We start from the raw sequence: 60,338 nt of genomic DNA, 5'->3' as shown, positions 1-60,338 counted from the left end.
TTCCCCTCTAGTCGACAATTCACCCTAACGAGTGTGGGTTATGATTTAGAGCTCGAGACGTATGCCTGAACCGAACAACATTAGGATGGGGGGGGGGGGGTGTCTATATTTAGTATTTTGTTTCCTCGTTGTCTTTTGAGCTGTCGCCTCCGACAGGCAAAGGGTTAACAATAGTGGTGGGAGGGGTAACAGCTGACGAGTGCACGCACGCGATTTGACAGCTCCTCCCTCTTCATGCTTAGAGGGCGGGACGCATAGAACCTTTGAGATCCCCACGTTCAAAACCTCATTCTCTTCTTGTTTCCTCCCCCAGAGGGCAGCGCGCTCCGTCCTTGTTTGTTCCGCCATTTTGGAGGAGTCGCGACGCAGCGAGGAAAGAGAGATCCGCGCTTCTGACTGTCTTATACCCTCCCCTGCATCGATTGTGCACGGTGTTGCTCACCCCACTTCCCGTTACAAAAAGATGAGTTCCCCAGCTAACGTGAAGAAGCTCAAGGTGTCGGAGTTGAAGGAGGAGCTCAAAAAGAGGGGGTTAAGCGATAAAGGACTGAAGGCCGAGTTAATGGAGAGGCTTCAGACCGCTTTGGATGAAGAGACCGAATCCGGTGGAGGAGTAGTGGTAGGCTCTGGCGGAGAGGCTGGCGGAGACACGGTTGAAGGAACCGAGCAAGTCGGTGGCGAGGAGGAAGAAGAGGAGGACGAGGAAGTAATGGAGGTTGGCGGAGAAAATGGAGGAGGCGGAGAAGCTCTGGAAGGAGGCGATGAACCTTTGGAGGGGGGTGATGAAGCCCTGGAAGGAGGTGATGAAGCCTTGGAGGGGGGTGATGAAGCCCTGGAAGGCGGTGATGAAGCCTTGGAGGGGGGCGATGAAGCCCTGGAAGGAGGTGATGAAGCCCTGGAAGGGGGTGATGAAGCCCTGGAAGGGGGCGAAGAAGAGGAGCAAGAAGAGGCGCCCGCCGGCCAGGAAGATGAGAATGGAGACGATCAAGGTTTTCAAGAAGGCGAGGAGGAAGAAGATGAGGAAGATGAAGGCATCCCTGTGGGGTTAGAAGAAGATGAGGAGGGTGGGGATGAGAACGGCCGCGGCCAGGAGGAGGAAAAACAGGAAGAAGAGTCCGTGCCCAGCGGTCCCCGGCCCCTCATGGATATCAAGTGCGAGGAGGCTGGGGCCTCGAGTAGAGGCGGTAAGTGCGGGCCGGGTTTGGCGGGTATCATTCCGTACAAGGATTCTGCTTGTGTGTGTGTCCGGTGCATTGGGGGTAAACTGATGATTTCGCGCTGCGACACACCAGCGCTGGCGGTCACGTAACCCTAACGTCTCCATTGTAGTAATCGGGGCGATCCCCCACCACGTAATATCCGCGCCTGGACACACTGCTTGAGCGCGGCCTTTTATTCCCCTGGTGTTTAAATAAATGCGCAGCGCCCCCTGCCTGTTGCGGCCGTGCAGGACAAGCCTGGGCATTGTCTGCCTAGTGGGATCAGCTGCATGCTGCGTCCTCCATCTTGTTTGTCATTACCGCAGACAGTCCTTTGTACGAGTAGCAGCTGCTCTTGCACATTTTATGTGGTGGTGCTTTCAGGCTGTACGTGTGTGATGTAACATAACGCCTACTATTTCAATAATGGCTGTGCCGTATGACACGATTTTCAAGAAATTTGAGAAGATTGTTTAAGTGATGTCGCCAATAAACTGAATGTAAAATGACGTACGAAGACGTATTGCTCAGATCACCCCCCCTCCCCCATCTGCATGTTGTGGTTAATGAACTGTCAGTAAAGTTTGCTGCTGTTGTATCTGAGACTGTTTCCATCCTTTATGGTCTCTGCTAATGTGACTGTGTTGGTCCTGTAATGATGGTAGACTTGATATCGTGTATATGGTGGGCACGTTAATTCCCGCATGCTTCCATTTAGCTGTTCTTGGTGAATAGATGTCTATACCGGCTGATCTGTTTCTAAAAACTGAAGGCCCTCTACTACTTAGAGGGTGGATTCCTCACAATTTGTTTGCATGCCCGTTTTACACGAGTGGCAGCTGTGCTTGACATGTTCCTGTTGGAGAACGGCTAGCAGAAATGGGGCCTTTTACTTTGCTGATATAGTAGTTAAGTCATATAGTTTATGGTGAATAGTACCATCATTGCTCATTGTATTTGTTTCCCAGTGTGGAGATCTTAAGCAGGTTACTCTCAAGATAAGGATGAATCCGGTTTACCTGTATGACTTGTCAGACCCATGTTGATTCTATGGTGCAAACATCTAAATTCATAGAGAAGCGTACTTTAAATTGTGTGTGTACCACTCATGTGCGTAATACAATTATATATTCTTAATGATTTAGGGTTTTCTGAACCTCAAGAGCCCTCTGACAACTTTTTTTGTTTCCTTCCCCACTTTAGAGGGCAAAGACCAGAAAGACAAGAAAAGGGGTGTAAAAAGGCCACGTGAAGATCATGGCCGTGGCTATTTTGAGTATATCGAAGAAAACAAATACAGCAGGTAGGTGTTGCAATGTGTAGCAAACAGAATAAAATAAACACACACATAAAGCTAGGGGCTTTACATTAACCGTGACCTTTCTTCTGTAGGGCAAAATCTCCTCAACCACCGGTAGACGAAGAGGATGAGAAGCTGGATGAGTCTATGGTACTTCTTGACACATGTAAGTCTAAATCTCCTAACTTTTTTTCTTCTTATCAATGTTCATTGATTTGACCTAGTGCTGGGGTCTCTCTATTCATATTCTTTCAAAGGTCATAGTCTAAACTAGGGTGTTAGAGGTTTAGATGTTATGTAGTTTCACTTTGTGTCTATGAGCCATCTCTCGTGGTTCTGACATGGCGATGGAGTGGGTTAAGAAAGTCATAGGTGTAATTTCTTGGTTGTAAAATGCAGGCGTCTTTCCATAATTTGGATTAATCATACACGGCCTATTAGAAAGCAAATCTTGCATTGTGTTGTCTACTTAAGCCACCAAATTACTAGCCTTTGCAAATCATTTGTTTAAAATGTTGGTTTGCTATCAGGTCTTTTTTTTTTTTTTTTTTTTTTTTAATATCTGAAACTTTTTCTTTTATCCCCCCCTTAAGATAACTGTGATCTTCACTTCAAAATCTCTCGGGATCGCTTAAGTGCTTCCTCTCTTACCATGGAGAGTTTTGCTTTCCTTTGGGCTGGAGGCAGAGCTACATATGGCATTTCTGAAGGCAAAGTTTGTTTTGAGATGAAGGTGAGTGGCTTTGTTGTCAAACTGATGTTAACCCCTTAATGACAAAGCCCGTACATGTACGGGCTCAAAATGCATTGTTTTCAATGGGTTTAGGAACCGCCCATTGTCCTTAAGGGGTTAAAAAGACTTTTTTTTTTTGTATCTGATGTGTGGTAACTTTGTTTTTTTCCTAGGTTACAGAGAAGATTCCTGTTAAGCATTTATACACTAAAGATATTGATGTTCATGAAGTGCGAATTGGATGGTCCCTTGGCTCATCAGGGTTCATGCTTGGTATGTTGGAATTTTCTATAGAAATTGATTATTTTATATTCCCCCAGATGTTTTGCATTCGGACAGCTAAAGTTGGTCAAAGGTGTAAAACTGCTGTAAGGGACACAGCTCAGCAACTTGAAATTGTTGATCTGAGTAATAAAAGGGAATGTTAAAGGGACACTTTAATGCATGTGGTTGCATTGTGGTCTGCAGAACCTCCTAGCTCAATAACCCATTTAAGATGCGATTTGCTGAATAAGTCTGAGCTACTCGCCTCCAGTCAGCTCAAGTGCTTGCTCTGGTGAAGGCTGTACTCGGGCTTCTTTTAGTATACACTTAACGCAAATACCACATTAATAATCTTGCTTAAGGTGTGTACCACTAGGAGCATCGAACATGTTTCCTGGGTTAGGAAGATTATTTCCCCCTTTAGGTTATCTCTTAAAATATTTTTCCTGGGGGAAAAGGAGAGATGGTTTCCTGTTCTGATAGCGTTGATATTCGTGTCTGGACTATCCTTGCAAGACCCCCTTTTCCTCATCTATGAACTTATTGCCAGTAGCTGGAGTGTTTATATATTTAGTGTTCATGTAATGTTCCCATTCTTTATTAGGTGAAGAGGAGAATTCCTATGGATACTCCCTGAAAGCATTGAAATACACCAATGGTGAATCTGAGCAGTATGGCGAGACATATGATGAGACTGATGTAATCACCTGCTTTGCTGTAAGTCTACTTTTTTTTTTTTGCACAATGTGTTCCTTTTAAGTGAACTGACCCACCTGTACAGTAGCCCATGGTCCTTTAAGCCAAGCTTCGCTATAATATCTGTTTTCCTTTGCAGAACTTTGAAGGTGATGAAGTTGAACTTTCGTATGCAAAGAATGGACAAGATCTGGGAGTGGCATTTAAGATTGCTAAAGATACGCTCTCCGATCAGTCTCTATTCCCACATGTTCTGTGTCACAACTGCGCTGTGGAGTTTAATTTTGGGCAGATGAGCGAACCATTCTTTCCTGTCCCTGAGGGGTACACGTTCATTCAGAACGTCCCATTGGAAAACCGTGTGAGAGGACCTGTTGGTCCGGAGCAGAAAAAAGACTGTGAAGTAAGTATACACCTGGCACAGAGTACAATGTCTAGTTGTGCATGTTACCCACTTAGTAGATATGAGCTACTGTTCTAACTTTTGATTCACTGCATTAAGGCCTCTGCATTTATGATACTGTGTATATCTTTCCAGGTGATCATGATGATCGGTTTACCAGGAGCAGGGAAGACCTCATGGGTCACTAAACATGTTGCTGATAATCCTGGGAAGTACAACGTCCTTGGAACAAGCAGCATTTTGGAAAAAATGATGGTAAGAATGAATTCCTTCCCAAGTGACTGTAGTGGCCTACGTCTTTATTTTTTTGCCTGCGTATGTTAAGGCTGTATAGGTTTCTTAAACCTCTGTTTATTACAGGTGGGAAATAAACAGCTTGATCCTGCAAAACTGACTGCCTTTCTGCAGAGGGCTCCTCAATGTCTTAGCAAGTTTATTGAGATTGCTGCTCGTAAAAAGAGAAGCTTCATTCTGGATCAAGTAAGTGCCTCCTCTTGTGTTCATTGACTTCAGTCTCCTTTAGGGTTTTAAGATCTTTAATAAATATTCTGTTCACCTCCCCAATATCTCTTTAGACAAATGTGTCCTCAGCAGCCCAGAGAAGGAAAATGTGCCTGTTTGCTGGGTTTCAACGTAAAGCGGTTGTTGTTTGTCCAACTGATGAGGAGTATAAGGAAAGGACACAGAAGAAAGCTGAAGTGGAGGGAAAAGACCTGCCTGAGCATGCTGTTCTTAAAATGAAAGGTTGGTTGAGATTAGGGTTACATTGCATAATCTTTAGTGGCATAGATCTGTCTAATAATTACTTTATCTGTAGCTTCGTGTTTTATTCAGGTAATAATGTACACTGCAAAGAAGCAGTATATTAAGATTGATGCATTTTTTTCTGCGGTTTGATGGGAGTGTTAGCATGTATAACTTATTTGCCTTGATTTCTTGCTAATATCTAACCAGTCTTAAATAGGCTTTGTTCATGCACATCTTATATTTATTTGTAGCCTAATTTGCCATGTTGCTAATGTTACTTCCTAGGTAACTTCACCCTGCCAGAAGCCAGTGAGTGCTTTGATGAAATAGTCTATGTAGAGTTGCAGAAAGAAGAAGCTGAGAAACTTCTTGAGCAGTACAAAGAAGAAAGCAAGAAATCTCTTCCCCCTGAGAAGAAACAAAATATTGGTATGAAGAAAGTTAACAAGAACAAAAATCAGAAGGGCAGAGGTGGTCTAGGCCATGGCCACAGAGGGCGTGGAGGTGGAGGATATAACATGCGCGGTGGCAACTTCAGAGGTGGAGGTATTCAAATTTTCTGTTAATGTTGAAGAAAACGACCATACCAATTCAGCTCACTTGGCATTAGGAGAATTGTAACGTTGATAGCAGGGGTCAGATGTGTTAAATTTTCCAGCAAATTAAATATTTTCTTAATTGTATTGCAGCTCCTGTAAACCGTGGTGGATACAACAGACGGGGTAACCTGCCACAGCGTGGAGGCGCAGGTGGCAGCGGAGGTGCCATTGGCTATCCATTTCCTCGTGCTCCAGTATATCCCAGTAGAGGTGGTTACAGTGGTCGAGGAAATTTCAACCGCGGGGGTGGCGGTGGAGGTATGCCAAGTCGTGGAAACTACAACCAGGTAAGATACTTTGTCACTAAGAAATATGGTTTACTTTTATTTCACTTCTTAGTCAAAAACTGGTTTTAGTTTCACTCTGCACTCATATTGTGGCATCCAAACATTTTTTGCTTTCTGTATATGCTCTTTAAATGCACATAATGTGTTTGCATGAGCTGTATAACTAACTGTACAAGGCTGTTCATGCAACCATTAAATGTTTAACCCCTTCAGGCCTGGGATAGTATTTATAACCAACGGACCAAAATATTTTCATTTTTAATAGGTTACACCATGATTTTGCTTTTCCTTATTTAATGAAACCACCCAAATTTATACTTTCTGTTCAGGAGAATTAGGGCCTTTTTTTAAATCGTAAAAATACATAAAACCTAATTGGTGGTAATAAATGATAAACCTATACTAAAAGCTTTTTTTTCTTTTCTATACTGTAAGTGCCAAAGCTGAATATCTCCAGATTAGTCATGCCTCCCATAAGTTTTTTATTTTTTTATTTTTTATTTTTTCTCTATATATAGATTGTAAGCTTGTCTGAACATGGCCCTCCTTGCTTGTTTCATAACTTATGCTGTGTCCTGTCTACCCATTGTACACCTCTACGGAATATGATATATAAAACAAAATATATATAATTGAAATGGCATCTTTTGGGTATTTCTCATTAAGTTTTTTTGACCTTGGTAATGCTGTAAAGGTTTCTTACAAGTACTTGCTTAAATCTGCAGAACTTCAGAGGAAGGGGAAACAACCGTGGCTACAAAAACCAGTCTCAGGGCTACAATCAGTGGCAACAGCAGGGTGTAAGTATTTTAATCTAGGTAGCTGCATCGTACTGCATTCATTAAAAAATCTTTTTTTTTTTTTTTTGTTTTTTCTCCTTCTGTACTGAACACCTAACACAAGGAAAACACCTAGATTTGGCCACCTTTCCCCCCACTCAATAAACTGATAGGTTACATGTGGCAAACCTAATACAGGATTTCTCGCGATCTAGTATTGATTGGGCTCCTAGCTGACTTAATGAGATGAGCCTGAATCTAATGTTTCACCTAATCTAAACAATTCTTGTTGGCAAATAAGCTTAAAAGCTTGTTAACATGTTAATATTTACCCCTTTTTCTAATTGCAGCAATACTGGGGTCAAAAGCCATGGAGCCAGCAGTACCACCAAGGATATTATTGAATACTCAAATAAAAATGAACTGATACATATTTCTCTTCAAAACCTTCACAAGAAGTCGACTGTTTTTTTTTTCTTTAGGCTAACTTTTAAAAACATTCCACAAGAGGAAGTGCCTGCGGGTTCTTTATTGAATTTTCTTTGTTTCCCTTTTTTTCTTTAGTTAAGTTTTCTGGGGTTTTTTTTCGTTTTTTTTTTTAATTGTAGTTTTAAAGTGATTCTTGAGAACCTCAGCATTGTGCACGATAAAAGAATGTGTCAGTATTTCAGGGTTCTACATTTTTATCTGTAATGTGATCTTTTTTTTACTATACAAAAGTAAAGTTGTTGCTTTGTACCTGGTGTCTTTTATTAAGGAATTTGCTCCCCAGAGTCCAGGCAAGGTCTAGTTGAGATGTGCTGACAGTTTAAATGTTGGAACTTAGTGGCTCTTTGAGAATTGATCAATGTCATTTTAATGTTCTACGTACTGTAGTGGGAAACATCTTGGCATTTTAAGTGTTCAAAAAGGCAGTTTTCAGTATAAATGGGAGTAAACAATAAATAAAATAAAGGATATCAGAATAGTTAGGGTGGAGTGTATTGAAATAGCTCTTAAATGTATTTTGTGCTTTCTGTGGAAACCGCAGAGACTTTAACTTGTGAAGGATCGACACCATTTTTTCCCCTATTTGTTATGCATTCAAATTCTGCAAGAATAGGCTTGACTGCCTGTTTCTTATTAAACTACACTTGTTGTTAATCCAGTCCTATGGGATCTGTATGAAGTTAGCTGTGTGTTTTTGTACCTCCACTTCCCCCTGCCCTCAAGACTTTTAATTTTGCCTAGTGTGCTTGTAGTTGCACCACTCTCTGTAAACTAATGCAATTGTGAGTTACATTACAAATCAGCATTTCTATGAATAATGTCAGTTCTTTAATGGTTATGCCTGCTTACCTCTAATGAGGCTGACCTGGAGCTCAAACGTAGTCCTTTACTTGCAATAAATAAACAAAAATGAATTTACATTCTCGTGTTTTGGGATTGTCACATAATCGTTAAAATCCCCCACCACTGCCATGACTGAGTATCGCTTAGACATAACTACATCTAAGAATTGAAAGGTATGTGCCGATGTCCATGCTCTCTCCACTATAACCTAGTGGATTGGGATTCCGTCCATTTACAGCAGCCTGGCCTTGGTCCGTATGCACATCTCCAAAGGCCTTGACATGGCAGTCGCTCCAGATAAGCACCAGATGCTTTATTTTGATACTGCTGCCCAAGACCTGTGCAAAGCACTTCAGCGGTGTCAGAACCCTGCGATGCGAAGCATGGTATAAAGTAACCTGTTACACGGAGGGGATTTCACCTATGTCCCAGCTGAACGATACAAAATGCTTTGGAGCAACTGACGTTCTGTGGCATATTGCCCTTAAGGTAAAGTTGACAAGCTGATAACTGTCTCCCATCTTTAATTCTGGATGGGAGTATCTCTATGAACTGACTTTGTACACAAAGTACATGCATCGCTATTTAATTAACTTGTTATGGTAAGTTGCATATCGCCTAACATTCCCTTTTTACAAAGGGATGATATCCCCTCTTCTAGTCTGAAATAAAATACTTGCTTACTTAATCTTTGGTGCCTTTTTATTTTTATTTTAACTTCATGTGCACTGGTTTATCCCGAAAAGCAAAACCCAGAATCGACCCCTTAAGTGTACATATATGGTTTTAGGTTTATTCAGTTTTTTTTGTGTGTGCTTCCTGGGTTAGGGAGGGAGGAGGATGGGAGCCAGTGGATCTTGGTGAACTGTCTTGGCGAGGAATACACTGTGCTTTAAGAATCTGGTCTTACTGTTGGCTAAAAAGGAAACTTTGTAAGGAGATGGGAATAGCTGTGTGATACACTAAAGTGAAATTGGGGTCCAGGAATGCAATTGACTCCATTAGAAATCCTAGCTAATGGGTATGGAGGTTAAGAGGCCCAGAACATACACAAACTGTGTTCTTGGTCATACTATAGACACGTTAGCCTTTCAGCCACACTTTTCATTATCCGTTATCGAGCCATTTCAGAAAAGCGTAGGTTGTGGTTTGGATTGCTATAAAGTCTACTACACCAGATGGAAACTCGACAGAGCTTGGCTATTTTTTGTTCCCAAATTATTTTTTGGTGGAGGCACATTTTTCATTTGCAATCTAGGAGACATATATATATTTTTTATACTTGTGCTTGCTTATCTGGTGACTGAAGGCCACTTTAACTGGTTGATTTTAGTGCCCTATGCAAGGGTGTTTGGTTTTGCTTTTTTTTTGTTTTTAAGTGACTTTTTTTTCTTTTCGTTATTTAATCCACAGTTTTTAATTGCCTGGAATAGTCTGCTCAAGCCTTCAATAATTTGATGTCAACTAATGGCATCTAAGGTCCTTTGGTATCAGGGGTAGCAAAAGTACTTGGCACCCTGTAGCAGAAGGTGAATGTTTGCATGTTACGCGTTGGCAAGAAGCCAGCAATAACCGTTTTGTCTTGCACCCAAGTGAATTTTTTTTGTCGTTTCTTTGCTTTTGCAGACTTCCTGCTGCATGAGTTCGTTGTTAAATGTAAGTAAAACTCTTGCTTGTAATGCTAGCAACTGCTTTGTCAATGTATCCAGCTTTTATCCACGCTGCCAGTGCCAAGGCTAGTAAGGATACTATGCGTGCCTTCACACATTAAGATACCACTTTAGGTGTATTAAACGTAACTGGTTTTACATGGTTTTTAAACATGTATATTATACACAGCAATGTTCTTCCATGCACAGAATTTGAATGATTCTTCCTCCCCATACTTATCATCCCTCTTTCATCTGCTTGTGACGGCTGTCTGTCCCGATATCCTTTCATCTGCGTTTAGTTTTATTCGCTTATGGTGGATGAAAGCTGTTGCTATGAAATTGCACGTCTAAGCTTGTAGTAGTCTAGTAGCAAACGAGGACAAGCTAATTTATCGGACTATTTTAATGTCATTTTATGTCAGTCTTAACATACTCGAGGGCTGCAAGACCTTAGCTTATCTCCTTTACCTGTTAACACACAAAACCTAGTATGGTTGGTTTAATTTTGATAGACATCTCATGCTCCCCTTCATTAAATGGATGCTTCACACTTGTGTGCACACAAGTTTTATTTAATTCATTTTCTCTCTCAAGTGAGAGGTACTGGTTGCTGTAATAAATATGATGCTAAACCCGATAACTCCATGTTTTAGTGTTAAAGGGGAAGTCCCACGGAGGAAAATGTCTGTCAACCGTTTACTACTGCAATGTAGCTTAGCATTGCCAAACTGGTTCCAATAAACTCCATTTATCTTCATATCTAGAGGTGCTTGCATAGCAGACTGGGCTAAGATAACAAACCTACAAATGGTTAACACACAGCTATCTGAAAACAATTTTACAAAACCAGGAACCACTTTAAAAAAAAAAAAATATACACAAAAAAAGGAAATTTTATTAGATACTATTAGGAGGGGATTACCACATTTATAACCATCCTGCATTGCTTGCACTAATTTAATTTTGTTGTTTTTCAGTACTCTCACTTGGGTTAAAGTATGAGTGGTAAGTAAACATAAAGCAGGTAAGTATAATCTCAATTTCATTTCATTTGACATCCTTGGCTCTAATGTCACAAGGGCACTGTTACTTAATGCCTATTACTGTTTTCTGGTGAGTAACTACAGATTTCTGCGGTATAACATGACTGCTCTATCGATCTGTGAATCATTGGCCTGGCCATAGATTGGTGCTGTACCAGATGTAGGTGTTAGTTGACATACATGGTAACTATCCTCCATGGCTTATCCTTCCTATATGGCTGATTATTATCCTTGTGTTAAACCTTTTTATCGGTTTATATACTCATCCAAAGAAAATCGTTGTCCTTGCATATTAGAAAATGTGGGGGGTTCTGCTTCTACTCAAAGCCATGGGCAATTGCTTGTTAAGCCCTGCTCCCTCATTATATAAAATGCTGGCACAGTATATTCTATAGCCATAACCATTTTTTTTGTCCTTTTGTGATGCCACAGGTTACATTACTTACAAACCAAAGGAACCTTTTTACTTTGATATATGGTGGTTTGTCACATACCATAGTACAATAGAGCAACACCACTAATTAACTTGTTTATTAATCCTTGTTCAGAACTATTAGATGGTCTTGCCTAAAAGAATTGAAAATGTATTGTACGTCTGAGTTGCATAAATACTGCTAGACTTAGTTTTATCAAAATGTTATCCTGTACTGTGTGAAGCAATACAATCCTGCAAGTCAGTGGAATTAACGTACTCTCAAAATGGTGCTATGCAACATCTGACTCCTCGACACATGTAAGCTTTAACCAACATTCGGGTTTATTATCAAATTGAATTGGCTTATACTCATGTCATGATGCAAAACATTGTGTAAAAAATGCTAGGTTGTTCATTTAATGAGGGGGAAAGGAGGTCTAGAAGACATCTATACTGCATTTTTAAAGTCTTAATTTCGTGCCATTTTAGAAGGCTGATTGCCATTTGAGATAAGATATTGCATGGTATGGATATGCACAAATCCATGTAAGTACTCATAACACTGCGTTGAGGTAGGCGAAAGGATTCGTGGCCAGGTGTTTAACAGAATTAAAATCAAAATGCTCAAGCACTGATTCAATATATTGATCTCATGTTGGTAAAATATAGCAATTTCGTTTTCATGTCCATTGACAATTATTACACTTACTGTATTAAAGCTGCCTCTAAAGACATGGCAGGACAGGTTTCTTCACATGTACAGACACCCCCGTCGGGGTCCCTGATTGCAAGTGAAGACATTTAAAAGGGAAAGTTGGTCTCAAAAACAAAACGAAAAAAACCCAATGGTACCTTCTAGTAAGAAAAATCTACAAAGGGCCTCTACGTCATTTAAACTTGTCTCTGAAAGAACAATGCTAAGATTGAAACTAGTTTGTGAAGAAACTCTAAAATGTCTTGCAGCTCAAAACTTTCATGGAATATATAAAATCCCCAGAGGTTCTTTTTGAGCAATTGAAGACATTTATACTCTTTGCATCTCTCTCTGAAGCTATGTCTGAGCTAATAGGAAACCTGTAATATAGTGTGATAACGTAGGGAAATTATAATGAAGTGTGTGATAAGAGTGCACTCAAACACAGATGGTATCAGAGGCTCTTCAGAATAAAAATATTTTCTTTATTTCTTCCATTAGTCTAAAATGAGTAAAATAGAAAAAAAACCCAATAGTGCAGTATCTTCTTAAGATGTTTGATAAAAGTCAGAATGCACTTACAGGATTGCAGAATTGCTCAAACTCTTCAAAATAGAAAGTCCGGTGGTAAAAACTGCTCCTCTCTACTTTTCTCAACGCATTTCGCCTTCTATGGCTTCCTCAGGAGAAAAGTATTTTCAGATTTCAGTCCATGGTAGGTTTCATTTTTTTTTTCCACATATACATGCACGCCTACATCTGTTGCCAAACACAGGAGTGTTATTTGGCTGCTGCAGTATTGTGGGAAGTATTTTCCTCATACAATTTTTCAATTTTATACTTGTACTGGTGTTTATTTTTTCACCTTTGGGCTAATAGGAAACCTGCCTTAAAATACAGCAAAAGAATATCCACTACAACAAATGCTGGATTAAATAATGCAATAGAGTCTTCAACAGTTAGTTTCTGGTCTTTTCGGTCTCTCATGCTCCTGTAGTTGATATTAAGAAAAGCTGACAAATTACTATTTCGGATATGGATTTGCAATATTAATGAATGCCTAACTTGGCTTTTCAATAGTTAATTCACCAGGCCATTGCCTAGTTTCTATATAGGCCTGGACAAGTATTGACATGCTTCATGCTATGAGTGTGTCCTCTATGGTCTTTTAAGCACTTGCCTATATGGTACAAGCCATACTTTACATCAGTATTAAGATACACAAAATAAATGGCACAATATTATCTGCTTCAATACTGTGAGATTTACTTTAAACAGCTGTTAAGAATTCTCTTGTAACCAAAATGGTAGACAGCACCCTTAATACAAAAAATGTATTTTAGAAAGACAACTGCCAGAGGCAGACACTGCTACACAAGGTGAAATTGTATTTGACGTCTGTGACATTCAACAGAATGATGGTGTAAGACTGGCTTCCATTCACATTTCTCACAAAAGGAGTCTATATACCCAGTCTGTGAGTCCGAGGACCACATTAAAAGTCCTTAGCCCTGCACCTATGAGTCCTGTTTGCGGTTTTGTATGTTTGGGTCCATGCTGCTGCCTTCATAAAGGATCTTGTTTTTGACGGCATCCTTTAGTAGACTTTGCTGCAGCCTCAGCTTTGCAATGTTATATCTACAATACAGCCTAAAGAAAAGAAAATGGCTTATAATGAGTTATTACAAACAGCTTGGTAAACACACAAGTTATGACGTGCCTATCTAAACGTAAGTTTCACAATATTCATTTTATGGCTGGCATAACTACACACGTCCGTTTCCTAATAAACATGCAGTAGTCTAATTGTTATAAAGGCAAGTGTTTTTCTTGTATGTCTCTGCAACAGGCACAAAACATTGTTCATGTTTAAAACTTCTGAGAGGTTCTAAAATTTTATATTAAGCTTGAGCTTTATATTCTAGATCAAGTACTCTGATATTTAGTGATCCTGATTAGACTCCCCCTGCAGATACTTTTCAATAAAGACTAATATAAAATACAACCCGTTTTCTTGTTTTTCTTTACAAGATAATAGTAAAATTGGGACATCCATGTGCTCTTACAGGTTCACACTAATATTTATAGTTGCTATTATATATATCAGTTTCCCTCAATCACACAAAGTGATATTCAGCGCGTTAGTGATTTTTCTGATACACACATTTAAAAACGGAGTATAACCAAAGAATGTATAAAAGCACATACAGTATGTGCATAATAACTTCCTGCGTTACTGCTTATGAGTACAAACAATGTGCTCTGGCTCTATTGTAGCAACAACTTTAGGGTTGCAACAACACCCCACCCCCCCCTCAACATTTTTTGTATGTTTTAAAAGGCATACTGAAGCTAAAATAACACCCAACCCTTAACATACTGTTGAAGTTTGCATACTAAAATCTACAAATTTCATGTGAATATCTTTCACTTCCCAACGATGGGCACATCCAAGAAAAAAAAACCAAATGGTGCATTTCAACTTTCAGGCAGCTGAACACAGTGTTACATTATAGTATGATTGTACTGAATTTCCAAATTTATCGTTGGCATTTCTTCGAATCAACTTCGGAAAGAACAGGGATGAAGACCTCATTTTTTCTCTGTGAGGGCTCCCTTAAATTCTAAACTACAGTTTTAAGAGACTTCCATTCCCATGATCCTTAAACACAAGAGATCACATTGCTTTACACAGTATCTCAAATACACTTATGAAAAAAAAATGGGAGCAAAATAAAGTCCTCCCTATGTGCACCAATATAAAGGGCATCAAAAATGTATGATTGCAATGATTAGTTCTGTATTCTTTAATAGGTATCTCAATCTGATCATCCCTAATCTAATTAGAGCATTTTACTGCACAGGGCAGATGTATATTTTACAGATACGTAGTGTATAAATGTGGAGCAGTATCCTTTTAGGTATTATAAAAAGGAAAGACATGGTAACTTATCCCTTAAAAAGTTTTGAGATGTAACTTAAACAAGGGGTATAATGACCGTGAATGCTGTAAATCAATGAATGCCTATAAATAACCCTTACACATTACCCCTCCCTTATATATTTAAGATAAAATCTTACCAGCAACCCAAGGTAGTAGCAATGAATCCCCCAACAGCCAAGTCACACGAGCGCTTGATTCTACCTGTAAGTAATTTAAAAATGAAGATTTCAATAATGGAACCCAAATATATATTATATACATTCTAGGAAAATGAAATTGACTTTTTTTAATTTCAATTTTTTCTTTATTTTCAACATTTGTTTTCTAGTCGTTTCCAATACATTGTACAAGTACAAAAGAACAAGGTTTCACATCAAAGCGATCACATAGAGCAATATCCTTGAGTTTAGAAAATGTACAGGGTAACATGACGCGTACATGCATAGATAAAATAAACATAGTGACATCTAGTACACACAACTCAGTAGCGAGCTAGGAGAAGTCAATAGGAAAATAAAAACGAGAAAGGATGCACACGGCAGCCCCTCCAAACACAAGATACTCGACTATTTACGCAGTACTAGAAAGCGTCGATGATGGAAAACAACCCTGGCTTCGAAACACTTTGTAACAAAGAAAAAAAAAAAAAACAGGCAAGGACTTCAGGGATCCAGTCAGGCAAAGTGGTACATCAAAGACAGCTATAGGAAATTGACTATTTTTAAATGGTACAGCATAAATTCGTATATGAGCGTTTGCTAGGAGGTGCGGAGTACCACAATACAGCCCTGCAACGCTATCTGTTTAGTTACAAAGCATAACACACACTTGTGCATGCTGCGGAGAGGACTTTAAGCATACACGTAACATCTGCAGTGGCTATAGTTAAGGGTTTTTCTGTGTTACCAATAGCTCAAGGCATTGTCCTCTGCATTATCACCTATTAAGCGACTACCGTATTTTCCGGTGTATAAGACGACTCCCAACTTTTCCAGTTTCCAAGAGTTTGGGCTACACTCGCCATATAAGACTACCCCTCTACCCAGTATACAACAACCAGCCAATCACGGCAAGCGATGGACCTTACCGGTGATTGGCTGGTTGTTGTATACAAAGCCTGCTTGGATTGAGTGGGTCAGCTCTCCCTAACATATGCCTGTAAACACACACACACACACATGTATAGACATACACTGCCCTCACACACCCCTTCCTTTACACACATATACACGTACACACCAGCTAACAAACACATACACTGCCCATACAGACATATACATACATACACTGCCCTTACACACACTACACACACACACTACACATACTAACATACGCATTTATACACTGCCCTCACCACACACCCCTGACTTTACACACTGCCACTCTGTGTGTGTCCCCCCCCCCCGAGATATGCTGCCACTCTGTGTCCTCCCCGTTCTGCACTGGTAAGGAGGATTGTTAAAGCTTACCGCGCAGGCGTTCACCGGTGAGCGTAAACAACCTCTGCTGCCGGCACGTCTGCACGATGTGCTTTAACAAGCTCCCTTGCCGGAAACCCCCCCCCCGTGGGAATTCCCGGCAAGGGAGATTGTTAAAGCACACCGAGCAGACATGCCGGCAGCGGGGGTTTAAGCGCATCGCCGCTGCAGGTGAACGTCTGCGCGATGCGCTTAGACAACCTCCCGTGCCGGCAACGCCCCCCCGTGGAACGAGGCTGTCAGCCTATCGGATTGTAGGATGCAGGTCCCCTACACCGCTGCGGGGGATCTGTATCCTAACCCTGCCAGACCTCGAGCTCCCTAATGTTGGGCTAGTTAGAGAGAGGTGCAAGAACGTGATCTCCCCAACTAGCCCTGATCAGCGGGCTGGTTGGGGAGATCACGTTCTTGCACCTACCTCCGCGCGGCCCTGAAGACCGGCCCAGAGGAGAAGGCTTCTCCTCTCTCCCCTAGAGATTCGTGATTCTCCAGTCCGGCTCGATAAGTTTCAGTACCCGGCGTATAAGACGACCCCCGACTTTTGATTAGATTTTCACGGGTTAAAAAGTCGTCTTATACGCCGGAAAATACGATAGGCTCTTTGGTAAACCAGTTACCCAAATGGCCAGTTTGGGAGGTAACAGATCTTGTAAAAAGGTCTGACTAACCGACACGGCCTCTGCTGCATTCTGTACCTAGCACTACACATCCCTTGGGTCAGAGAAGCAGGATATGACATCATATGCTAGCACTGGGTCAGGTCTAGTGCTCAGGGCAGTAGCCACACCAAATATCGCTACTGACTAAAAGCACAGAGGAAATACAATGCCACAATATATACCTGTTTTATATATTTTAAGGGGAAAACCACTTACTTGTTGCCAGAAAATGTCCAAGTCCAATCACCAAAGAACCAGCAGATCCATATAGAATAGACTCGCGGGAACAGGGTGTGTTTTTAACATCGAGAATTCCCAACAGCTTAAAGGACTAAAGGAAAAGGTAGAATAGTTCATTGAAAGAAAAAAAACAAAAAACATGCAACTTTTTGTCATGTTGCATACACAGGAATCATTCTAAATACCTTTACAGGTATGTTCCTACTTTTCACTCCCACCCCACCCACCTTGTGGCCCGGAAAGCACCACCCGATGAAACACTCCGCAGAGTACATTGTTCAACACTAGTATGTTTGGCATTTAGCCCACATGACTTACATGGACTCAAACCCAAACAGTGTTTGCAGAAGTGTTGTGGCCCTGCATAATGTATAGTTAAATCAGTGAGATTTCCCCACCTTTTAAATGATGCATTATACAGATCTTGCAAGATACACTTTTAGTAAGATGAAGGAGGGGAAATCTACCCCTAGCTGATGGGCCAGGCTCAACCAGACACATCTACCTCCTTGTCGGTTTTAGCACCATGGCAGGTAGTGAAAAAAAAGGCATGGATGTTGAAGTCAGCAAAAGCGGAGGGTTTATATATTTTGCAATACACAAGAGGCTTAGATTACATTTAATTTAATTGTATAGCGCCAGCAGATTCCATGGTGCTGTTACAATCAGTCAGGGAAATAAAGCTTTTATAAATCAGTTTTAAGAACTCATACAGTGAAGTATTTAAATACAAACAAGGTAACGTATAAGGCATATAGGTGTTATGTAATCATATATAAAACAGACTTGTAGATACTTCTGTTGCGAACATAATGCTGCAGCAATTAAATTTGTCACACATCTGACCCCAAATCATTGATATATTGCCCCATTTCCACACCTGAGACATCTTTTAGAAATCACCCCCCCCCGTGGCACTTCAATTTGGCCTCAAGGTCTTTAGGTTTCATGTAATTATTTATGTTATGTAAGCTGTACCCCAGAGCAGCTCTGAAAGAGTTAATAAGACTTCAGTATATAGTACTGCAGTGTGTTAAACGCAGTCCACACGTAATGTGTGCAATAAACTGTAATCGTTGTTATTATCAGCTTCACGTCATGCAAAGCACAAATTAGAGGTCTAAACCAGAGGACATGTCGCTTATACGAACCTCACAATATAATAACGAGCTAAACTACTTAAAAAGCAAAACTTATATAAATAAATGACGTCATGACGAGTACAAATAATACCTTTTCCTTAGCTGTCTCGGTTTCCTCATCCGCCATGCTGGTTGCCAAAGTCTTCTTTTTTTTCTTTTCAACCTTCAGCGCCTAGGCCCGCCCCAAACAAACGAAATGATAAACCAAAGCCAGAACGCCCACTGAGAGAACGCCCTGCAAGCCCCTTAAGTTCTCTATGGTAGTAGAAGGCGGGATCGTGATTTGTGGTGGCGTGTTCTTCTCGTTGACATTACGGATTTAATTTAAATTGAGTAGACGCTTTTCTAATGTGCACAATGTGGAGGAAACGGTTTGATTGTTATCTGAATGAAGGCGCTATCCGAGGCAACTGTAAATAAGAGGGACCATTTAAAAAAAAAAAAAAAAACAGCCCACAGAATCTTAACCCCTTCGTGGCTGATATAAATTTTTTGTACCCTTAGTGACAACGGCTGTTTTACCATGTCTGCGGTGCTCGCGTTTAGCTGTCATTTTCTTTCCCGTTTACTGTACCCACACAAGTTTTGTATATTGCTTTTTTTCTTGCAGGGCAAGAATGGCTTTTTTTAGATGTCATTATTTTTATATCATTTACTTGAAAAATATTTAACTCTTCTATAAAAACTAATGAAAAACCCTGCTAACTAGATTTTGTCCTGAGGTTAGAAATACCCAAGGTTTTTCTGCACGTTATGGGGCAATAATTACAAGTAGTGTTTTGCTATTTCAAACCCTTTTTCCAGGGTATTTCAAATGCTAGCATTTTAACTCTCCATGCACTAATTCTACCATCAGTGCTTTTCAAACTTTGTGGTAGTAATTTTTTTCACACACATTTCAGGTGTGAATTTAATGCTTCTTGTATATGCCGCTGTTATACAACATGTTCAGCAACATCTGAGTACGGTGGTACCATCCATGCATAGGTTTGCCTGGCTGGAGGCAAAATATTTGAGGCATGCACATTTTTCAATGTTGAACCTTTTGGTGATCCTGTGCCCGTGCCCTATTTGGTACATTGTTGAGCCTGGCCATATATAAAACCGTATATTTTTGAAAACCGGGTTATTTCAAATGTATTTTTCCATGCACACATTTTACCACCAGCCTTTGTCAAAATTTGCAGTAGTATTTTTTTGTGTACTTTTCCCACAGGTATGAATTTACAGCTCCTGTTATATGTCAGTGTCACACAACACCCCAATATGTGTTCAGCAATATCACCTGAGTACAGTGATACCACTCGTGCATGGGTTTGTTGGGTTGTTTGGGTGCTAAAAGGCCACCTTTGGAACCTGCCTTTTTCAAATTGGAAATACGGACATTGTAGGGCTTGGTGACCTAAGCGTGGCGTTAGTCTGTCTGGGCAGGGCGGAAAGATGTGGACATGATTTATGGTCTTTTTCTCACCTAACCTGTATATAAGCCCTTGTTTTTCCCCAATAAAGTGTGTTACTTACCTGGAACATCAGTCTCGTCTAATGCTTCAGGGGCTCGCTGGATCACTCATTGTCCTTTTTCAGGACAATTACAGCACTTTTCGGCTACGCCTCGGCAGGCTACGGTGCTATTACATCGAGAATACCAAGCAAGAATACTAGCGCTGGGAGCGGTTAACCCTTGCGGTTCCGGGAGACAGCAACAAAGAACTGACGGGGGTACCCAAGGCCCGTCACACTGGCCAGTTCAATGTACCCCATTAAATCATAAAATTTTTTATAAGTAGACACCCCATGGACATTTAACATGCCAGTATTTTTAGTTTTTCCATGTAAAAATTGTTTGAAGATATAGTGCTAATTAAGGACTCGCTTATAAAAATAACCTTTTATATATATATATATACATATATATGTATACCGTATTTTCTTGAATATAAGATTTTTTTTTTAGGGATGCACTGATACATCGGTGGCTGAAAATAGCATTATTGGCAAAATGCCAAAATAAAAACAGCTAAATATAATCATCTTCAGGGGCCAGGCTGCTTACCTGTGCGTTGCTTGGACACTGTGCAGCAGTGTCTCTTGTACCGTCCAGGGGAAGCAGGGACCCAGAGGAGTCACTTGACTCTGCTCCGTTCTTGCTTCCCATGGGAGGGTCAAGAGAAGGTGTTCGCACAGAGCAAGAGATCTGCAGTTCAGGTAAGGGGGTGGGGGAGGGTGTATGAATGAGTGTGCATGATTGAGGGAATGAATCTGTGAATGAGTGTGTGTGATAGCATGGATGTGTAAGGGGGGGCATGGCACATGGAGACTATAAGTGATGTGCAGACCCCACACTGCTGGTTAACACACCAAAATTAGACAAAAATTCAATAACAATAATATATATTTATGCGATTAACACCAATCACGTTCCTATCATGCCCAGTCATCACTCACTTTTGTTGCCAAGTTTATTGACATTAATTAGCTGTGTTATTTTTAACCGTTATACAGGCTGTGCATTCACTACTTTACATTGTAGCAGAGTGTAATTTCTTCAGTGTTCTCACATGAGGGGTGTACTCACTTTTGTGAGATACTCTATATATATTGATATTGATTTTTAACAATTTCGGTGTGTTACTTTTATTAAAAGTGGTTATTTTTTGTTTTTAAAGGTGTGTGGGGGGGTCGTTTTCTGCTTTGGCCAAGTGAATCTTGAATTTTCGGTTTCGATCCAGAATTTTCATTTCGGTGCATCTCTAGTTTTTTTCATGGTCGTCTTATAATCGGACCTCAAAAAGACTAAAACCCAGATCTCCCGCTGCGGTGCAGTGGACCTGGATCCTCCTCTCTGGCAGCAGGTGGGCATCTGCACAATGTTTGCAGACAACCTCCGCTGATGCCAGCACTTCCTCCAGGGGTTCTGAGGACCAGCATGACGTAACCTTCGGGTCCTTTATCATAGAAGCCACAGCAGAAGTGCCGAGGTAGTGTGCGCACATAGAGCAGACGTTCAAAGAGGAGGATCCCGCGCAGTGCTGCAGGGGACCTGGATTCTCCTCTCTGGCAGCTGGTAAACATCTGTGCTGGGGCTTCCATGATGGAGCACATGGCCTTCCGGTGCTCAGTCATAGAAACCCCAGCGGAAGCTCCGGGCGGCAGCAGATATTGTCTACACGCATGGCGCAGATGTCCACCAGCTGCTCCCACTAGACACCAGTGTAATGATTAACTCTTATATAAAGGTATCATTCAAACTCCACTTATCTGATGTAGTGGATGCATGGAAGGATAATCCAGCAGAGGTGGTTTGTTTATTTGTAAATCTAATGATTTAATCGGTTTCTTTGTACATGCCCTCTGTATCTGTACTGGCTGGAAGTGTCGACTTCCCAGAGGACCCCTGTGGTGATTCATGGCCCAACTGATAAAGGAGAACTCCACAATATACTCTGATTAGAACAACATCGTAAGAAACCATCTAGACTTAAGGAGTTTCCACAGGCCTGCTTATTGTAGAAACTTGCGAGTGAGGGTCCTGTGCTTAAGATCCATTTTCGTACCCCAAAGCCTGGAACAATTTTTCCATTTTTGCAATATGTTGGTTCAGCAATTATTCTGCTTTCCTGCGAATAGTGTACCCATGTAAAGGAGAGATAGAGCTTTCTTTTGATACAATAGTAAGATAATTAGCTGAAAATTTAGCATGATAAATTTAGTAAAAACTAGCAAAAATCAATTTTTTTTATTTTTTTTAAAATATATTTCCCTCTGAATTTTCATCACTTAACAGTACTACACTATATTATCGTTGCAGTACTGTGCAAAAGGTTTAGGCAGTTTTATCAATTCAGGTGTTCTGATTTCAGAAATACCTAATTTATATAGAATTTCCATACTTTCCCAGCACTTATAGGGAACATATTTTAAGGTGTACGTTATTCATAGAATTTTTACATTAGGTATGATGGGATTGCAACTCTAATTTTTAAACAAATAAACCAAAAACACCCACAAAAGTATATATTTCTGTAAAGCAGTCAATCCAGACTATCGTATCAGGGGAACTATCATGTAACTAGCATGCTGCGTAAAGGACTTTGATACGTAAACAAATTACTAATGTGTTGTTAGTTTCTTTTTATTATGCACAAAATAAATTCTATTCTAGCCAATAGATGGCACCAGCTCTAGTACTTTCATCAACAGCTTCGTGTGAAAACAAAGTGGATATTGGATAAAATTTAATTTAAGGAAGATTTAAAGATTCTAGTTTATATGAGTTTCCTTTTTTTGTAGATTCTTTTGTTATGCGGGAACCTTAAAGTTCTTTGGAAAAACAAATATTTATTTGAGCATTACATCCAGTACTGTGTACAGTAATGTAGTTTAGCATTAAAGAAAACCGGGTTTAATATAAATTTATTCCAATAAAAGCCCCTTATCTGCAAACGCAGACCATTGTAGACAGTCATGTAATAGCTTAGGTTGACTTGTTAAGGCAGTGCTTGTCATTTTCCTCCATAGACATCTAGAAGCAGATGGGACATTAGCACATGGTGGGGCCTTTGACTTTGCCTCAGGTACGAAGAGCCCTAGTCAAGGCTCTGGGCTAAGTGATTAAGACTGAGACATCAATTTTTTTTACCACAACGCATTAAAAAGTACTTTTGCCTGGTAGATTGAGCTAAAACCACAGAGATAGAGCGCATACAAATGACTTATACACAAGCTGCCTGAAAACACTATAAATTGAAAAAAAAAGCTAGAACTGTTTCAAAAAAGATAACTCAGTATTTTTGAAAACAAATTTATATATATAATTTATACATTGACATGAAACGTTGCAATATTACTGCAGTACAGTGAAGCAGATAATGTATCATATGTTCATGAACTGTAACAAATCTAATAAAGTTAACCATAACCTTGGAGATGTGGGTCTGAACAATATCTCCCTGTTCGGCATATTAATTAGGCAATGTCCCCTCTCTATTGGTACTTGTCTCACAGGATGATCGGAGGCTTCCCTTGTATAATTTTTGAACAGTACCACTTTGTGTACTGGAAATTCTAAATAATTTGCATTCTAACCCGTTTATCTAGTGTATTCATATATGCACTCCAAGGACCAAGAAACCTTTTGGCTGACTCCTCCTTACGTTTTAACCCCTTAACGACCTTTGCCGGTTCAGGACCGTCATGGAAAAACGGTCGCTTAATGAACCGTCAAAAAATGAAATAAGCTTAGAAAGTGATCAACGATCACTTTCTTCGCTTAAACGGCGTTACTGCAATGCCTCGATGTCGAGGCATTCAGCAAGGCCAAGATCGGCATCGGGGGCCATGTCTGGCCCTTCCCCGGGGCGTCAACAGCCGCCATACATTGTATGGCGGCGGACGCCCGTTTTAAAAGCGTTTAGGAGGCGATCAACGATTACACACACACACACACACAGTATATATATATCCCCTTAAGGACCGGGCTCATTTTTCGTTTTGTACCCTGTGGGACCGAGGCTGTTTTGACACTTTTGTGGTGCTTGTGTTCAGCTCTAATTTTCTCCTCACCCATTTAGTGTACCCACATAAGTTATATATTGTTTTTTTCAGGACAAGATGGGCTTTCTTCAGATACCATTATTTTGATCATCTTACTATACTATAAAAAAAATAAAAAAAACATGGTGAAAAATTGAAAAAAAAACACATTTTATGACTTTTATTTGAAACACTAGCTAAATAGATTCTACTACTTGTCCTGAGTTTAGAGATACCCAATGTTTTTATGTTTTTTTGCAGTTTTTTTGTAAGTTATAGGGCAATAAGTACAAGCAGCGTTTTATGATTTCCAAATCTTTTTTAACAAATCTGGTCAGTCTGCCTCCATCTCCCCTTTGGAAGATCTTTGAAGCCGGTTAACTCAATTTAACCCATTCAAACCATATATTTTTGAAAACTAGACACCCCAGGGTATTCCAAATGCTGTTATTTTAACCCTTTCCATGCACCAATTATAGAACTACACTTTGTCAAACTTTGTAATAGTAATTTTTTTTTATTTTTTTCCACACAAATTGTACTTTAGTTATAGATATACAGGTTCTGGTATATGTCATTGTCAAACAACACCCCAATGTGTGTTCAGGAACATCTCCTGAGTACAGCGATACCCCACATGCATGGGTTTGTCAGATTGTTTGGCTGGTAAAAGGCTACTTTTGGGGCATGCGTAATTCAGGTGGTCATTTGGTCATTCTGCCTCCATCTCCTCTTTGGAACATCTTTGAAGCCAGTTAACTCAATTTAACCCATTCAAACCATATATTTTTGAAAACTAGACACCCCAGGGTATTCCAAATGCTGTTATTTTAACCCTTTCCATGCACCAATTATAGAACTACACTTTGTCAAACTTTGTAATAGTAATTTTTTTTATTTTTTTTTTCCACACAAATTGTACTTTAGTTATAGATATACAGGTTCTGGTATATGTCACTGTCAAACAACACCCCAATGTGTGTTCAGAAACCTCTCCTGAGTGCAGTGATACCCGACATGCATGGGTTTGTCGGGTTGTTTCAGATTTAAAATGCCACATTTGGGAAGTGCGCTTTTTTTCTCCATTTTGGTCAGTCTGTACCTATGCCCTATCTTTGAGCTAGGCCACTCCAATTTACCCCATCAGCCATTTTTTTTATATTAGACACCCCTTGGGTATTTGAAGTGCTTTTATTTTAACTCTTTGTTGAGATTTTTGAGAAATTTTAGCACTTGCTCAAAATAATAAACTTTATTTTTTAATTTTATTTTATTTTTTTAATACTTTTTTTATATTTTTTTTACACATTTGGCTGGTACTGGATGGTTCATCTAGTGACATCACTGCATAATTATTTTTAAATGTTAGCACATTTTTTTTTATTTTTTTTTTTTCCATTTTTTATTTTTTTTTGAATATTTTACTAATCACATAGTGATTAGAAAGCTGGGCTCCATTGACTTGCATGGTTGAATGCAGTACCTGTATTCAACCAGCAAGTGGAGCCAGTTCTCTAGAGGGTCTGGAGACCTTCTAGCGAACTTTTCACCTTTATGGTTTTATTTCCCGGGCCGCCGCCATCTTGCGGATGGCGAAGATCACCGGCAGCTGCAGCTGTGACCGCTCTCCGGAGCGGTCACAGCCCACCCAGAGGTAAGTGTTTGGTGTCGCTGGATGCCTCCTGATCGAGGCATTCCAGCGACACCATTTAAGTTTAGGAGGCGATCGTTGATCGCCTCCTAAACGCTTTTAAAACGGGCGTCCGCCGCCATACAATGTATGGCGGCTGTTGACGCCCCGGGGAGGGGCCAGACATGGCCCCCGATTCCGATCTCGGCCTTGCTGAATGCCTCGACATGGAGGCATTGCAGCAAGGCCGTTTAAGCGAAGAAAGTGAGCCTTGATCACTTTCTAAGCTTATTTAATTTTTAAAAGGTCGTTTAGTGACCTTCTTGTCATGACGGTCCTGAACCGGCAAAGGTCGCGAAGGGGATATATACATATAAACATAAAAATTATTTTGTAGGCATATAATCAAGGGGGTAACTAGAAACCCGAGGCCCCCCAACTTCAACAGCTAGTCTGTACCATTATTTCCCTCCAAACAACTTGTCTGTGCCTTCTTTGACCTTTCTCCCCTTCTAACATACAACAAATGTAAACACACTTACTCATACTCACTAATGCACACTCCACCTTACCACACTTACACATCCATGCTCACATACACACAAATACAGTTCCACGCTCACACACACAATTACACATCCATTCACACACACACACACAATACACAAATGTACCGTTCAATGCTCACACACATCCATGCTCACATACATATACATACAAACACACACATACATCTATCACACCCCACCTCCCACCGCCCCCGCTTACATCTCACCTGAAGCTTCCTCTCCAGTTGCTAACACACTTTGCAGGTTCAAATTAGTTTAGAAAGAGCCTGCGGTCCAGGTCGTAAGGGCCCTTTCTAAACAATTTGAACAGACACAGGTACCAAGGTCCATCTGTGGACCCATATAAAAACCCTTCCTACGATTGTGGTTGTCCCTCTTACTTTCCTATGCAATAAAAGGTTATTTTTTTCCTAATTGCATAAATTAATGTTTCCATTACTTTGTTATTAGGGAATCTAAAATAAATCTTAAAAAATAAAAATTCTCCTAGTTAGCCATTTGTTTCACTTATCTTTTTTTTTCAAAAAATTTAAGTTTTTTTTTTTTGTTGTTGAAAAGGAGAACCTTTTCTCACTATGTTTTCACTGTGACTATATAAATGTACAGGTGCTCACACTTTCTCTATCAGCTCAATGCCAGCAATGCTGGCCCCTGTTGACACAGGGGATGTGCGGCTGGCAGCATGTTCTTCCCTGGATAAGATTGTAGGAGTGGGTGAGACTTCGAATGGACAATGTTCTATGCCACACCACAAAGGACCATTGTTTTGAGGACAGTACCTTCAATTGTGGTTTGTTAAAATAAGACGAGATCAGTTATGCTTATGTAACAGTCAGCAAAGTACTAGAAATATTAAATCAGCTACATTTAGATAAGTACACAATCCAAAATAAAGAGCAGTCCATGCTAGTTTTAGTTTTTTATTTAACCAACACATTTATTTTCTTTTTAAAAAAATACAGTTTTATTTTCTCTTGTGGTGGAAAAGAGCACACAGGTTAGGGGTTTGCATCTGCACCAAGTTATCAAAAAAGTATTACAGCAATACTTAAGAAAAGACCCCCCCCAAAAAAAAACCAGCAAAGGTTCATCTGAGTAGTGAAACCAAGACCGTGGTACAAAATACTTAACATTTTTGAATTCCTTAAGATTACAGTTTTGTAATTCTTAAAATTAATCTGCCAAGTGTCAGTTGAAAATACAATTTTAAAATGTCATTCAAATTCATAGACCTTCAAATTAACAAACTACATCCCATGCATAAAAAAACAATTTTGGAAAGCTAGTGTAGAACAATGTCAGAATCTTGTAAACATTGTATGTTGCATTGCTTTTGGCATTTTTTTCCCCGTACACCCCTTAGCTGACAGATGAACATGTAACAAGACATGACAAGGATAAAACCGTAACAAGTCAGAGGATCTATACTTGCCTCTTTACATAGAATCCCTTAAGCCATATGCAAAGCTAAAATGCCCCAACTTGGAAAGAAAGAGAGTCCCTTACAAACATGGACCCCTGGTGCGTTCAACACAAATTACATCAAAAGCTTCCCACGATTTTTTTTTTAATGTATTTATCGATTTTAACTAGGTAGGTGTGCACCAGGAAATCAAACCTCCCTACCGAGAGGGGTTGCATTCCAGTGAAGGCAACAGGGACTCAACATAGGCAACTCAGAGGACAATGATTTAGCCCTACTCTCCATCTCAAGGCTGGCAAGCTGCTCAATTTCAACCAAGGTTTAGCAAACAAAAAAAAGACCTTCCATTCTACACTGCGTTACCATTCTATGGATCATGAAAACCAATAGTTACATCACATAAAAATTCAAGGAACAAAACTGGTATGAAAATAGGAGTATGGATCATAAAACTTGTTAAAGTGATTTATAAAAAAAACAACATTTCTAACCCTGATACACAATTTTCAATGATTATGGCAGTGTGTCTGCATTGAGTTGTCATACCTGTAGTATCTAAGTCACCTGTGTCATGCACAGGAATGTAACAAGGTGGCCTGCAGCAAATGTTTTAATCATCTCCACAGGCACTGCCGAGAGGCACACGTTTCTAATACTCTACAGATGTCAGGAAAACCGTTCACTCCCTTAGCATCTGCCTGTGACTTAGCAACTTGGATTGGTTTAAACAGCTGCACATTAAAACACAAAGAGATTCACATTGGATTGTCTTGAGAAGATAAGGCGATTCTTGCCTGCTATTGCACCATGCACACACTCCCTGGCCAACAGGATAAAAACCATTAGTACAAAACTCCTTACACAAGGAGGAGGTCCGCCATGCAGTGCACTGCTTTTCCTCCTAGCTCTAAAAGGCTGCCCTGGCTTTAAAAAAGCAGCACGTCTGCTTACATCATTTAAAAAGTTTGCGCATGCCACTCGCACAGCAACTATCAACCATCGTCCATCATTTAATATATTCCATATTTATCTCTTTAAACCTTACCAGGAAAAAAAGTTAACATACTTAAAGCTAATTAGAATGTTAGGTATTTGCAATCATAAGCTGGCTTTACTCTTACAATCTCGGAAAGGAGAATAATTTACGCTTATTCATCATACACACTGCATGGCAGACTTCTACATGCATGTGCCAGCCACGTATGAAATGCATACGCACCTCAGGAAAAATGAGGTGATATGGTCACCCCATGTGCAGCATACAGATGCTCTGAACCATCACATTAAAATGTAAACAGAAAAACATTTCTAAGCAAGTTGTATACCTTGTAATCCAAGAGAAAAATCTTCTGCTAAGCAGATGGGGACATTTCAGTTTTAAGAGGTTTTACCAGCGCCATTCCCTTTGTATTATATATCTTCAAATCATATTTATTTAGACTGACTTGGTTGTAGTTTCAGCTGTGATTAATTTGAAGACAGATGCTGTATTATATAGGACTGCACCCAGCATTCATATGTATTTGGTATGTAACCATGTAATTGGCTGTAAATTGCACTGCATACTGTCACAATATGAAGTACCGTATATTTGTTGAATGCCAAGCTTACATCCTGAAATTAAACTTCAATGCAATTTGTCTTCTTACTTGAATATGAGACACAAATAGACACACAACAAATATTTCATCTAAAGAAGACAAAAACGGATACTGGTAACAATCGAGTATGTTAAAGGAGAATAAATCACATGGTTAAACAATTTGTTGTTCAGAGGCAGTGAAATTATAAAGGTAATTGAAAGAATTGTGTTAAATCTGGGGGGGGGGGGGGATAGAATTCCTAAATTCATACCAGCCAACAGTCTAGGCAATTAGGCTTAGCCCCCATTTATTAGTATTAGCAGCAAATGACCGTAAGTGACTGAGTTGGGCAGTGTACATGCAGGAAAAAGGGGGAAGGGGCCCACAACATCAGCATACCTGGGAGCACTCTGGATAAGACCTGGAGTCTCCAGGTGAAGCACTGCTTCCCTGTGTCATGGGATCTCGTTCCACTTTCTCTCGGCAGGAGATCAGCATTTGGCCACGGCCACTCATTAAGACTGTTTGGGGATAACCCTACTATTGGCTAACACTGTGCATGGACAGCTCGCCTTGCCTACATGGGTGACTAACCCCCCTCAGAAGTTCCCAGGCACGGATATCGCATACCATCTGGGATCCAGACAGGGCCAGACTGAGGAGGATGAGGCACATTACATCATTTTGCAGCACATTAAGGCCTGCGGCTGCCAAATTACGTAAGTGGCTGTGCAGATGTTGAAGATTGGGTGCATGGGGGGGTTGGCCAGCGGCCCATCTGACTTCTCCCTGGTGTGTCAGATGGCCTGTCAGGGCCTGGGTAAAGCCGTAGGACATTTTAAGGTTGGCAAGTATGAGTAAAGCTCTATCAAATAGTTGAAGGTTAAATTAGAGAAGATATTCCATAGGACATGTTAGTTGATATGATCAGTGGTGTATTGCATAAGGCAAGCTATACTTATTTACAAATACTAACATAGACAACTGTTTGAATAAAAATAAGTAAGCACATGTAGTGTAATGAACAACTCAAACACTGCGGAATAGCAATAATAAAAACTACTGTAGTGTTTAAAAGGTTTTTTTTTTCTTCAGTCTTCCGAGATCAATTTAGAACGTAATAAATTTTGTAACATGCCCTGTTACGTTCATACCCTATACAACACAATCACAAGATCAGCAAATCTGATCAGTCTGCATAGGTTGAGAACACAGTGTTGGTCACGATACTCCAAGAACTACAGTACATACATCTGTAGACAATGTCAAAGACAGCAAAAATAAATAAAAAAAAAAATGTAAAAAGCTCAAACCATTATCTTTTACAATGACAACATTGCACAAAATACTCAATGCTTAAACTGACCAAAATCATAAAAGACTCTGTTAAACCAACCCTTTAAACAAACCATCCGTTAAAAATAAAAAATAAATCACATTAAGTGTTTTTAATGAAAATACATGCAGCATATTAAAAGCTTCTGCAATCCTCCAGGCAAATATGACCAAAGGGTATGTATAGGGTGGTTGGAAAATTGTGCAGTCTTGAACGCATTAGATGGCCATACCATACCTACTCTTTAAATAGATTATACGTATTCTGTATGGCAAGCATGCAAAATGGCAGCATCATTGCTTTTACCAATATGAAAATCTGAGTTTCTCCATGAGAAACACCCCTTGTATAAATCTGATTGCTGGTCAGGTAATAACTTCCCTCTGTTGCAAAGTTGAGGGCAATGTAGCCATTAACAGCATTAGCTTAAGTCTTAGTCTTGAGGGCCCTAACTTAATTATGTGAAGAGCCAAGAAGTAGGGAACAAGGAAACCGTAAAGGAAATTGAGATGCAACAGTTACTTGAGGCGAGAAATATACCATACATTCAGAAAGAAAGAGGAAAACATATTTCTCTTCTTTTGGTTTAGTTGGTTTCCTAGCAATTTTTGTTTAAGTATTACATTAGTGGCGAGTTACCAATAATATCATTACATTCAGTCGATTGTAATATAGGTTTATAATGGAAAACTAAGGAAAAAAAAAATACTCTTAATTTAGCGGTATTCCCCAGTAAATTGTTAAAACAATGTATTCTAGTATTTTATAGAAAAACAGTATCGGGTCAAAGAGAAGCCGGTAATATGAATGTCAGTCTTATACGTTACCATAACAGTTCTCTCTGTCAGACATTTGTGGTGCAGTACTTTGGATCATGAGACTGGAAGGATCACAACCTCACAAAACATTAACATTATAACCTATAAAGACGGCACAAGTTTATTGAAGAAAATATATTTTTTTAGCATTTTTTTGCTGGCAAAGTTTACATTTCCCCTCCCAAGTTTACAAACAGGGGGCCTATCTATAAGTTACAGTGGAAAATGGGCAATATCTTTGGGGATGTGGTGCTGAAACATAATACATTGAAATACAGGCGATATTGTAATTGTTCAATCCAGTATAGAGAGCAGGGCACTTTAAGATCAAACTCATTTGCCTTATATCTAAAACATTGAAGACAGTAGTTTAAAAAAGGGACTATCACTATATTTTTTATATTTAAAATTGTCGGCTACAGACTAGTCCGTGTTTGCTGCACACGTTACGTGCCTTTAACTAAGGATTATGCATAAGAAATCCCAGGCTTTACGTCAAATGCTCTGGGTAACACTGCTCATTGACAGATCTCTGAGGAAGTCTTGGCTTCTGGGGAATGGAGACCTGGAGGCAGAGAAGTTTATCCTTCATTTCTACCTTGTTACCACCTACTTCAATGTCTTTTCTATCCCGTCTATCTGGCCGTGTAATCAAAGGAAAAAAAAACAAACAAAAAAAACAGACAATACATATTCTACAACTTTATGTTGTTGAACAATTGCCGTACACACATTTGCCCTTTTTATTCCTTGGAGCACAGCAACTGTCCACTTTAAGAAACATGAAAAAAAAAATAACAACGTATAATTCCAAGTCGTCCTATTACATATCGATAAAACCAATTTTTTTTGTAACTAAGGTAGCCTTCTTGTGTAAAGGCTGGTATTGTGTTCATTTCTGTGACACGTAGAAGAGTTTATTACAGATGTATTTTATCCAGATCACACAACAAGGTCCCTGATCTAAAGGTAATAAATAGTATAGGTTGGTATGACTCCTTATTGAAAATACACACTAAAACACTCACTATAAAGTCTTAATTATTGTATTCGCTAATATAAAAAAAGTCACTTACACCTAAAGCACGCAGTTTGTCATTAGGTGATGGACGTGGAGCACAGATGCACCAGGTTTGGAGGCCAACAGCTGCTGCGTAGTCTGACTCTTTAGATAACCGACAGAACTAACACACTGCGCGATGGAACGGTTTGTGCAATTCATACACAGGTTGACACCTTAACTAATCAGCCAATGACACACACAGTAGCTGAAGGCTCTCGAAAAAGATTTAACACATTTGTCATTGCATACAAACAAGGAAATTCACATTTTCATGTTTGGTCTTGTTAAAGAAACGTTGAGGGGCGCATTCAATAACAAATAAAGAACACTTTATGATGAGTACAGAGTGTATTCATAAACCGGTGATCAGTGCCAAACTGATTAGACATGTGCAATTTTTCTTCCTGTGATGATTGGGGTGAGTACTAAAGAAAAAAACCCCTTATGTTGTAAAGCATTTTCCCAGAAGAATATTCGCCTACAACCTTGTCCGCAATGCATTAACACTATAGGTCACCTCATTGTCTTCAAGGTGCTACTGGACTAAAGGCAGAGTGTTCCAACATTATTTTCCACGGCCGAGGTAAATGATCAGATCCCTGCCAGGTGTGAGACAAGAATTGAGAACCCTTCACTCGTAGTGTGGGGCAGGATGTGTTGCAACTCTTGTAAACAGCAAAAATCCCAAATACTGAATAAAAATAGTAAAAAATAAAAAAAAAATAAAAAATACCAAAAAGGTATGGAAATGTATGCAAGACATTTATGAAGTAACTTCAGAAGTAGTAAATGGGACGAAGATATTGATATAATAAAGTGGCTACTGTAGAATATGTCCCATCTCACAGAGTTTGCAGAATACAAACACGATCCTGAGCTGAAAAGACTGCAAAAGAACAAATGTTCTTATATCCAAAAGGTCTATAAAATGTTCAGTTTTGGATAGAAGTGTGTCAGTGGCTGGAGATCATTCTAAAACCTTAACAGAAAACTTTTTTTTTGCTCCTAAGTCAAGTTCCTTGTGAAAAAAAAGCCTTCTCTATAGTTTGGTGTGACGTCCAGGTCTGGGAGTTAACGATGTGGAAGTGGATGCTGTGGCGGAGGCAGCTGCGTCCTCTGCCTCCTCTAGCTCCTCTTGCAGCTCCTGGCTGACGCTGGACTGCAGGGCGGCAGGTGTTAGCCACTCCTTGGGTAGGCAGCTCTGTAGAAACGGGACGCAAGAACTGAAGTATGCCAGCCTGTTAACCCAACGAGGGATCTCTTTGCCACACAGGATCTGCACAAAACAAAGAAGTTGGAACAGTCATATAAATAAAGGACAGTCGAATGCCTTCTTCAATTTTCTATAATGGCGTTTTCAGTCAGCAAGAAATCTTTGAAAATGTTTATGCTTGGCATAGAATCTTGCAAGGAAACCTGCGGAGGGAATACCCATTTTATACACACTTACTTTGCCAGACCAAATAGTTTTTACTTACCATTACCAGCCACTAGACATTGTATTAATCCATTTATTATTATTAGCTATAGTTAGCAACAAGATCTTTCTACTAGCTTTCTAATTTAATCGTGTTCACAGGCAAATGGACACACTTACACTGTTTATACACATTACATTTTTGTGATGTCAAAACAGCCCCCGTCCATGAGGTTGTAATACTTACTCTGTAAACATGTATATCTTCTATGAACAAGTAGACCCCCCCTCATAGTAATCGTCTTTTTAAAACCAGCTACATTAAGAGTATGCAGTTTATCATGTGTTTGTGTAAAATGTTGAATAATGAATTTATGAAAGAAAAAATGAAAGCTAAAGCAACCCATTAGGCATTGATGGCTTTAGATGGCTTAAGTAGGTTGGATCAGTAATTATCATGGCATTTTTTTTTTTTTCGTAACAGCACTACTTATGAATTGACCGTCTCGACAGAGTTGCTCATGGTTTAATATTACAAAAAAAATTGCAAGTGATAAAAACGCTGTGTTTTTTTTTTACCTCTGATAAAGATGATGAGAAGTGGTTGCAGTTTTTGTGCATGAGATGATAGGCGTTGCCTTTAAATTCTTTTCCGAGCTCCTCTACTATTTTTTCAATGTCATTCTCAGTAAAATCTGTGCTCCCCAAGGCTATTGCTTCCCTTAGAGTAAAGAAATGAGAAGAGATGGTTAGCTGAACACACAAAACATTTACATAGATGGGATGAGTCTATGTAGTCGCCGGCCCCAATGGGCTGGTGATGCATCCACATATGTTACAGAGGATAACTAGAAAAATATTTAAAATACCCATAATCCTAAGTAAAGTACACCAAATCTTAAAGGTGGTGGAGGTACCATTTCATGTCTGTCTATTTCTTTATTTCTATGACACCATCTACCCTCCAATGCATTAACAATTTATCTTCATTACTGGGAATTCTCTGGGTTTTGCCCAGAGACTCTTGGAGAAGCGACACCGGAAAAGTACAAGTCGTGGGAGCAGCATCGTGACACCCCCACTCCCACTTATTTCCCCCTTAAGCAGCCATGTGTCCCACAAAGTCAGCAGGACTTCCTGCCAACATCCAGCAAGAGGGAGTGGCCCAAGTACAGTGGATATAAAAAGTCTACACACCCCTGTTAAAATGCCAGGTTCTTGGGATGTTAAAGAATGAGACAAAGAGAAATCATGTCAGAACTTTTTCCACCTTTAATGTGACCTATAATGTGAACAATTCAATTGCAAAACAAGCTGAAATCTTTGAGGGAAAAAAAAAAACACAAAAAAAACACAAAAAAAAAACAAAAAAAAAACACAACCTGGTTTCAGAAGTGTGCACACCCTTAAACTAATACTTTGTTGAAGCACCTTTTGATTTTATTACTGCAATCAGTGTTTTGGGGTAGGAGTCTATTAGCATGGTACATCTTGACATGGCAACATATGCCCACTCTTCTTTGCAAAAGCGCTCCAAATCTGTCAGATTGCAGGGACATCTCCTGTGCACAGCCCTCTTCAGATCACCCCACAGATGTTCAATTGGATTCAGGTCTGGGCTCTGGCTGGGCCATTCCAAAGCCATGCTTTTGTGGATTTGTGTGTTTGGGTCGTTGTCGTGCTGAAAAGGTGAACCTCATCTTCCTAACGGACGCCTGAAGGTATTGTGCCAAAATTTCCTGGTAATTGGAACTGTTCATAATTCCCTCCACCCTGACTAAGATACTGCCACCACCATGCTTCACTGTGGGTATGGTGTTCTTTGGGTGATGTGCAGTGTTGTTTTTGCCCCAAACATATCTTTTGGAATTATGGCCAAAAAGTTCAACCTTGGTTTCATCAGACGTGTGAAACGCTTTTTCACATGTGGTTTTGGGGGTACTTGATCTTTGTTTATGCAAACTTCAGCTGGGCTTTGATGTTTTTCTTTGTAAGAACCCTACCCCATTCATATGAATACGGGTGATTGGTGTCACATGCAGCACACAGCCAGTACTTGCCAGAAATTCCTGCAGTAGGCCTCTTGTAAGCCTCCCTTCTCATCTTTTCATCGATTTTGGAGGAACATCCAGTTCTTGGTAATGTCTCTGTTGTGCCGTCTTCACTGTGTTCCATGGTATATCTAATGCTTTGGAAATTCTTTTGTACCCTTCTCCTGACTGATATCTTTCAACATTGAGATCCCTCTGATACTTTGGAAGCTCTCCGCGGACCATGGCTTTCGCTCTGAGATGCAACTAAGCAAATGTCAGGAAAATCCTACTGGAACAGCTTAACTTTATTTGTGATTAATCAGTCACTTTAAATGATGGCAGGTGTGTAATGACTTCTATTTAATTGTACATTGAATACATTTGAGGCTTTAGTACTGTATTCACTTTGAAAGATAAGTTCCCCTCCTAGTTTTAGTTTGAGCTCCATATTAAGGGTTAATTTGCTGAGGTATTTTAAAGCCTGCCCCCTTTCTTCATATATTTATTTGGCCTGAAAGTCCAGCCATTGTCTGCTAGTTAATTAACTCTGGCTGGCTGTGAGGGGTAAGCTTGTTTTGCACTGGCCACAATACAGCAATTCAGCCTCATTACTATTTATTGTTTACACTTGCAGGTTTGGATTTGATACTGGGAGTTTTTTCATTTGTTAAATATGGCTACATTTTAGGTCACTGCCTTTGGCCAGCGCATCTTCTCATTGACTTCACTTTACATTTGAAGAGCCAACCCCATAGAGCACTGGCCCTGTATAAAAGTATAAATACATCACTGAGATTTCGAGTCATTATGGAGGACCAGATCACCCCTTCTCGCAAAGAAGTTTGCCCAGGAAGCTCCTTTGTTATACATTATATAAAAAACAAAACCAAATCCTGTTCTAGTAAAGAATCCAAAGCCTGTTCTAGTAAAGAATCCTCTATGTGTCCTAGCTTTTAACATAGAGTCCGACCAACTGGATTAATATTTCTAAAGCAGGGCTTGACAAACCCTGGGCGTCAGGTTGCCATGGCGAAAAGAAACCACTTCCTGGCACCCAGGATTTTGTGGGCTAAGGGGATAAAAACTGGCCAGGGCTACCATTGTGAATACGGCATCCTATGTTTTCTTGCAGGAGTACTGTGAAGAGCCCAGCAGTGTCACAAAACGTGCATTACGTGACCCCGCTAGGTGCCTCACTGCGCTCCCGCAGGAAAGCATTGCAGGCCGGATCCACAATGGCAGGAGATGCACAGAGGCGTGGCAGGTCTCTACTAGGCGAGTTGGAGGAGGAGTAGTAGTGTATGTATGTGTATACTGTAGCGTCAGTGTTTATATGTATCATGCTGTACTCAGTCTGGCAGTGTGTATGTGTGTAAATGTATAGTGCCAGAGGCAGTATGTCTGTATTGTGGTGCCAGATTGAATGTTTGTATACATGCATAGTGTTAGAGTGTGTGTTTTTGTATATGTATAGTGCTAGCAAGTGTGTTGTTGAATAGTGTGTGCATGTGTATAAAAGTGTAGCGTTAGCGTGAATGGTGTTGCATATGTTACAGTATGGCATGCATTAGCATGAGTGTGCGTAATTAGTGTTAGCATGTGTGTACATTAGTGTATAATGTTACTTTAAAGGTGTTAGTGTTTGTGAGCATATGATGTTAGCGTGTTTGTGACTATATGGTGTTGGAGTGTGTGAGTGCAACAATAAACACACAAGCTTCGGTCTTTATGCTGTAAAATACCCCTAGTCATGAAGGGGGTTAACTGCAGTGCCATACAAAGTGGTACAGTACCAAAGAAAAGATGCGTTTTATGTGGTTTTGCCCCAATGAACATCCTTTAACTGCAGACCCAGGAGATAAATTATGAAAAGTAAAAACATGGTTCTGGCTGGCTCCTAGACCCAAACCAAATTTGCCAACCCCTGTTTTAAAGGCTTGTTAGTCAATAAAATACATTAGCCACAAGGTGAGCAAATAAAGCCCAAAAAATCAAAACAGTGCTGTATATGGCATTATACAAATAATATCAGACCCTGTAAATAGCTTTAGCTCTTTTAAAGATGATCAACATCATTTCACATATGATTTTTTGATTATATATATTGTATAAAATTAAACATTTATAAGGCAGGCTAGTTTTAGTCAAAATCCAAACGGATATGACAACAGTGTCTCTGACGGTACACTGTTTATTTACACAGTTCTGCACAGGATAATTACCCTCTAACTGAGAACATCTAGTAAAGTATAAAACTAATGCAGGCTAACCAGTCTCTAGCGCTCCAGCTATTAAACGACAACAGGTAGGCAACAGCAAATTTGAAAAGGGGTCTCAATCACTACCGAGAGGGTTAAAACTAATCAGCCGGACAACGACTTTCTGCTCAAACAAACCATTCCTCAACTAAGCATTGACAGGACCACCATAAGAAGTTCACAGGTCCAGAACTAACCAAAAATCCATGTTCCACACCACAATAGCCATTGGTATGCTTTATACTGTATGCTCCCGTATGTTATTTAAATAAAAATCTAACGAATCACACTATCTGGGCAAATGTCAATGGGCCAACATAGCTGATCTTACAAATACCCTCCTGGCTCCACATGCTGCAATCCCTCCATAAAATCACTTAAACGCTCAAGTAAACAATGCACAATTATCTAGGCCATTCATCAACATAAAACCGAGTGTGTGGTTTTGTATTTTCCTTTATTAAAATGCATGTACAGCATTTTACTTTTTCTTCGAAACACAGGAGTGTTTCATGGGCTCCTTCTAAATGCATCAAACTTTCCAACTGAATACTAGAGGACATGTTGGTCGTTTTCAGCAGATTTCCAGTAAAGCAGATTTTCTGATTATGCTCAATTAATGCCATTTTAAATGTACATTTTCTGCCCCTGGTGATATCCAATTGTTTGCACAAGGAGGCTGTGAAGCACTCCTCCCCCAAGATTCATGTACCACCATTTTCACACAGCTTCTTAGATTTTCCCGAACAAAAGCAGCGTAATGATGGGCCCTGCTGAACGTTTTAACACCATGCGGTGCACACAATTAAATACAGATTGGGCTTGTAACAAAATGTTCACATAAAAAGTACAACTGATTTCAATCGCGACTTAATAATAAATGAATAAATCAGTGCACAATAAATATGATCGAAAACAGATGGATGGGGAGTTTGTAAGAAAACAGAACCCCCCCTCCCCCAACAATTTCAAACATATTACAGAGTGGTCATATATAACAGATAAGCAGGACAAACACACACGGATTTAGCAGTATATCCATGATAACATATTTCTCACTTCCCATTGTTAGCTACAACTGATTTTCTTCCAAGGATTTTCTTAGACGCACATATTTCATGGCATATTTGTAAGCGCAGAGATGAGTCACACTCACTTAAACTTAAATGTGTCGCCGAGCTCAGTGGAATCCCCTGGAGAGATTTCAAAGACCCCAGAAAATGGATAAGGATGACCACCGTAGGCAAATTCTGTAAAAGGAGAATAAATAATTAGTTGTGTTGCCGGAATCATTTACATGGAAATACTGGCACGCTAGACTAGAAACACACTAATGACTGTTTATTTTTATTACAGATTATGAACGGACAGATTGCTGTTCAAACTGCTCCGTCTCTCCTCATACATTCAGCAGACATGCATTTTCCTGCTCCTTCTAGAACAAGCTTAGCTTTTCCGACTGCATATACTCTCCAACGCCGTAGATGTTTGATATCTTACTGCCTTGAAGAAGTAATACATTCTCAAGTTGTTAGCGTGTCCCAACAATTAGCTATGTTTAAAGGGATATTCCAGCCACCATATGCACTTTTATGCTTCAAGCAGCCAAAGGAACATACCATTAAAAAGAAATATAGCTCTCCAGTTTTCCTTAACGACATTGTTATTTATTGACAACCAGCGGATTCTATAGAGCTATACTAGCCTTTCGAAACTTAATCTATGGATAAAAGATATGAGATGATGGCAGAAGAGTAGACAACTTGTTTCTTATTTTCATGTCGTTTTAGCCATGTTTGCAAGCTTGAAGCTTCTGAAAGGGAATAACACGTTACGCGATACAAATAATAATGGCACTATGCATTGCTACAGCCCTGGCACTCTGTTATGCAACAGGAAAATCCAAATCTACATACCTCTACCATATACCTGAATACCGGAATGGAAGACACCAATTCCAAGAGATGATGTGTATTCATTGATCCAATACTACAAAAAAAAAAAAAAGTAGGATAATATTAGAGCGGGAGCCATAAGAATCACCGAAGAAGAATCAATTAAGACTGGCAGCCATGGTACACAATGATTATTTCAATAGCAGCATGAAGATGTTTCCTATAAAAAAAATAAAGTTAAAAAACAAAGAAAGTACGTTACATCAATGTCAGGTAGGGAAAGCTCACCAGTATTTAGGTTTTTAAATGAAGATTGTGTAGCTGTGGCCTCCTATCTGCTTCCACCCAAAGTATAGCAAATGTATTTCCTGAAAAACCCACTTCATTACCCACAATGCCTCACTGTAGATTACATTGGAATCCTACGGTCCGACCAAGTAAGAAGATGTTACATTCTTTCCAAAATGTGCACGGACCTCTAGCACAAAGGTGCGATTCTTACATAATCTTCGAACAAAGCATGAATGCGATACAGAAGATGGGAGCTCCCACTTAATCATCTAAAAATCTTGTAAATACTTGTCACAATTTAGACTGGTGCTACAACCCACCAATGGGACAGCCTAAAAGGTCAATAACGTTGTTGAGGGGAATAGTCGCCATCATATCACAAAATCAGGTAACACTCTTCTATGCCTATACAAGACACGGCCTATCCCCTCACCAATGAAGAATGCACATCAAAGCACTTTTATTTATTTTTTATCCTTTTTAATAACACATATTAGCTACAGCACCTATTCTCCGGGTGGTCTGCCGATTCCCACCATTGATTGGCTGCTTGACCATTTGCCAGTGCAGCACTGGAGCCGACTGGTGGTAAATTTGTGTCAGATTTGTTCAGTCATACACATGTCCATCACAGAAAAAATAGCTGGGGGGGGGGTTCAGGTTTTTTATGCAGAATCTCATCATATATTTGTAAGAGGCCACCGTGTAAATTTAAAGGGACCTCTCAGCATTAAAGAGCATATGATGGCTGGAGTATGGCTTTAAACAATTTGCTTCTGTTAGTGGCACTGTGACACTGGATTTCCTACCTATTGTTCTTGGCTCTGCCCTTTTTTTTCCCTGAAAAAAACAATGTATTGGACCCACAAATGGGAAAAAAACAATAAAAGCCAAATCATATAAATGACAAAGCAATACAAATTACTTGGGAGGCCAAGCAATCTTATATGGTGGTAATTCTGTTAATTATCATCTCGCTAGCCACTAAAACAGATAAGAACACTCAAGTCCAAAAGCGCACCAACTAATGGGCATTTCTACTAAAAATGGATAAACGCGACCCCAGGCTGCACACCTGTTGAAATAGACATCTAAGGGTAACATATATGTTACCCAGGTGAACTGGAGTAAGGTTGGCTCTATGTTTCTGCAGATATCACGCAAAAGGACCAACAATCTTATCCGGAGTAAATTCTGGTAAGAACTCAACATTAGCAACCGATCAGATGAGTTTTTTTCCTTACCTATTTCAGATATTTGCAAGTTAAAGAAAATGGTCATCTTCTAAAAAGCAGAATAGGGAAGAGAAAAAAAATCCGACCCCCCCCCCCCCCAAGAAAACGAGCACACCATTTCCACCCTGTTTAACTGTACGGGGAAAGGCAGCACTGCCCTGGTGCAGTGATGGCTCCATGATGAACCCTTAGTGACACATGATATATTCCAGGAATAAAAACCTTCCTGGCTTACTGTAAGCCAGTAATCAATGCTCCTTCACCACTGTATGAAGCTACATCTATAAGTTATGAACTGTGCTGCATGCTCTCTGTACTCACTAACTCCAAATTGATTAGTTGCCAACCAAGGATTTTGCACACAGAGGATTTTATCCTCTGGCTTAAAAAAACATTTTCCAGCTGGTTGACGGGAAGGATGTGAGTATTTCAACAGGCACTTTAGAAGGGATCACATGCTCTGTGTAGCATTGAATATATGTGGACAACAGCTAAAGGAAAAGCAAATAGAAGATATTCCATGACCTTTGTAGATTCAACACATTAGAAGTTTATATTGTTATATACAGTAATGCGACCTAACACTTAAAAGGGCTTTGAGGTTTTGATTGACAATGTTCCAATAAAATTGATCTGCAGATCTGGAGGTCACGGTTCTTGGCAGTCAGGTGGTCCTAGTGGATACCACATTGAATTGATGCCTTATGGCAATGCTAATGAATTCCATTTCCCCATAGAGAATTTAATTAGTCTGTATGGCCTTTGGACGATTAGGATCAAGTTGTTCAGAAAACAAAAAGATAACTTTAAAGCCAAGGACATCATCTTACGTCTTCCGCTACTTTACCCGACTGTGGACATGAGTAGCACTTGTAAACAGCTTCGGGACAGGTTGCCGTCAGCACTATGCCATGGACCAGTGGAGCATTTCCAATGCTCCCAGCAACTGCAACCAATTCCCCAGTGCCATTAATAGGCTTATTTATTTTACTAACATTCTATATTAACCCCTTATGGACTAAGGTTATTCATTTTTTTTTTATTTTACACTTAAGGACTAAAGAATTTTTACCACTTCTGCTATCCTTCAGATTTAGTGTAATTTCGCCCCCCCAGGACACGTAAAGGTTTTTTTTTTTTGACATTTAAAATGTATTCAATGTGTATTTAGATATTTGTCCTGATAACAGAAACACTACAAACAGCAGGGTTAAAATTGGATCATGTTCATCCACTTTTTTTTCTAAATCTATGGTTCATAAATGAGCGCAAAGAGGAAAATTGACAGGCATTGCCATGGGCAATGAGCACGTGATTGGCTCTTGAAGATCACATGCAGGGAGGCACCTTTTATTGGTTGCTGCTGGTCTGCCAAGGTCTCCGTTGGTTTTGCCACCAATTGCAGCTGCAACTAGCCACAATTGGTGACAGTAACAGAGGACATAATATTACAGTCTACGCCGTTTTGCAGGGATTTAATATCATTAGGGGCCTATTTTCTCAGGGTTCAGTAAAGCATTACCACAGCCGTTTCCATAACCTGGGAACTTCTCGGCTCCGGCTACCCAGAGCCATCCCTTGTGGGACGCGGCCAGGACTGCACACTGACGTCAGCGGGCAGTCCCGCTGCCGAAAACACCCCCATTTGAAGGGAAAAAAAATAGGCGGCGAGCGGGGCGTGTCAAGACCCCGCGACCCGGAGGATTCGGGTCTTGACCCAGAGAACCGGAGGAGCAGCACTCACCGGAGAGTTCCTAGTTACGCAGATAAGTGCAAGTAGATGCTGGGGGAGGGGCTCCCTTTACACCAAATAATATTAAAAAAGAAAAGAGCCTAATCCTTTAAAGGGTGATGCCCTTAAGACACAGATACACATTGCACAATCTGTAGGATTATTAGTGGTGTTGAATCTCTTATATGAACCCACTTGCCTTACTATAGCTTACTGACAATTTGATTAGTATTGTTAGAGAGTCCTGGGGGAATAAGGAAAGCCACGGTTCATAACATATAATCTCCCACACTGTGAAAGACTCCTGGGTCTCGCTAATCAATTTATTGTCATCTTCAAAATTATTACCAGTAAGTATATGCAGATCCACAGCAATAACGCTGGAGACTTGAGCAAAAACCAGCCGCCCACACTAGAACTACAACATCTATTTATAGGAGCAAAGCTGGAGCGTTCATTTCATATCAACCGTTATTGTAATCTTCCCCGGAGACGGTTCCACATGGCCTTATTTTTACAACCTTGAAGCTTTACTGGCTACAAACTATAATTGTGACGCATTTATCAAAATCACAACCAATCTGGGGAGATTGAGTGAACTATGCATGTGTAAAAAACACACGTGAATATTACTTATACTGTGTCATTCAACGGATAATCAGGACATAACATGCAATGCATTACATAACCTGCAAATACCGTAAACAAAAGAACAACGAAGGGTCTGCTCAAGTGAGTTTACAATCTCGATTGAGGCGGCGGTATATTACAAAGGAAATGAAAGTGCAAATGTTTGAGGTTGATCGGCCACACATCCATATCCTGGTGTAAGCATAGTTTAAATAAATGATATGGCTAGACATATGTACATACTGACTGAATAACAAGAAGGTATAGAGTCTACGAGGAGACCAAGGACTAGGTAAGGCTTGAGTATTTAAAACAGGAAATATAATGGGCAGACTAGATGGGTGAACTGGTTCTTGTCTACCATCAAACTATGTGTCTGCATGGTGGGAAACACCTGCTAGGTTTATCAATACCTTTGACATCACAACCTCAACAGTATACAGTGAGCATGACTGTCCTTTTAAAGATACACAATAAACAATGTTGAATGGCAATCGAGCGTACACAAACAAACAAGGACTGGTTTATTGTTAAAGAACATCTACAACAATTGTAGCAAAACACCATTAAGCGCGGTTTTTCCTTTCTGTACTGTATATTCCTGAAAACATTAATAAAACATTTCCGTATTTAACACACAAAACATTTATTGCACTAATCAGTGTTCCAGGCACAAGTTATGAATGAGGCAAAAATTGACATTAGTACAGAATTATTTCTGGGAACTTTCAACAATACTAAGGATGATGTTTGCAATGATGTATTAAAGTTAACCTTGAAGTAGCTGAAACAGGACCCTTAATAATTAAAACGAGACTGAAGTAGAGCCCTGCGTGGGACTGCTTTTTTAATCCCGCTCCCGCTGATTTTTTGTCCACTCCCGCAGCGTGTGCCCAATCACGACCACCGCCTTACCTGAACTGCAGATTTCCTGCGCAGTCCCGCAAGGCTGCCCTCGAGTTGCTCCCTCACAGCATCTCTTCTCTTGCTCCGCCCAGGAACAAGGCAGGGTCACGGGGAGTGACATCACGTGACCCCGCCTTGTTCCTGGGCAGAGCAAGAAAAGAGAATGTAAGGAAGCAGCGCGAAGGCAGCCTTGCGGGACGGAGCGGGATTACCAGGAACCGCAGGTACAGTGCCTGAACGCCCGCTCCCGCCCGCAAGTTTTTTGTCGGGTCCTGTGGGACCCGCCTCCCAATGCAGTCCTCTAGACTGAAGAACCCCCTCATAACAAAAGTAGCATACAAGCAATCAGGGTTCCAATTCATCTCAAAGTTGTTCAAAGGCATTAAGGTCAGGGCTCTGTGCAGGCCACTCAAATTCCTCCACACCGCACTCATCAAACCATGTTTTTATGGACCTTGCTTTGTGCACAGAGGCATTGTGATGCTGGAACAAGAAAGGGCCTACCCCTCAAACTGGTGCTACAACGTGGAAAACATACAATAGTCTGTACAATACATTTCCCTTCACCGGAAAGAGAGCCTACCCCAAACCCTAAAACACAACCCAAGGCCATTATCCCTCCTCCGCCGCAAAAATTTTACAGCAGAGACTATGTATTTCGGTAGCTATTGTTCTCCTGGCACCCATCAAACCCAGATTTGTCTATCAGAGTTTGATTCATCACTTCAGAGAACGCATTTCCATTGCTCTAGAGTCCAGTGGCAGTGTGCTTTACGCAACTCCAGCCAATGCTTGGCATTGCACAAGTGTGATCTTCAGCTTGTGTGCAGCTGCTCAGCCATGTAAACCATTTTACGAAGCTTCCGACACACAGTTCTTGTGCTGATGTTGCTTCCAGAGGCAGTTTGGAAGTCTGTAGTGAGGGATGCTGCAGAGGACAGCCAATTTATTTTTTTTTTTTTTATTTTTTTTTTTTTTTATGAGCTACATGCTTCAGCACTCAGCAGCTCCACTCTGTGAGTGGGGTCCACTGCTTCGTGGCACCTGCTACTTCTAGAAGCTTTAACTTCACAATAATAGCACTTACAGTGGTCTGTGACAGATCTAGCTGGCAGATATTCCACAAACTGACTTGTGGCTAAGGAAGCATCCTATGATAGTGCCATGTTTAAAGTCACTGAGCTCCTCAGTATGACCCATTCTACTTGCAATGGGCACGGCTGTAACACCTAAACTCAATATTTAGGACGCCTGTCGACATACTTGTACAGTGTATGTTCTGGAATTCCCTACCCCGTTCTACCAACTTTAACTACAATCAAATCATCCTCAAAATACAACAAAAATGGCTGTAAAATCCAATTGAACACTGTAGAACTATGATGATGTCAAACAGGGGTTGCCTTACACATTTTAACATCTTTCAGTCTCAAACCATGCAACAATATCGAATTGAGTCAGGGAGGAGAGAGCTACAGACACAACCAGTGTCTAAAGTCCAGTAGCCTACATCACACAGACTGACTGCTGTGATTGGTCATGATCACATGGCTGTCACTCGCCAATCGGTTCCCTAAAGACTGCCACAGCACAGTATGCGGTGAGTTTTGCACAATGTTCTATTGTTTGCGTGATGGCATGAAAAAAAATTAGGTACAAAACATATCAAAGCTCATTTAGGTAGAGCACAGTACACAATACACTAAGGTTCATTCATTAAGTAAGAGTTGTTGAGTGGTTTTAACTGCTCAAATTCATTATGCAGGACAAAGGGCCATCCCTGGCAAGTTCTCCTGCAAGACGTGCTGAGCTGGTCCTGCATACTATGGTTTAATAACTAAGGTGACTGATTTAAATATACTTCATACTGGATAATTTCTGCTTGCATTATTTCCTTTAAAGGCAGATGTGCAAACAGTAGTATTTAATATCATTTCAGTTATTTTGTGCAAGTTTCAAAGAATGTGTGCTTTTCCAGACAGCTTCTTTTGCATTAGCGCACGGTACGCTAAACTGTTTATGCAAAGATTTTTCTACTTCATTAACCTGTGTGTAGAGCTGTAGAAACATGACACATTTAGGCAACTGAATACAAATAACAGATTTGAGTCATGTTCAGTTTTGTTTGCATAATTCTGTTATTTCAGCATCAGTGAAAACGTGCGTCTCTCGTAGTTATCAGCAGTACGTTTAAGGGTTTAGGGTTATTCTTTGTAATTGACTAAAAAGAAATGTCTATGGCTACCAAGTTTTCGTGTTCTGTATTTACTCAGCATGGCGATAGGATAAGAGGTATCAGGATGAAGCCACGTTGCCAATGGATTGCCCTGGTATTGATACATCTAAACAAGCCTATGAGGCAGAGTGTACATTTTTTTTAACAGTCTGATGACATTAGACACCTTTATAAGTTAATAGAGGCAAGGTGAAGTTTTCATTTTGCTGCTCCCAGCGCATAATAAATTCATGCCACTGAGTTTACCCAACTAAAAATGGCTGACTGTTATCTGTGTCGAATTTAATTGATGTTTTCCTGCAATCTCTAGGTATTTTATAATTTACGGAAAGTGTGGTAGGTTAGTGGAATAGCTTCTACAGGAAGACATACAGGCAAACAGTACAGGAATTCAAGAGGGCTTGGGACAGGGCTCGACAAATCCCAGGCGCCAGGTCGCCATGGCGACTGAGAAGTTTGTCCTGGCGCCTAGGTCAGGGGCATCCAACAAGCGGCCCGCCGGAATTCAATGTGCGGCCCGCGTGAGCAGCACGATGTGTGAAAGCTGGCTTCCACAGGTCCTGTTAGGTGGCTGGCTTGCACACACCGTGCTGCTGAGTGGCAGTGGCTCAGTGAGGCTCACAGAAGAGTTCCTCCTGACAGGGAGAGGATTGTCACATCGGAGAAGAGCGGGGAAAAAAGGGGGGTTCGAGGAAAGTGGATATATATTTAAGGGAGAGGGAGAATTCCCTTGGGACATCATTATTTTTTGTCATTGAAAATAAAACTTTGTTAGTTTACAAAAAAATCCTGGCTCCTAACTTTTTTAGTTGGCTCCTAGATTCAAAACAAATTTGTCAAGCCCTGGCTTGGGATATACATAAGGTTTCCCTTAAGAATAAATGAGAAAGATCTTTTTGTAACTGTAGACTAGATGGCTCAATTGTTTCTTTTATCACTGTTAATGTATCTTATTTATTTTGTTTGTTGTATATCTTATAAAATATATATCATTATATATATTTTATCACGGTTTATGACTTTTTTTTTTTTTTTTTTGTAAAGTTCCCAAGTATGGATATCACTACTTAAACCACTCTGGTGCTTGTGGATCAACTAGAATCTTACACTGAATGCATAAGGAATCTGCAAAAACACTTGTTTATTTTGTGTGATTCGCACTTGTTGAAAATAAATAAGCAAGGATACAGCATTATACATAACATATGTGCTTCTAGAACATATGTGGCGTGATTCTAATTAAAAGGGGAGCTCCCACTGTTTTTTTCTAAGTGTCCTAACTGAATTGTCAGAGTTCCTAGTAATGATTACCCTTCTGTACCAGTGTCTTAACGTTATTTTAAATTGTACATTCAATATGGTCACTGTCTTTTACGATAACAGTGCTATGGAAATTGTTGGCACAATATACATTAATGCAATGTAAAATAAAAAGCTTTGCTTATCGGGTCATTATAGTGGTGTGTTGACTTTCCTAGCCACGCTTTGGATACTATGAGGTGTTTCTGGCTGATCTAATCTCAGAAGCAACTAGGGCTGCAACTAACGATTATTTTAATAATCGATTAGTTGGCCGATTATTTTTTCGATTAATCGATTAATCGGATAAAAAAAATGAATGTAAATTTTTCATTTATTTAAAATAATTTACTAAACAAATGATGTTAAATACAAACAGCAGAATAAAAAAACTTTGATAATAAATTTCTTGTCTTTATTTCCCAACCAGCCCCCCAATATATGCACATTTGAGCCCAGGCTTGCTACGCTGCCTCCCAGACATGCCATGCTGCCCCCCCACATATGCCACGCTGCCTACCACAGCACTCCACGCTGCCTCCCACATATACCACACCACGCTGCCTCCCACATATACCACTCCACGCTGCCTCCCACATATACCACTCCACGCTGCCTCCCACATCTGCCACTCCACGCTGCCTCCCACATCTGCCACGCCACGCTGCCTCCCACATCTGCCACGCCACGCTGCCTCCCACATCTGCCACGCCACGCTGCCTCCCACATCTGCCACTCCACTCTACCCCCCACATGCCACTGTGCCTGATACGCCTTATACCCCCTGAAACACCACTCCATCCTCCCCAGACATGCCACCCTGCCCTCCCCACATATGCCACGCCATGCTGCCTCCCACATCTGCCACTCCACGCTGCCTCCCACATCTGCCACTGTGCCTGATACGCCTTATATCCCCTGATACCCCACTCCATCCTCCCCAGACATGCCACCCTGCCTCCCAGACATGCCACTTCTCTACCCCCAGATATGCCACTCTACCCCCAGATATGCCTTATACACCCTGATACACCACTCCGTCCTCCCCAGACATGCCACACTGCCCTCCCCACATATGCCTTATATACTGTATATGCCTTATACCCCCAGATATGTCACTTTACTGCCCCCAGGATTTAGATTCCCCTAAATTAACCCTAAACTCCCCATTAACCATAACTGCCCCTAAATTAACCCTTAACACCCCCTTAACCACAGCATCCCCTAAATTAACCCTAAAGACCCCATCAACCACAGCATCCCCTAAATTAACCCTAAACACACCATTAACCACAACTGCCTCAAATTAACCCCAAACACCCCATTAACCACAGCTGCTCCTAAATTAACCCTAAACACCCTATTAACATAACTGCCCCTAAATTAACCCTAAACACCCAATTAACCATAACTGCCCCTAAATTAACCCTAAACACCCCACTAACCATAACTGCCCCTAAATTAACCCCCACCTCCCCTAACTTTCAGTAGCCCAAATATATATATATATATATATATATATATATATATATTACATACATATATACACACATACACATTATATATATATATATATATATATATATATATACATACACACACACATACACATTATATACACATTATATACATATACTTACAGTTAGATGAGTGTCACAGCCATGTGGTTCTGGCCTGGAGAAGGAAGGGGCGGGGCCAGTTGTCACAGTGATTACAGGGAGGGGGAGTAAGTAGGAGCTGCTGCTGTGAGTCAGACTAAACGGATTATATAATGAGGGGGATTTTTCAGAGCGTTTGCTCTGAAAAAACCCTCATTTTATAATCGATAATAATCGATTCAACTAATCGATAATGAAATTCGTTGCCAACGAATTTCATTATCGATTATTATCGATTTTATCGATTAGTTGTTGCAGCCCTAGAAGCAACACAATAATATGATACAGGTGTATTTGGCTGTTTTTGCAACTATACAAGTAGTTTGATGCCATGTGCCACATAAGTAGTTATGCGTAGTGATTATTCTGCACACTGTGCCGCAATCTTCTAGAGGTCTTCAGGTCACAAGAACTAGCTTCTCATGGGTGGGAGAGTACCCGCATGAAACATAGAAAACGTTATACCACCTTTTGTGGCAAATATTCAAAACTCATTCCTTACAATTAGGCCTAGAATTAACTGGACTGGCCACACACTACATGCCCATAAAAACAGTGTGTAATCACACTTATATCATCGGGCAGCTGCTGGCCTACACGTGACAGGGCCGCCCCACCATTGCCAGTCCGGCCCTGTTTACAATAGAATAAAAAAAATAAAGGATATAAAAGCAAGGTAGTTTCCCTTTAATGTCACCACTGATAGACATGTTAGCTCACAAGAACATAATACAATTAGGAGTATTACTCATTTGTTCTACCTTATAACTTGCTGTTAAAAGCTTCCAGCTCAAAGCAGAATAGGCAATGTACCTGAAAAGGGCTGATCTTGGGACAGGGGGACCATTAGATATGTAAACATCAAATACATGCTCTCTCTGGTTTGTACAGCTGTGTAGTCAGTCGGCTACTTAGTGTTGTGTATTTAGCTAGCTAGTGTTAGGTGAAGCAGTGTGTTGAAAACCTTGTATGACGCCAAATATTGCCTAAAATATGGCTGCGATTTGTAGCAGTTCTGGCAATTTTTGGCTCCCCTTTGTAATGTTGGATGCTATTTGTGGCCTTCTTACTTACGAGATTATATTGCATGTAATATCATTGCTACAGTGCTCAGAGCTCCAGGTGGCTTCCAGATCACAAGTGAAGAGACTGGAGAGTGCCAGAGAAACAAGGGGAGATGACTATCAATGTTTAATCTCCAGATTTAAAATAAAGGATTAAATATGTATTATATAAAAGCAACTTGGGGCACATAATGGGATTTCCCTTATAGTAAGATTATGAATGAGTAAGATCTAGTTGTGTTAGAATGTATATGTGTATTCATGCAATATAGGCACTAGAAGAAAGTCATGAGAGATCACGATGGAGAAAAAAAACAGCCTAATTGGACCTCTAATAGCGCTGCCTGACAAACATAAAATGAAACTCATTTTCACGGGATGTTCAAGTAATGATTTCAGCCATTCTCCTAATCTGCCCATTATTACCATTAAAGACAGCTTTACAATGCTCAGTGCTGCCCAATTAAAAGACACAAATTAATTTGGTATATTAACCCTTAAATTATCTACAGTGAACCAATAAGGTAAAATAAGGACAGACTGCTTTGTAATGGAACGGGTACTATCGTTTACTTTCTCGTCCTGCCTATCCTGATCCTTAATCCTCAACCAGACATCCCAGCAGTGATTGGGAAAGCACCTCAAGGTAGGTTCCTCATGTTTACAACATCTGGAACAGATATAAGAATGGGCTTAACGCTAATATGGCTCATCTGTGGGGTGAATATATTCCAGTTTTAGATTTCAGCCCTGTTGTTAAAGAAACATTCTTATGGACAAAACTGGATAACCTGTTAGACCTGCTGTATCCTGAAGAAGCTCTTTGTGTGGGAATGGGGGAGAGGGGCAGGAAATAACGAGTGTTTACTTTCCCAGCAGGGAGACAATGGACAAGATAGTCCAGTTAAAAATAAGACCAGACATATAAAGAGGTGAACAACCTTATCTACCTCATATTGCATCATCAACCACTTACTCAGTCTACAGATGAGATGAGTCAATGGTATAAAATGTACAAGAGCAGTAATTATACACCAATGTCCACGATAGATTATATATATATATATATATATATATATATATATATATATATATAGTAAAACTATAATGGACTGATGTGTTATTATGTGTAGCGAGCAATACACAGGATACATCACCATGTGAAAGTGAAAACACTGAAAAAAAACACACCATGTAAAGATAATCGAGAAAATTAAGTGATGGCAGGAACACTGGGAATTTAAAAAGGCGAGGGGGGACGGGGTAAAGGAAATAAAAGGCAGGTAGGTACATATCCTGAAGCAGATAAAAAAGGAAGTGAGCACTACAAAGAAGGCTAACTATAATGAAGCAGAGTGGGGGATGGGAGAGTTCTTATTAAGGAAAGGGATAGGACATGAAGTCAATATGCATGTGACTCTCATAACTTACCATGTCATATACATTTAGAATCACAGGCTGGTTGGCCATCTCTCCTCATGTAAACCAACGATAAGCCTCTTCCCGGTAACGATAATTCCCAGGGCACAGGCACACTGCTGTGTTGACACTTGCCGCCCGGGGTGGGGGGGATTTATCTCACCATTGACCTATTTCCTTCTCCTCCCACAGCTGCTCGTATCCTGTGTCCTACTCGGGGTGATGTCCACTCTCACGGCCCCAGCCGATGATTATACTGGTGATGACGGAAGCAGCGCGCTAAAAACGGCGAATGTATTGCGCGTCATCACCGTGGGGGGCTCAGCGTTAACAGAGACGGATATGCGAAAGGACCAGCTCTCCGGTGTCTCATAAAGCGGTTGCTGAGAGTCCCTGATTGTTTGGGCGGGTGTGGTACTGATGGAGAAGCGGAGAGCGTGAATAACCAGGTATAATCCGCATCCTTTCTGGGCAGCTGAGCTAAGTGTGCGTTATAAACCCATGAGGGAAGATAGCACACGATGCTTCGGTTAAGTAAAGCAGCCGCAGCGCTCCTCAACGTCCCTTCGCCGGCCAGCGGCTGCGCTGTGTCTTTCCCTTACACACTGAATGCTGTCGAAAGTACGGAAGCCGCGAGGATACAAATTCGCTGAGTATGCGTAGCGTTGTCTGAAGCACGTTGATCAGGGTGATGGAGTGGCCAGTGATGATGTCATTAAGAGGAGGTGGAACCGAAAGCAGATCATTTCACAAGTTGTAGTGCCTGACGAAAGCATTCCCGTCCGTGGTTTCTGTCAGTTCACATTGGCTAGGGCAGAATTAATTGAATGACAAAAGGGTTGTTTTAGGAAAATTGATAAAAATGTAAACAGTAGCCCAAGAGAGAGAAAAGTCCTTTGTTGGGCCTGCATAGGTCTTCAGGTAGAATCAATTAGGAAAATCAAATTGAATATATGGAATGTAGCACAATCAATACGGTTATCTACTTGTGTGTATTTGAGTACGTTAGAAAATAGGTAGACCCACGTTAAATGTATTTGCCCCTACAGTGGTTTTGTTTTGTTCTTATACCTTGTGAAGATGGGTTGTCTGTGATCAGGGGTGTAACTAGAAACCACGGGGCCCTGGTGCAAAAATTGCCCTGGGTGCCCCTCAACTTCAACAGCTGGTCTGAGCCATCATTATCCCCAAACAACTTGTCTGTGCCTTCTTTGCCCCTTGCCCCCCTCCAATATACAACATATGTAAACACACTTACGCAAATTACACATGCTTACTGATACTCACTTACATACATTCCATCTCACCCCACTTACACATCCGTGCTCATACACACAATTACACATCCATGCTCATATGCATACATGCATAAATACAAACACAAATACATACCTTCTACCCCCTGCTTACCTCTCACCTCTCCAGCAGCTTGCTGTCTGGCTACTTGCGCACTGTGTGGGCAGCCTCGGTTCCACTGACTCGCTCTTGTCTCACCTGTGCGGCCCTTTCTAAACGATTTTGAAACGGTATGAGGAGACAGGAACAAGGGGTCGCCTCGGGCCCCCTAGAGGCACAGGCCCCGTCACAATAGATGTGGTTGTACATATATCTAGACTGTACGCAAAGCACTTGTAGGTCACAATACACAACATAGGGTAAATGTGCATAGGACGTGGCTACATTTGATTATTATGCTTAAGAAACACTATGACCTGGCTGTCAAAAGTGTACACTGTAACCTGGAGGCGAAAGACCTCGGAGCTTTTATGTGCCAATGGCAACATTCAGCTGTTCCCTAGAGGCATTGCCCAGGGGCTTCTGAGTTATTGATCACAGAACCTAGAAGCTAAACCTAAAAATAGATATAGCTTTATTAGCCTAAGAGAACATAGAGTCTTTATTTTGACTTGATACCATCTATTGGGCCAATGTACAAAATATGTAAAGTTACATAATCTTTTGAGTGAGTGTTTCCAATACTGAGAAATGTTGGCCAGCCACTACCTAGGTTGGATATAGAGTGGTGGTTAAGTCTCCTGTGTTTGGTGGGTTTCACCCAAGTGTGTTATGTTAGGGGGTTTTGAATATGGCACACTTAAATTTGAAAGTGAAGATTGGCTCTTAATTCACAAATTTTACTATCTATTTCTCAAAGACTGAAATACAGCCAAATTCGTCAGGTTTAATGTACACAGATCAGTTTAGGTACATGACAGAAACATTGGAGCAATCACTATAAAAGCCAATAAACATACACAGGGAACTTCCAGGCTCTTGCTCCCAGGAGCCTTTCCTATTCACGTAGGCCGATGATGTCGGTTGGCAGGGGTCAATGTTTTTGGTAGGTTGGACTAACACGGTCAATGTCACGAAACCGGGTCCATACGGATAACTGAATGGACCCAGAGCGCCCAAAGATTGTGTGCAGGAGTGACAATGCAGTAGTGGAGTTGGACAGGGCCTGGTTGCAGGGCGACCACCCTCACCCAGGTGTTGAGGATCTAGGGTTGAGCAGCCACATACCAGCGCCCTGACATAGCAGCAGATGTAATCCAGAACAGAGCAGAACTAAACTTGGCTGGATCCGGAAATCCGAACTAAACTTGGAGATATCCTGCAGGCACCCTGGAGCAGGCATGAGACATAGCACTAGAATCATGTCAGGATGCTGCAGGCTGGAAGTATGGAAGCTAAGCAAAGGATATAGCAGAAACATAACAAGCAAGGGATAGGGAGACCAGGTACGAAACATAACCAGACAAGATATGCATGTTACAGGGCACAACAGTGAACAAGACAGGACACCCCGCTGCCGGGGATCCAGGACAGGACACCCCGCTGCCGGGAATACGAGACAGGACACCCCGCTGCCGGGGACACAGGTTTACATCAGACTGACACGCATAAATAAAGAGACTAGCCTAGGACTGAATGATAACTATTGGAGATTCCGTCACATCTTATGGCCATAGTATGCTTAGCCCACCACTACGCCAAAGTACTCCAATGACGGTGGGTCCTAACGCTAATCCCTGCTGACAGTGGTACGAAACAAACCAAACATGTAAGCCAAACACATAGCACTGATACATACCTTTAGACTGCAGACTGAGACAAACAGAACATACGGGTGGGGTACACCTTATAAAGGAAACAAAGCTGAAGCAAAGAGCCGAAGGAGAAACAAGGAATGGAAGATCAGAACAGAGCAAAAGGAAATCCAGGAATGGATTGAAGCAAAACAGGGAAACTGAAACAAGAGTGAGATATGCAGCTCTGCAGCCTGGGTAGGACGTGACAGTCAATGGACGGAGCCTGTAGAAAAATCCCCAATTAAGTGCTTCTGGACTTGCGCCACTTTTGGCAACTTGATGTAGCTAATCAACTTTCTGCACATAAAGCCCTTGAGGGTTTTTTTTGTTTGACCCCTGGAACCCTTACGTGATACAGAGTTGGCTGGCAGAGGTATGTTCAGCCAAACTCATTTCCTACAAGCCTAGGAGCTGGGGGGGGGTCAGTGTAGAAGAGGCATTGAATCAAAATATACATACTACCTATATATCCATTGTGTCTATGCCAAAATATTTTATGATATAGGAGTAATTTTAACAAGACTATTGCCTACATGTTCTAGAACAGGTCCAATTTAAACATCTATTGTACGTATCATAATATATTATATTGAGGAGGGGAATATAATGACATATAAGATAGATGGCAACAAAGTTAGCAGATAGAAAGACGAGAGATTGGGAAAAGGTGAGGAGGTAATAAGAAATGTGATAGATAATGAATAAGAGGAGAGGTATGGAGAAAGGGGCGACATGGGGCAAATGGGAGACAACTGGAAGGGAGAAGAAGAGAGACAAAGGGGGAGTCATAGAGAAAAGGGGAGAAATGAGATAAACAAAAAGAGGAGAGGTAGGGAGAAAAGGATGAGGTAAAGAGGAGGAGAAATACAAAAAGGGGAGAGAGTTACAAAGGTGAGGTAAAGAGATGGGGAGAGAATGGAGAGCTAAAGAAATGGGGGAGAACAGAAGAAAGAATAATAAATAGAAGGGGGAGTAATAAAGAGAATGAGGGGAGATAGAAAGGAGAGATCAAGAGAAAGAGGAGAGCTATAAAGAAAGGTGGGAAAATAAAGAGATAAAAAGAAAGGGGAGAGATACAAAGAAAAGAGGAAGAGGAGAGATAATGAGAAGGGGTTAGGATCAAAGAGAAAGGGGAGAGGTAGGGAGAAAAGTGGGATGGAGAGGAGATAAACAGAAAGGGGAGAGATGAGGAGAAATGGGAAAGATTGAGAGGAAAGGTAAGATCAAATAGAAGAGGAGAGATAAAGAGGGGTAATGGGAAAGGGGAGAGATGGTCAGAAAGGGAAGAGATGTGGGAGAAATAATGATAAAGAGCAGAGAGAGAGAGAGAGAGAGAGAGAGTGAGAGTTTTAAAAGTGTTTATGTTAGAGAAAGTATTACTAAGGGCTAGCAAGTGTCTGGATGAAAGGGCAAGTGTAAGCCAGGATGTTTATATGTGAATGTGCATTTGTATGTGTGTGTATGGCAGGCATTTGTAAGGGTAGATTATATGTGTGTATTTTGACAGTCTATCCATTACTGTTACTGTCTTGGGCATACAGGGTACATAGAATAAATAAAAGCTGCACATAAGCCAGGCTAAGGGGAGCACTGACTAAGAGGAGACCACCGTGGGTGCAATCTGGGTACTGAGTAACTCCTGTGGATGCATTATGAGCAAATACTATGTGTGTAATCTGGGTGCTGGGGCAAGTCTTCTGGGTGCAGTCGGAGTGCTAGATCAGTCCTATGTCTCTGTGTCATCTGGGTGCTAGGGCAAGTTCAGTGGGTGCAATTTGGGTCCTGGGGCAACTCTTTATGTACAGATTATACACTCACTGGCCACTTTATTAGGTATACCGGTTAAATTGCTTGTTAACACAAATAGCAGTGGCGGAACTACTGAGGTCGCAGGGGTCGCGACTGCGACCGGGCCCTGGAGTTCTGCCAGTCAGGGGGGCCCATGGGGTGCCGTGCGGTCGTTTTCAGCAACCGCTCTGCGCCCTTCTGTCTCCGCCGCCGCCTGCCTCAGCGCTGTCCTGACTGCAGTGTTGGGAGCGTGGCGCGTCTGTCTCGGGTGCCGGCGCTTCACGCTGAGCTCAGCAGTCAAGCTGTGTGCACCGCGGCAGAGCAGCGAGACAAAGGCCTCGCGCCCCCACCACAGGACTGCACGGTAAGTGACCTACAAAGGGGGGTAGGGAGAGGGTAGATAGTGAGAGAGGGTAGATAGTGAGAAGGGGGGTAGGGAGGGGTCGATAGTGAGAAGGGGGAGAGGGTAGATAGTGAGAAGGGGGTAGGGAGGGGTCGATAGTGAGAAGGGGGAGAGGGTAGATAGTGAGAAGGGGGGTAGGGAGGGGTAGATAGTGAGAAAGGGGGGAGAGGGTAGATAGTGAGAAGAGGAGGTAGGGAGAGGGTAGAAAGTAAGAATGGGGGGGTAGGGAGAGGGTAGATAGCCTGAGAAGGGGGTAGATGGTGTGAGAAGGGGGTAGATTGGGTTGGGGGTGGGGGGCCCTTAACAGATTCTCGCACCGGGGCCCTGAGGCTTCTAGTTACGCCCCTGACCTCGGGGTTACATCAGATGAATGGGGGCAGAAGGGCCGGGCGTCCTGCAACACAATAGAGTGTTGTGAGTACACTTGATATTAACCCTTTAAGCTCTATGGGCAGGGTGAACGTGGCATGTACCCTGGTGTGAAAAGGGTTAATGCGGCGCAGGGTCGGGCTACAGGCATAACACGCCGGTGGGAGAATGTTGTGTTTACACATGTGACCTTCTTCGAGGACCTTTACACGCGATATAGTCCTCGGCGTCGCCCACCACCGCTCTGGTGTAAAAGTGTTTGTCGGCTTTGCCAGTCCTTCCATCATTCCGTATTCTTATTACTATATTTGCTTAATTATAAGACAAGGTTTTTTCGCTGAAAAACAACCATTGTCTTATATTCAAGGTCGTCTTCTAATCAGACCTCAAATAGGGGTCTGACTACAAGACTAAGATCCAGATTCCCTGCAGTGCTGCAGGGGACCTGAATCCTCCTCTCCGGCAGCCGGCACGTCTACGGGGGGGGGGGTTCTATGATGGAGCGCCGGCGTCACATGACCTTCCGGTGCTCATTCATAGAAACCGGAAGTGCCGGCAGCAGCAGCGGAGGTTGTCTGGGTGCATTGCGCAGACCTTTACCGTCTGCCACCACTACATAACAAGGAATCTGAAGCACGGGGAGAAGTCTAGGGAAGCACTGGAAAGTCGGAGGAGGGTAAGAGTGGCATATGGGGGTATATGGGCTTTCTAGAGGCAGAGTGGCATATAGGGGGTTAAAAAAATATCAGGGAGGCAGAGTGGCATATAGGGTTTAAAAAGAATATCAGGGAGGCAGAGTGGCATATAGGGGGTTAAAAGGAATATCAGTGGAGGGAGAGTGGTTTATAGGAGGTTAAATGGAATATCAGGGAGGCAGAGTGGCATATAGAGGGGTTAAAAGGAATATAAGGGAGGCAGAGTGGCATATAGGGGGTTGAGCAGGGCCCTCCTCACCTGTTGTCTCTGTAAGTCAATTTGTTATGTTACATACTACTTGTTATGTCTTGTTTACCCATTGTACAGCGCTACGGAATTTGATGGCGCTATATAAAACAATAAATAGTAATAAAATAATAACAGCTGGGAGCAGGTTGTAAATAAAAGCAAATAATAACAAAAATGCCCTTTTCTCAATCTTAGTTTTCATTAAATATGAAAAAAATAGTTTACATGTGAATTAATATTTACTAGTAAATGCACATAGTAGATTGCATTTAGGCTTATGGAGACTCTTTCGCTTGGGGCGGCAAAGTGCCGCCTGGAGCGGTTGCCCCACTCAGCTTCATTGTCAGGCCGGCCCTGGGGACGATGAGCAAAAAAGGGGGTGGAAGGAATTTTCCTAAATTAATATTCAAATTTTGGGGGGTCGTCTTATAATCAATGTCATCTTATAATCGAGCACATACAGTATTTTATATTTTTTATGTTGTTTTTATATTATAATTTTTTGGGGGAAAAAATGTTTTTGAAAAAATTATTTATTAATCCAGTGCAAAGCCTTAAGATTTGTTTTGTTTGTTTGTTTCAAGGGATTTATATAAGTTTTCTAGCAAATATTTTCAAACCGGTCCATTAATGCTGTGTGTGAAAATCAGCTAAGCGATTATTTGGCCCGTATTCCAGTATTAGAAATATTCAGAGAAATATCAAAAGTCTTTTAAAATCATTTCTCAAAACTGAGTCAATTTTTTTTTTATTGACTACTCTTAAGTTCATAAACGTGCAGGTGAGAGAACAGATTCACATCAACAGGCAGCCAATCAGGAAAGAGCTCTTCAGCAAATACTTTTGGCTGGTGTATAACTGCTTGGAAGAAACCAAGGTGAGCAGCATAGTGGGGATGGGGACGATCAGGGCCGGCCCAAGGCAAAATGGGGAATTTTAAAATACCCCCCCCCTTATCTACCCTTCTTCTCCCTCCGTCCCTGACGCCCCCCCATATTATCTACCCTTACTCTCCCTCCGTCCCTTCTGCCCCCCCCATTATCTGCCCTTCCTCTCCCTCCCTATTATCTACCCTTACCCCCCCCCTGTACTTACCTTTCAGCAGTCC

At 40.9% G+C, this 60,338-nt stretch overlaps 3 protein-coding genes across 4 annotated transcripts; 1 reads left to right on the top strand and 2 right to left on the bottom strand.

Annotated features, from left to right (window-relative positions):
- Positions 1 to 313: 313 nt before the first annotated feature.
- Positions 314 to 7,745, top strand: HNRNPU (heterogeneous nuclear ribonucleoprotein U). 2 transcript variants are annotated; one of them, XM_053458792.1, is made up of 14 exons: positions 314 to 1,184; positions 2,403 to 2,502; positions 2,592 to 2,665; positions 3,093 to 3,232; positions 3,406 to 3,505; positions 4,101 to 4,213; positions 4,332 to 4,595; positions 4,731 to 4,850; positions 4,956 to 5,075; positions 5,171 to 5,339; positions 5,628 to 5,771; positions 6,032 to 6,228; positions 6,954 to 7,028; positions 7,358 to 7,745. In XM_053458792.1, the coding sequence occupies exons 1-14, from the start codon at positions 464 to 466 to the stop codon at positions 7,409 to 7,411; spliced, it is 2,391 nt and encodes a 796-aa protein (XP_053314767.1). In that variant the 5' UTR covers positions 314 to 463; the 3' UTR covers positions 7,412 to 7,745. The 2 variants fall into 2 exon arrangements, with proteins under 2 accessions (XP_053314767.1, XP_053314766.1); XM_053458791.1 differs by having other exon boundaries at positions 5,628 to 5,888.
- A 5,639-nt stretch (positions 7,746 to 13,384) lies between these two features.
- On the bottom strand, positions 13,385 to 18,831 carry LOC128482846 (cytochrome c oxidase assembly protein COX20, mitochondrial). Its single transcript, XM_053458799.1, has 4 exons — positions 18,698 to 18,831; positions 17,441 to 17,555; positions 15,225 to 15,288; positions 13,385 to 13,793 (listed from the first exon to the last, which is right to left on the bottom strand). The coding sequence occupies exons 1-4, from the start codon at positions 18,731 to 18,733 to the stop codon at positions 13,661 to 13,663; spliced, it is 348 nt and encodes a 115-aa protein (XP_053314774.1). The 5' UTR covers positions 18,734 to 18,831; the 3' UTR covers positions 13,385 to 13,660.
- A 13,696-nt stretch (positions 18,832 to 32,527) lies between these two features.
- DESI2 (desumoylating isopeptidase 2) lies at positions 32,528 to 52,898 on the bottom strand. Its single transcript, XM_053458797.1, has 5 exons — positions 52,646 to 52,898; positions 40,185 to 40,257; positions 39,425 to 39,518; positions 34,557 to 34,698; positions 32,528 to 33,836 (listed from the first exon to the last, which is right to left on the bottom strand). Exons 1-5 carry the CDS (start codon positions 52,682 to 52,684, stop codon positions 33,600 to 33,602), a joined length of 585 nt encoding a protein of 194 aa, XP_053314772.1. The 5' UTR covers positions 52,685 to 52,898; the 3' UTR covers positions 32,528 to 33,599.
- Between the last annotated feature and the right edge of the window lie 7,440 nt (positions 52,899 to 60,338).

The sequence above is a fragment of the Spea bombifrons genome, chromosome 3, assembly GCF_027358695.1.
Source record: "Spea bombifrons isolate aSpeBom1 chromosome 3, aSpeBom1.2.pri, whole genome shotgun sequence".
NCBI classification, from domain to species: Eukaryota; Metazoa; Chordata; class Amphibia; order Anura; family Pelobatidae; genus Spea; species Spea bombifrons.
This window is presented reverse-complemented; position numbering and strand designations above follow the sequence as displayed.

What these genes read in the sequence shown, in the direction of transcription:
- LOC128482846 (XM_053458799.1), bottom strand. Translation starts at nt 18,733, where the DNA reads ATGGCGGATGAGGAAACCGAGACAGCTAAGGAAAAG. An exon ending in TGGACATTTTCTGGCAACAA is followed by an intron (nt 15,289 to 17,440) that starts GTAAGTGGTTTT and finishes AATTACTTACAG; the next exon opens with GTAGAATCAAGCGCTCGTGT. An exon ending in GCTACTACCTTGGGTTGCTG is followed by an intron (nt 13,794 to 15,224) that starts GTAAGATTTTAT and finishes TCTTTTCTTTAG; the next exon opens with GCTGTATTGTAGATATAACA.
- HNRNPU (XM_053458791.1), top strand. Translation starts at nt 464, where the DNA reads ATGAGTTCCCCAGCTAACGTGAAGAAGCTCAAGGTGTCGGAGTTGAAG. An exon ending in TATGGTACTTCTTGACACAT is followed by an intron (nt 2,666 to 3,092) that starts GTAAGTCTAAAT and finishes CCCCCCCTTAAG; the next exon opens with ATAACTGTGATCTTCACTTC. An exon ending in AGCAGAAAAAAGACTGTGAA is followed by an intron (nt 4,596 to 4,730) that starts GTAAGTATACAC and finishes ATATCTTTCCAG; the next exon opens with GTGATCATGATGATCGGTTT.
- DESI2 (XM_053458797.1), bottom strand. Translation starts at nt 52,684, where the DNA reads ATGGCCAACCAGCCTGTGATTCTAAATGTATATGACATG. An exon ending in TATTCAGGTATATGGTAGAG is followed by an intron (nt 39,519 to 40,184) that starts GTATGTAGATTT and finishes CTCCTTTTACAG; the next exon opens with AATTTGCCTACGGTGGTCAT. An exon ending in GGCGACACATTTAAGTTTAA is followed by an intron (nt 34,699 to 39,424) that starts GTGAGTGTGACT and finishes CTTTACTCTAAG; the next exon opens with GGAAGCAATAGCCTTGGGGA.